Here is a 52,954-nt window from a genome sequence, read left to right on the forward strand (position 1 = left end):
GAATGAATGTTCATCTTTTTATATATGTGTTGAATCATTTGAATTTCCATTTCTGGTCCATGCAACTCTTAATCAATGTCATCCATTCATAAATTTAAGGAAGGTGATGAATGGTTATAAATCCTGTATGAATTTCTAGCATACACCATATTTGGTAATCTGAGCATATCTCGAGCTAGTGACATCGGATTGATTCAATTCAAAGTATGTTAGAAAGCTAAGAGATATAATATTAAATTCCAAGAGACTTCATAACCCAAATATGCTTGGATCCTATTCAGAAATGGAAAATATTTTCACTGACGTGAGATGTCCCTTTGAATGCCTTGAATTGTACCATGCACCAAAAACATGTGTATATAAGTCATATATACACAGTCATGAATATGTGACACTTAATAAAATAATAAAAAATCTAATGCAACACATGTTTCCCATACCTAATATAATGATGCAAATGATATGATAACATAAGTAAGGAATTCGTAACATAACATATACATGAATTAAGCTAAATATAATGATGCAAATGATATGATAACATAACTAAGGAATATGCAACATAAAATATGCATTAATTAAGCTAAATATAATAAGTGGACATAGGATATGCATGAATATCATATAGCATGCAAGTAAAGACAACATATGAATATTCAAGTGTAATTTAAGGTGTCAAAGCATGCTTATGTCACTTTTAATGCATAATTAAGTAAATAAACAATGAAATAAGGAACAACTCCCTTAGTATCAACTTGAAATAACTTCAAAGTTGTGAGCACGTTCTAAACGAATTTGGTGCTCATAATGATCACATCATCCCCCATTCTTTAAGGCGATTTATTCTGAAATCTATGCTTGCTACAAAAAGGAACAAGTTTGATTTTCGTTGGGCAGTGAACTCTTTTACTTTCTTCTTGTACCAATCTCTATACTCAACATTCTTCACAAACTCAACATTTCTTTTATGAATCATACATATATAAAATATATTAAAGTAAGAGGATGATAATTCAAAATCAAAGAAATTGAAAAGATCAAACTTATGAATGAATGAATTTCGACTCTTGAAGTTCTATAGGGTCAAATTCATTGAAACTCTTCTTGCATATGGATCATTGAATCTTGGATATGGAAGGAATGTTCTTTGAATGTTAATGAACACGCCTCTTAGTATTTCAAGTGATACAACCTTTTGAACTTCAAGTGCCATACTTTTTGGAACTTCAAAGGACATGCTTCTTGAATTGTCATTTTGCAAAAGTATGACACTTGGAATATCTTGCAAATTAAAAGGAAGAATAGGAGGAAAAGATTTGTTAATATAAAATAAATTTCCTTTCTTACATTCTTTGCTCTCAATCTCACGCTCTTTTTAAATTTTCTCTTTACACTCTTGTTCTTTTCGAACTCTCTTTTCACTTTACTCTTTTGTTTTTAACACATTCAACTTCACTATCAAAATCTGTTTCAATATTTTCAACTTTGAATACCTTTGTTTCCTCACAATGTTTTTCTTTCATAGAACTTTCTTCTAGTTGATTCTTAATGGGTTCAATGCTCTTTTTCAAAAGTAATTGATCTTCTTTAACTTGATCTAAAGTTTGAGGCATCAAAGAGGTCATTCTTATTTTATAGATGAATGAGTAATGATTGGTGAAGACATCATGGGTGGCCCTCTTGTCGAATTTCTATGGACATCCCAAAATCAAATGGCTTGTGTTCATAGGGGTTGCATCATAAAGCACCTCATCTTTATACTTGTCAATATAAAATGAGATGACCACTTATTGAGTGATAGTGATCTCATATTCATTAAGCCATTGTATCTCTTAAGGATATGGATGTTGCATTGTCTTTAAGCCTGATTTGTGCACCATAAGTGCACTTGCAAGGTTGGTGCAACTTCCACCATCAATGATCACATGGCATACTTTACCATTCACATGGCATATAGTGTGAAATGAACTTTTCCTTTGTTTCTCATAATCCATACTTGGAGAAGATTAAAGATTAAAGATTAAACAACATTGTTAGTGATTAAAGAAATTGAAATGTGAAAATAGGGCCTTATAAAATTCTCACAAAAAAACCTCATGGTCAGTCTAATTTTTTTTTTTATGTCACTCCACTCAAACACTTGTATTTTCACTCGGGAATATGAATAGGCTTTGCAATACCCCTTCTAATCTTATTGACTCATTCTTCGTTTTTCCATTCATTTCTTTCTTGTAAAGTTCTTAAAAGAACTAACTCGAGACTTTTCAAGTGCTATGAACGTTATTTGAAACGTTTGTTAGTGAAGAAGAAAGAAAGATATAATAATGAAGGGTATACTAGAAATAAGAAGAAAAAAGAGAAAGAATCTCTTACTTTGCAAAGAACTTACCACATTCCTATTAGAAACAATCATAGGTCTTGAATGCTTCTTCAAGCTTGGCTGGAAATGTGATAATGTTAGGCACTTTTTTGCACTTTCTCTATTATGTTTTTCTTCACATTTATTTACTTGTAATGGAATTTTACTTGTTATTTTCTTCACATTTTCCTCTTTCTTCTTGATACTTTTTTTTGGAAATTTTACTTCTTGAATATGTGTTGCTTTAGGATGCCTTGTGTTGTTGTGTTCCACTAAAGCTCTGATTACCGTGTGACTTAGGTTGCCTTACCATCACTTGGATTCTTATTGTTAAAAGTCCAAAGGTTGGCAACCAACTTTGAAAATGATTTTCAAAGTTTGGTAAATGTTTCTTTGAAAATGGTTTTTAAAGTTTGGTAAATGTTTCTTTGAAAAATGTTTTTCAAAGTTTGGTAGATGTTTGTTGAAAATAGGAATGTGTAAATTCACTTTAGTCAGTGCACTGTAGAGTATTTTCAAAGATTAGTCCCTAAGTTTCAACTATAAATACCCTAGCTCATTTAGCTTCAAAACCATCACAAAAATCATTTCTTTACTAGAGAGTTTTCTTGTGAGTAGTGAGTGTTTTGTAAACACCTGTAAATTTTCTCTCTTAGTAAAAGATCTGCAGCAGTCCGGAGACGTAAGCACAATTGACTGAACTCCGTTATCAATTTCGGGTATTATTTTTCCGCTTTTATTTCGCATTCTCACTAATCTGGTTATAGGGAAATTACTTGTACTCGGTTTATTTCCCAACAACTGGTATCAGAGCTTTTGGTTGTGAATTTTGTCAATTTTTTTGCGAGGTTACTATTCATTACTATTCCCTTGAATAGTGAATTTCGTGAATAGTAAAAATTTTGTCGTCAATACGAGCTTATCGGCGGAGGTATTCTAATACACGGTGGTTCACAAGAACTGTCAGAAACGATCCAAACGAAACCAAATTCGAGTGGGAGCGATAGCTGCAGACGAAGGGAATGTGAAAATTGAAATGTTCGATGGTGCGGACTTTGGCTTTTGGAAGATGCAAATTGAATATTTTCTGTACCAAAAATATATATATCAACCTCTCTTAGGAAAGCAACCAGAGGGCATGAAGAATGAAGACTGGGCTCTTCTCGACAGACAAGCCCTCAGAGTTATCCAACTGACGTTATCCCGCAATGTTGCTTTCAACATAGCAAAGGAAAAGTCCACGGTGGGTCTTATGGCCGCTCTCTTTAGTATGTATGAGAAACCATCAGTCTCAAACAAAGTGCACTTGATAAGGGGATTATTCAATTTGCGGATGACAGAAGGGGCATCGATGGCACAACACCTAAATGAACTTAACACAATCACAACCCAGTTGAGTTCAGTGGAAATTGAATTCGATGATGAAGTTCGAGCTTTAATTCTCTTATCATCTCTACCAGACAGTTGGAATGCTACTGTTACAGCAGTTAGCAGCTCGTCGGGAAATAGTAAATAGAAATTCGACGATGTTCAGGATCTGGTACTGAGCGAAGAAATTTGACGGAGAGAATCGGGTGAAGCATCAACTTTCTCAGCCTTGCACACGGAGTCCAGAGGAAGAACTTTAGAAAGAAATTCAAATCATGGCAGGTCAAAATCCAGACGGGGAAAATCCAAAACTGGAAAGAAAGATTTTACCTGTTATAATTGTGGCAAGAAGGGTCACTTTAAAAGAGATTACCAAAGGAGCACTTGTCATTGCTCGTGGTAAGAAAACTGGTACTCTCTATGTAACCTCAAATTTAGAGAATATCATTGCAGCTGTAGATGCTGATGGAAAATCAAACCTATGTCACCAAAGGCTTGGTCACATGAGCGAGAAAGGGATGAAGACACTTTTGTCAAAACGGAAGCTGTCGGATCTAAAGAATGTAGATGTCGGACTATGCGAGGATTGCATCTTTGGAAAACAAAAGAAAGTCAGCTTTGCAAAGATTGGTAAGACACCCAAGGCTGAAAAGTTAGAGTTGGTTTATACTGATGTATGGGGACCATCTCCAGTTCCATCTCTTGCAGGCTCACTATATTATGTCACCTTCATCGATGATTTTAAAAGGAAGGTGTGGGTTTATTTTCTGAAGAAGAAATCAGAAGTCTTTGATACCTTCATATAATGGAAGGCCATGGTGGAAAATCAGACTGGTCTGAAAGTCAAGCGGTTGAGGTCTGACAACGGAGGAGAGTACAGAAATCATAGATTCGGAGATTTCTACGCAAACAATGAGATCAAGATGGAGACAACAGTTCCCATGACACCACAGCAGAATAGCGTAGCAGAGCGCATGAACAGAACTCTGAATGAACGTTCCAGAAGCATGAGGATACATGTCGGATTGCCCAAACTTCTATGGGCGGAAGCTATCAACACTGCAGCTTACTTGATCAACCGTGGGCCCTCGGTTCCTTTGGATGGCAAAATACCAGAGGAAGTTTGGAGCAAGAAAGAAATAAACCTTTCACACTTAAGAGTGTTTGGTTGTATTTCTTATGTACACATAAACTCTGCTGAAAGAAGTAAACTTGATGCCAAGTCCAACAAATGTGTCTTTGTTGGTTATGGTGGTGATGAGTTCGGTTACCGGTTTTGGGACTACGAAAATCAGAAGATTATCATAAGAGGAGATGTCATTTTCAATGAGAATGTGATGTACAAAGACAAATCAACTATAGAATCAAGTAGCTCAAACATCGAAGCTGAAACAAAGGAATTTGCTGAGTTCGAGGAGATTTCTAGAAATGATGTTTAGATCAGTCCTGAAGCAGTTCAAGAAGAACCAGGCACACCGGAACTAAGACACTCCTCCAGAATTCCTAAACCAACCCAACAGTATTCTCCTTCTTTGCACTACTTGTTGCTGACCGACAATGGTGAACCAGAGTGCTATGATGAAGCAATGCAAGTAGAGGATTCAGTCAAGTGGGAGTCTTCCATGATAGATAAGATGGACTCACTTATGTCAAATCAGACGTGGGAATTAGCTGAATTACCACCAGGCAAGAAAGCGCTCTACAACAAGTGGATTTATAGGATCAAGGAAGAGCACGATGGGAGCAAACGCTACAAAGCAAGATTGGTTGTCAAAGGTTTTCAGCAAAAGGAATGTATTGACTATAATGAAATTTTCTCTCCAGTTGTAAAACTGTCTACAATCAGACTGGTGTTGAAAATTGTAGCTGCAGAAAATTTACATCTTGAGCAGTTAGATGTAAAGACAGCTTTCCTTCATGGTGATTTGGAGGAAGAAATCTATATGAGGCAGCCAGAAGTCTTCATAGAGGTAGGCAAGAAAAACCTGGTATGCAGGTTGAAGAAGAGCTTGTATGGTTTAAAACAAGCTCCTAGACAGTGGTACAAGAAGTTCGATAGCTTCATGGGTAGCAGTGGTTTTACCAGATGCCAAGCAGATTATTGTTGCTATATCAAGAGGTTCGATAATAGCTTCATTATTTTATTGTTGTACGTTGATGACATGCTCTTTGCAGGCTCAAACATGCAAGAGATTATACACTTGAAGCAAAAATTATCGAAGCAGTTTGCTATGAAGGATCTGGGTGCTGCAAAGTAGATTCTTGGGATAAAGATCAAGAGAGACATAAATTCGGGGACTTTGATGTTATCACAGGCTGAGTACATCAACAAAGTACTCTTCAGGTTCAACATGCAAGATGCTAAACCAATTAGTACACCTTTAGGTGTTCATTTTAGACTCTCCAAAGAACAGTCACCAAAGACGGAGGAAGAACGTGAACGCATGATAAAGGTGCCGTATGCCTCATCAATTGGAAGTCTGATGTATGCCATGGTATGTACCAGACCAGATATTGCTCATGCAGTGGGAGCTGTTAGCAGGTACATGAATAATCCGGGCAAGGTACACTGGGAAGCAGTCAAATGGATCCTCAGATATCTACAAGGTACCACAAACAAAGCACTTTGTTTCAAAGGTGGAGATACGATATTGACAGGCTATGTAGATGCTGACTTAGCCGAAAATATTGACATCAGAAGGAGCACTACAGGGTATGTCTATACTCTAGGAGGAACTGCAGTGAGTTGGGTTTCTCAACTACAGAAGATAGTTGCTCTCTCCACAACTGAAGCAGAATATGTCGTTGTTACGGAAGCTAGCAAGGAGATGGTTTGGCTCCAAAGTTTCTTGGAAGAGTTAGGCAAGAAACAAGAAAACAATGTCTTGTATTGCGACGATCAAAGTATTATCCATCTAGCAAAGAATCTGTCTTTTCATTCCAGGACAAAGCACATACAATTGCGATATCATTTTATCCGGTCTCTTCTGGAAGATGAGATTTTGAAACTTGAAAAGATCAGTGGAGCTCAAAATCCAACAGACATGTTGACAAAGACGATGATCACAGACAAACTGAAGTTGTGTTCAGCTTCAGTTGGCATGCAAGAATAACAAGACTAGAAATGCTGTTGCATTGATCAAGGTGTGAAGACAGATTAAAATCAGTCTTCAAGTGGGAAATTGTTAAAAGTCCAAAGGTTGGCAACCAACTTTGAAAATGGTTTTCAAAGTTTGGTAAATGTTTCTTTGAAAATGGTTTTCAAAGTTTGGTAAATGCTTCTTTGAAAAATGTTTTTCAAAGTTTGGTAGATGTTTGTTGAAAATAGGAATGGGTAAATTCACTTTAGTCAGTGCACTGTAGGGTATTTTCAAATATTAGTCCCTAAGTTTCAACTATAAATACCCTAGCTCATTTAGCTTCAAAACCATCCCAAAAATTATTTCTTTCTCCCAATACTATAGAGCTTTCTTGTGAGTAGTGAGTGTTTTGTAAACACCTGTAAATTTTCTCTCTTAGTAAAAGATCTGCAGTAGTCCGGAGACGTAAGCACAATTGGTTGAACTTCGTTATCAATTTCGGGTATTATTTTTCAGCTTTTATTTTGCATTCTCACTAATCTGGTTATAGGGAAATTACTTGTACTCAGTTTATTTCCCAACACTTAATGAAGACAAGGATGCCCTTTGATTGTTTTGATCTAGGAAGACGACAAGGATCCATGCATAAGAGAAATAAGTCAAATAGAATGGTTAAGTAAAAGTAAATGTAAAATGGAAATAAAGATAAGGTAAAAGAAATAAAGAGTTGGCTGCAAAAGATATAGATGAAGACAATGATATGTTTGAAATGATATGGTGAAGTATGGTGATGGAAGTAGAATGAAGATGTTGGTGATTGTAATGGATAATATCTAAAAGTCTCCAAGGAAAAACCAAAGCTATATTAAAGCGATGGTGATAAGGACTTTGACCTACTACCTACAAAAGAGATAGAAACCAGAAGTATCAGGGTAAAAATAGAAGGTTGATGCCACAAGCTAAGCTTGATAAGTTGATAAAGTTCACTTAAGAACTAAAGAGAGAAAACTTTCACAAGAAGTTTATAAATTTCAAATGTTGGATGATTATCTTTACAAGCCAAAGACTTAGCTATTTATAAGCCTAAGGATGCCTAAAGTACATTACACACATGGTGTGAAAATAAAGTCTTTAATGAATGTACTTGGATGAATATTCATGAATAAATGTTCATCTTTTTAAGATATACAATGCATGGAACAATGTGAACAAGTTAAATCAATGGATGAATGTATGTTCATCCATCAGATGAAATAAATCACTTTTGGATGAATTCATTCCCCTTTGGCGTGAACAAGATGGTTCAACTTCATTGCATGAACTTGGTTCCCATGTGAACATGATGGTTCGGCTATCTTCATGAATTAGGATTCCATGTGAACATGATGGTTCAACTACCTTCATGGAATTGAATTTACACGCTTGGATGAATGTATATACTTGATGAATGTACTTGAATTAGTTGAATTCATCTTTCTTCATTCTTTGAATATGCATGCCATTCATGCTTGGTTCTTGAATGTTTGTTCATAAATGATTCATTCATCTTCTCTTAGGCATGCATAAGACTCTTTGGCTACCTTGAATGAATGTGCATCACTTTATAAATATGCTACATCATTTGAATTGTCATTTCTAGTCCATGCATCTCTTCATCAATGCCACCCATTCATAAATTCAAGGAAGGTGATGAATGGTTGTAAATCCCATATGAATTTCTAACATGCATTGTCTTTGGTAATATGGACATATCTTGAACTCCCGATGTCTGATTGATGCAATTCATAGTGCGTTGGAAAGATAATAGATAGGAAATTAAATTCCAATAATTCATATCTCATATATGCTTGGATCCTATTAAAAATGGTGAACAATGTGACTGACGTGAAATATCCTTTGGATTGCCTTGTATTGTACCTTGCACCAAACACATATGGGTATATAAGTCACATATGCACAAGTCTTGAATATGTAACACTTAATAAAATAAACATAACTCTAATGCAACACATGATTCTCCAGCCTAATATAATAATACAAATGATATGATAATATAAGTACGGAATGCGTAATATAACATATGCATGATTAAGCTAAATATAATGATGCAAATGATACGATAACATAAGTAAGGAATGACTAACGTAACATATGCATTAATTAAGCTAAATATAAGAGGTGGACATAAGATATGCATGAATATCATATAGTATGCAAGTAAATGACAACGTATGTATATTCAAGCATATTCTAAGGTGTCAAAGCATATTTATGTCACTTGTAATGCATAAATAAGTAAATAAGGAATGAAATAAGGAAGAACTCCTTTTGAATCAGCTTGGAAGAACTTAAAAGTTGTGAGCATGTTCTAAATAGATTTGGTGCTCGACAAGATCACATCACGAGGGCTAGCAATTTTTGAAATCAACACAATGACTGTTTGGTTCACATTTTCAAAACTAACATTTCCTTTAAGCAAAGAAAGATAAAAGATAGATAACATCATTATTGACCATATGCTAGAAGGAATGAAAGAAAAAACCGGGAAGCCCATCAATATCGGGTGCTTTTTGTTGTGATTGATTTGGTTAAAAATGATACGGACCTCCTCATACATGTATTCCTTGTAAAATTCAACATTAATCCTCAAAGTAATGCATGTGTCAACTGCATCAAGGATTACCCTTATTGTTTCGCCCTTGGAGGATTGAAAGAAAGTGAAGAAGCTGATATCCACATCAAAGATGTCATTTAGTCGCTCGATCTAAATTCCTTCCCTTGATTCAATCCCTTCAACTTAGTTCTTTTTTTGATCGTTTGCCCTTGTATGAAAAAATTGGTATTTATATCCTCGTTTTTAAGCATGCCACTCTAAATCTTTGCATCTAGTAGATTTTATTTTTATCCATAATCTATTTGAGTTATTTCCTTATTTGCAATAGTTACTTCATCCTATCATCCAAGATGAAATCATTAGTAAGTTGTTGGAGTTTTCGTAACTTTGATTGTGTCTAGAAAAATAACAACATGATCAGATTTGATTGTTTGCTATGTTATCATCGAGACAATCTTGAACAATGCTAACCATCTAAAATAAGCCACAAAGTGTGGAGTCTCTCTCAAATGTGATTGGATGCTTGGTTCCCATAGTGCCAAGTGAACCACCCTTTCTTTGGTTTAATGTCCCAGAGATCGTTGTTATGTAAAGCCTCTCCAAAGCAATTCATGTCAGATGCGTTTCTTTTACGGCCGCCAATCTTCTCGTTCAAGTAAAAGATCTCACTAAAATCTCCCCCGATTAGCCATGAGAGGGGGAGGAGTCACAAATCTGGTGAAGTAAATCCCAACTCTCATTCTTCATTCTTTTGTCACTAAACCCATAAAAACTCATGAATAAAAAATGCTCATACTTCTATTGAGTTTTAAAATTCGATATGATGATTAGAGAAGGAAATTAAGTTTACTTTGACCTTTTCTCTCCACATCAGAAAAACGCCAGTACATTGGTTGTTTCAGTCGACACACAAACAACCACTTCAACTCAGTCGTAGCTTTAGCTTCTCAGCTTTATTCTTCAAAAGTCTGGACTTGCAAACAAACACAAGACATGTTCCTTTAGAGGATATAAGCCTCTTGAGTTCATAAATTCTCGTCGGATTCCTGTAACGTCCCAAAGTCCGTGTTGGTAATCGGATTGATTTTCTGAATTTTCGAATAAAATATTTATTTTGAAATTTTTAATTGATAAATATTTTTTAAAATGGTTTAAATGATTTTTAGAATATTATTTATTATTTTTGGGATTTTATAAATGATTTATAAGTTGACTAAATTGAACGAATTGAGAGTTTAGTGACTAAATTGTAAAGAATCAAAATATCAAAATATATGAAGTTTTACCAAATTAGAAAAATCTCTCTTCTTTCCTTCATTCTCAATGGTGACTTTTCTTCTCCTTCCCTATACATCAATCTTGATTTATTCCTAATGCCATTTTTGGTTAAATTTACCTCCAAAATCCCTGATTGATTCCTTTGCTCGTTTCATCAAAAATACCATTGAGAACTTTGCCAAATTTCCTTCATTTCTTCTCCATAGTTGATTGCTTTTTCTCACCATTGCCACCATTCTTTTGTTGTTTTTTGAATCATTCTTCCTTGACTCTTCATTGCATTTTCCCTTTATTCAACATCATTCTTTGTTGCCACTCCTCAGTGCGTCACTGGTGGAGTTGCTTCTTCATCAATCTTATTTTTCATCTTTTCTTTCATCTAAACCTTGGTTTCTTTTATACTTCAATGATTAAAGATCCATTAAAGAAGATGATCTTGAGTGATCATGGTTTTCAATTATGAGTTTTTATAATAAAAGTGATTTTCGGTGTTAATTAATGTGCTTATTTTGTCTAGTGATTTTCAAGTTTTATTAAGTTGATTATGGCGTTTAAGAGATGCTTATTTCTATAATAAAACACATTTTTAATTGGAGTTTATTTAGATAACGTTTTCTTGGAAACAAGTTTGATTTCGTCATTTTTCAGAAATATGAGAATTATCTTAATTGTTGCTATTTTTGGGTGTTTTTAAATGTGTTTAGGAGTTGATTGTGATCATTGTAGATTAACTCTAGAGTGATACAACAAGTGTCAAAGTCTCATATGTGTTGAATCGCTTGTGCAATAAGAATTTCAGTTATTTCGTCAATTTTCGTTTTATTTTGAAAACAAAATTTCTACTCTATTTTGGATGTTTTTGTGACATGATAATATGTTCTCTAAGGAGTTCTTTGAGTCATTAATGAAGTGAAATTGATGCATCAACTTTCGATAGAGAGTAGATAGTCGTTCAGAATCATTTTTGTGCTCGGATCGCTGTAGAGGTGAGTGACTTTTCATTCTAGGATGATGAATGTCATCAATGTTAAATGAGAGCTTAGTTTAAAGTAATACCTTAGATTAAGACTCTATGGTAAGTATGTATTGTCACTAAATTCAAATGGTACCGCTTGATTTGAGCATTAAATTTATTTTAATTTATTAAAATTAGAATGAAATTGATAAAATATATAAATAATATGAATCAAATGTGTAATTATACAAAAAAAATTAATTCATTGGCCTCTCCATTAAATTTTTAACAATAATTAGTTTGATTGAACAATTTATATATTTGGAAGATCAAATTAAAAAAATCAAAATATTAATACAACAACAACAACAACAAAACCCAATTCCCATATGTATGGGGTAAGGGGGAGGTAGGGTAGTAGGCTGCCCCCAACGCCAGGTTGAGAATAGCTTCCGTGAAAGACCTCCGGCAGTCAGAAAATTAAAAATATAGATAAAATGCAATGCATGTATAAATAATTACATAAATACATAGCTAAACAGTATTCATATGCAGTCATTAATATCATATGTGCTTCTGTAATGGGGAGTAATCCCTGCAAAAAAATCCCTGCGAAAGAGTCTCTGCATATAGACAGAAACCTAAGACCCGGCTAAAATTAACAGAGGAAACATGATGAGCATGATACACATGAGACAACGATAGCAAGCCCAGTTCTAATCTTTCATAAATACCAATAACAGAAAAGTATAAAAAGTAAAAGTCAAGGAAATAACTACAAATGAATTTAAAAGAAGACAAAGATGATACACCCTATAGATGTGACCCACACTACTCGACTACCCTAGTCTTAAGCCTCCATAATTTCCTATCATAGGTCATGTCTTTGGTAAGGCCTAAATCCCTCAAATCAGATCTCAAGCAGTCATCCCACTTCCGCCTTGGTCGTCCTTTCCTTCTGGCACCGTCGACTGTAATCGACTCTACCCTCATGACCGCATCCGACGGTAGTCGCCTAAGGACGTGCCCAAACCACCGTAGTCTTCCCTCCCTCATCTTTTCGGAAACAGACATCACCCCTAAGGACATCCTAATAGCAGAGTTTGTCGTCATATCCCACAGAGTCCTACCACATGTCCATCGAAGCATTCTCATTTCTGCGGCCTCTATTCTCCTTACGTGATCCTTCTTGGGTGCCCAACATTCTGATCCATACAACAGCGCTGGTCTTATTGCCATTCTATAAAATTTTCCCTTAAGTTTTAGAGGCACCTTTTTGTCACACAAAACTCCAGTAGCGACCCTCCACTTTAGCCATCCCGCCTTTATACGGTGTGTAACGTCATCATCTACACCCCCATCTTTATGTATCATAGACCCTAAGTACTTGAAACAATCCTTTGAGGGAAGAACGTGTCCTTCTATGCATACTTCTACATCTTCATCATTTTGGTTCCCACTGAAGTTTGAACATAAATACTCTGTCTTTTCAATATTGATCCTTAAACCTTTTTCTTCCAAAGCAGTCTTCCAAGTAGCCAGTCTGCTATTCAACTCAGATTTTGTTTCAGCCACTAAGACAATGTCGTTAGCGAAAAGCATACACCAAGGTACACCGTCTAGTGTCGCACAATAGATGTCGTCCATAATCAAGGCGAAGATGTAAGGGCTAAGAGCCGACCCCTGGTGGAGTCCGATTTCCACCGAGAATGCCTCGGTGTCGCCAACTGTAGTCCTGACGTAAGTAGTAGATCTACAGTACATATCACGAATCGTCCGGATATAAGCAGTTGGTATCCGTCTCGTTTCCAAAGTCTTCCAGATCGTATCGCGAGGAATGCTATCATAAGCCTTCTCAAGGTCAATGAACGCCATGTGAAGATCTCTAGACTTTTCCCTATATTTCTCCATAAGCCGTCGAAGTAGATGAATCGCCTCCGTGGTAGACCTGTTTGGCATAAAGCCAAATTGGTTTTCCGAAACCCTAGTGACTTGTCTCAACCTAGCCTCTATCACCCTTTCCCATAGCTTCATGGTATGGCTGAGTAGTTTAATACCTCTGTAGTTACCACAACGTTGGGGATCTCCTTTATTTTTATAAATTGGTATCACCGTAGACTCTCTCCACTCCTCTGGCATCTTGGCAGTCTCTAAAAAATATTAAAGATGTTGGTCAACCACTTAACTCCCTCATCTCCTAGGGCTAACCACACAGTGATAGGAATTTGATCAGGACCGACAGCTTTCTCCCTTCCCATCTTTCTAAGAGCCATTTTGACTTCCTTAAACCCAATCCTACTTGTAGGGCAGTCATTGGCCGTAGTATGATGGTCGGCTGACCCAACAACGATATTATCTCTACATGGAGAGGCACGTCATTAAATAAGCCAAAGAAGTAACTACCCCAAACCCTCTTAATATCCTGTTCTTTCGTTAAAAGAACACCATTGTGTCCTTAATAAACCTAATGTTACCTAGATCTTTTTTCCTAGTCTCCCTAGATTTTGCAAGTCTGAAGAATCCATTTTGTCCTTCCTTAGTGTCTAATCTCTTGTACATTTCCTCATATGCCTTATCCTTTGCTTTAGCTACCGTTTTCTTGGCTTCCCGCTTTGCCTCCTGGTATCTTTGTTTAGCTCCCGACCTTTCTTCGTCGTCATTGCATTGAAGAAACTCCTTGAAGCAAGTTTGTTTTGTCTTCACCTTAGTTTGGACTTCATCGTTCCACCACCACGATTCTTTATGTTCCTTGGCCTTCCCCGTCGACAACCCCAGGGTTTTTTTGCCCACCTCTCTGATGGAATTTGCCATATTTTTCCATAACATATCTGCGTTATTTGAGTTTGTAGTTTCAAAACCTGTATTAGACAAAAGCTTACTCCTAAAGTCATCAGTTGACGCTCCATGTAAGTTCTTCCAGAGGATCCTAGGTTTACCCAGTTTAGCCCTCCTATGTGTGCTCCGCCCGTTGGGTACGCGGAACACCAAAACCAATAATTTGTGTTGTGATGCACATGCCTCTTCAGGGAACACCTTACAGTCAATGCAAGCCCATCGTTCCCGATTTTTAACCAAGATGTAGTCGATTTGGGTACAATGTCCCCCGCTGTGAAACGTAATCAAGTTCGCATCTCTTTTATTAAATAAGGAGTTAGTGATCACCAAATCGTGAGCAGTAGCAAAATCAAGCAACGTACGCCCCTCATCATTCCTGTTACCATAACCGAAACCCCCATGAACACCGTCATACCCGTCGATTGCACTACCTATATGGCCATTGAAGTCTCCCCCTATGAAAACTCTTTGGTCCTCCGGAATGCTCCTAAGTACAATATCTAACTGATCCCAGAAGCAACGTTTCTCCCCCTCCCCTAGGCCAACGTGTGGAGCGTACACTGAAAGGACATTCACCACTTCCGCTTCTATAATAACCTTAATCATCATGATCCTATCCCGGTATCTACAAACTTCAACAACATTTTCCTTGAGACTAGAGGATACCAAGATACCCACCCCATTTCTAGCGTTATCTACTCCTGAATACCACAACTTGTACCCATTACACTCTCTGGCGCGAGCCCCTTTCCACCTAGTCTCCTGAATACATGCAAAATCTATTTTCCTATTACTAAGTACGTCGGTCAGCTCCAGCAGCCTAGCATTTAATGTGCCTACATTTAACGAACAAACTCTAAGTCTAGTCTCCTTGACACCACTCCGTTGAGCCCTCCCCCTATACGCCCTATGGGATCTAAAAGAATGACATGACCTCAAGTAATCATCTATAATCGAAGCTATGAGGGACTATGAAAAAGAAGATCCAAAGAAGAAACCTTTCTGAAAATCCTCAGACCCGAAAATGCAACACCCAAAAAGCAAAAAACAGTTTATAAATATTTATAACAGATATACTCAATTTGAAATATAAATAATGATATAAGATACTAGAGGTATAGGACAATGGAAAAAAAAATGATCTAGTAACTCCTACCCAGAGCAATATAGCAAAATAGATCCAGTAGTGCCTTAAAGGTGAAGAATGAAGATAAAAGGAAAGCCCTTGATAACCATCAAATTACCAGTAGTGTATTAGCATGAACTTCACTTGGATTATTCTAGAGTACAAGACAAATAATTAAACTACGCAGAGTCAAATATTATCCTCCGAAATTAAGCAGCAAAAGGCACGAAAATTTGAACCAAGTAACTACAGAACTGAAGATTAAAAATAACTAAATTGAGATCACAACTCGAGAGAAAGAACAATAAAACCCCAATAAAGGAAATAACGTGTAGACCTAAAAATAATTGAAAATAATTCAAAAAGGAAAGAAAAAACCCAAATTCAAATCCCAGAAACCAGATCTAATCCAATTCACCAAACGAAAATCAAATCATACTAGCACTTGAACAAAGAAATATGATTCATTCAACCCAAAAATAATCAGGGGAAAACTGGATCGAGTGAGGAAATTTGGTACCTTTCTCGAGGATTCCAATGGAGGGGATTTGGAAATAACTAGAAAAGGATGTTAAAATCAATCTTACCAGCAAGAAAATCCAAGCTGAAACTGAAAATCCTGTGAGCAAAAGCAGATCCAAGCTGCCGAATCACTGTTGCCTCGAAGAAACAATTGCTAGCTTTATTGATTATTTCTATATCGAGCTCGAAAATTTGAAGAATTGGAGGAAACCCTAGAAAAGCGTAATGAGGGATTTTGCTACGGAAACCCTTCCAAAGGAAAAAGCAAACAAAAACTCTCCAAAAGCAATCTCTCTATATTTTCCCTAAAAACATCATTTGGAAAGAACCAAATAATAAATAAGAGATCGCGCGATATATCTCTCTGTTTGCATTTTCTTTGCTTATTTTTTCTCTGTTTTCTGGTTCTGGAAAATAGAGATGAAGAAAGCTCTGCTTTGTTTGCTGTGACGATTCTCCACCTTTAAAACTAAACAGACCTTAAAAAACACAAAAGACAGCACTCACTATGGTCTACACAAAACGACACAATTCGAGAAAAAGACAAAGCAGAAAGCTTTGCAGTGGGCCCCACACCCAAACGATTCCCCTGACTCTTTGCCGTTCCTATTTCCGAGCCTCAGAAAACGGCTCAACGCAACTCACCGTTAAAACTCACCCTAACGGCGGAAGCACGAACCCTTTGGGTGCGTTTGGTTCACGGAATGTAAGATTATCAGTGTGAATAAAAGATTACCAGTGGGAATAAAAGATTACCAGGGAATATGATTACTGAGAATGTTGTATTTTGTGTTTGGTTGGTTTAGCAGGAATGTAAGATTACCGTGTTTGGTTAAAGGAATAAAAGATTATTTAAATGTATATTTGACCAAATTGTCATTATATATTTGTATAATATTAAAAATTATAAAATATTTATATATTTCTTTAAAAAATTAAATTCATAATATTTATATAATTTTTTTATAAAATTAAAAATATAAAATAGGTTTAATGAAAGAGTAAAAAAATTTTAACCCCTGAACTTTATATAAAATTTTAATTATAAACCTTTTTTTGTAAATCTAAAATAATTTAAGGATAAATTTATAATTTAACCTTCGTAGAATTTTTATTATTCAATGACAGAAGAATGATATTTGAAAAAAAAAAATTTAAGGGCATTTTAGTCCAAAACGCCGGTAATGTTACAATACCTAAGAGAAGGGAGGTAATGACATTCCAGGTAATATATCCCAAAAAATCTACTATTAGTAATAAAATATTACCGGGAATGAGATTCTCGACCAACCAAATATGGGAATGTGGAATTTCCATCTCATAGAAATCCCACAATCCTTAAACCAAACACCCCTTTCAATTTTTACCCACACTTCACCAAAAGCTGGAATCTTCGTCACGGCTAGACGTTGAGCTAATTTGGCGATAAAATCCAATGGCAGCATTATGCGTGTCAAATCCTAATTTGATGACGATGAATGTCATGTTATTGGTGCATGTCTATCATGATGTTATTATGTTGGTTAATTTTCCCGCGCGAAATAGAAAAGATCCTTCACTTATAGGGTTTTCCAATAAAAAAGGCCCAGAGAGAGAGAATTTTAGGGTTCTTCGTTGTTATTCACTAAAATTAGTAAAAAAAAAAAATGAAATTAATATCATTCTCTTTATAACTGGTTTCTCTTTCCTCTCGATTCGTTTAAAACACTGTGTTTTGGGTGGTAGATTAGAAGCTAGGGTTTCGCTTCACTGGATTTGTTACATCTTTAGATCCAGGATCCAAACAATTTGAAGCCTGAATTTTGTAAGTTTTAGTTTTTTCGGTTGGCATTCTTGGAGATCAATTCGCCATTTCCAGAAGTGTAAATGATTTTCTTCTTCTTCTTTTAATTCCCTTGTATGGTAGCTAAAAATTTTGAAATGCATTTTTATTTTGCAGCGGAGGTTTAAGTTGCTGTTATTTATTTGTATATTTTTTTCTCAAAAAAGAAAATTTTAAAGTCAATTTGTGTGTTTTCTTTTGATAGTTTGTAACTTTAATAGCTAGCTTAATCTTGAATATGCTGATTATAAGTTCATTTTTAGAACTTTTTGGAAATTGATGAACATGGAAGACATGAAGCCTTCAGTAACAACTGGTGGTGGCACGGATGGCGATGCCATTGAAACTAGGTTCACTGCTTTGTGCAAGGTAGTGATATGTTCTTTTCAGCAGTATTTTATTTCTTTCTTTTCTCTGTGTGTATTTTAGTGTTAATTTTACGTGATTTCCAGAATGGATTATCTCTGGATGAGAAAGCTTGCTCAAATGCCATGAAGCTATTCAAAAAAACAAAACACCTTTTAACCTCAAATGTTTCAGCAATTGGGAGTGGGACGGTGGGTTTTTTAACTTCCTTTTATATGGAAATTTACTTAAGACAATTACTTTTAGATGAACTAACTTTGTTGCATTTATTCTGGTTAGCCGGAAGAAGCAAAGCGGTTTTGGTTTTCATTTGTTTTATATTCACTCAAGCGACTGAGCGAAAAGAATGGAGAAAATACACAAAATGAGTCTGATGGAAGTGGGTTTTCGTTATGCCAGATATTGAGAGCTACAAAGCTGAAGTATGATGCTGTTAATTTTGTGTACATAAGGATAGTTTTTCTGATCGGCAACTGTTTCAGCGAGAATGAGTTTTTCCTATGTTTTGCAGTACTGTGGATTTTTTTAAAGAGTTGCCTCAGTTTGTGGTTAAAGCTGGTCCTGTTTTGAGTAACATGTATGGTGAAGATTGGGAGAGTAGACTCGAGGTACTGAAGGAATATGTTTTAACTTCTTTTCTTTTATATTTATTTTTGAAAATATCTGGCAAAGTTGCTTCTTTTAACTATCTGCTTATGGTACTTCATCAATTAGGCTAAGGAGATGCAGGCCAACTTTGTGCACTTGAGTCTTATAAGCAAGTAAGTGCCCTTCTTTTATAACTTGTTCTAGGTTGTAAGATGGTATGTCTGGATAGCTTTGTGATGTAATTAGCATTTATCTTTTTATCTGAATAGAACTATGCTTTGCTAATTCGATGGATTACTTTTAAATTCATGAAATCACACTAGTGAAAAGCTATATTTATGTTTTACAAGGGTTCAGTGCAGTATACTTGCTTATGTGCCTTGAACCTTGTTCGAAATCTACAAGAGCAGGCCTAGATTACGGTGTTTTTATCAAGTGTTGATCCCCCACAAACAAAAAGAGGAAACCCGGGGGAGGGGTAGGGGGTTGTACTGTGCAAGATGTGCATGTTAAATATATTGGAAAATAAAATACAATAATTATATAACACATACATACATGCACATATCCTATTTTTTTACAGTAGCTGGTCATGTGGCCTTGATTTTGGCATTGATTGTAATCTTCTCCTAACTGATAACATAATTAAATTTAAGATAGTGATATAAATATGACATTTTCCTTTAGACAGATTGCAGAATTATATTTCAAATGATATGTTACTCAGAATTTGTAGTGTGCATTTGATAGATTTTAAGTGTTTTCCTTTGGGAACTGTATCCTCAAAACCTTATTTTTCTGGCTAGTTTGTATAATTTTTCAATTTGTAAAGTAAATAACATCTGCATCTTGCTATTGAATGGTAAAAAAGGTCATTCAAGCGTGCATTTTGGGAACTCTTCTTGGCAAGTGATGCAAATATTGACAAGCAGCAAAATGCTACCAGTTTACCGGATTATTTATCTGAGTGCCATCGTTTTGGGTGGTTACTTTTTTTGGCACTCCGTGTGCATGCATTCAGCCGTTTTAAAGACCTAGTGTCTTGTGCAAATGGTTTTGTTTCTATACTGGTCAGTTATGCTTTTCTGTTGCTTTCTTACTAGCTGATTGTATAAAGGCAGACTTGTTTTTTTCTTGAAATCAAAGGCAGACTTGGTTTTATTAAGGAATAACATGTCCCGTTTTCTGATGAAATACGTTCTTATTATATTAGTACAGATAATGGGTTAATTTAATAATTATCAAACAGAATGCAAACATTGAAAGTTGCATTTAATGTTTTCTTACAATTTATTTGATTTTTAACAGGTTATTTTGATTATACATGTTCCCATTCGCTTCAGGAACTTCAAGATCAGTGACTCTCCACGTTTTGGTAGTTTTCTGCTCGTTTTTAGAAGTCAAAATTTTAGATGTCTTTGATAAAGAGAATGCATTGTGATTCTTCGTCACTGGCCCTTTTTCTTTTATTTTGTCCAATATTTATCACTGGTGTTTAGTTCTTACCCTTTTACATTTTTTCTTTATTTGCTATTCCTGGCTGGGATAAAATTTTGGCATTCCTTGTTGACTTCATCTAATCGTTCAGTTAAGAAAGGAGACAAAGGTGTTGACTTGCTTGCATCACTTTGCAACATGTATGATGCTTCAGAATATGATTTGAGGAAAACAATGGAGATGGCCAATAAGTTAATAGAAGATATATTGAGAAAAAAACCATGTCCAGCAGCTGAGTGTAAAATGGAAACTCTGGAAAATATTGATACCGGTTCGTCATTTAAGTCACGAATACAATTTTGGCAGCATGCTTTCATCGGGTTTTCTTTTAATTTAAGTGATCTTCTTTGACGCAGATGGCTTGATCTATTTTGAAGGTTTAATGGAGGAACAATCTCTTTCATCCTGTTTGAATATTTTAGAAAAAGATTATGATGATGCAATTTGTAATAATGGTGATCTGGATGAAAGGGTGTTTGTAAATGAAGAAGATAGTTTACTTGGTGTAGGGAGCTTGTCTGGAGGGGCTATGAATGGTACTGGTATCAAGGTCTGTTTCAAATTTGAAGAAGTGTACTCTTCCCTTTGGTTTTTGTGCTTTACATAGCAGTTCCTTTATCTAAGAAAGTTGTTTATTCTGTTCTGAGTAGAGGAAACTTGATTCAATGGCCTCACCATCAAAGTCAATCTCAAGCCTGCTGTCTCCTCGACGGCCTCCTGCATCTCATGTGAATGGTGTACTTGGATCGCCGAGTGCGAAGATGGCAGCTACGCCCGTCAGCACTGCAATGACAACTGCAAAATGGCTTCGTTCTGTCATTTGTCCTCTTCCTTCAAAACCTTCAGCTGAGTTGCAGCATTTTTTATCATCTTGTGATAAAGATGTTACCAATGATGTGATATGTAGGTCACATATAATATTGGAGGCAATATTCCCTAGAAATCATGATTGTAGTGCAACTGGAAGCCTTCAAAATGTAAATCTGATGGATAATATATGGATGGAACAACGAAGACTAGAGGCACTGAAGTTATACTATAGGGTTTTGGAAGCCATGTGTACTGCAGAGTTGCAAATATTACATGCAACTAACTTGACCTCTTTATTAACTAATGAGAGGTTTCATAGATGCATGCTTGCTTGTTCTGCTGAACTAGTGCTAGCGACACATAAGACTGCCACAATGTTGTTCCCTATGGTACTGGAAAGGACTGGTATTACAGCCTTTGATCTGAGCAAGGTGATAGAAAGTTTCATTAGACACGAGGATTCTCTTCCAAGAGAATTGAGGCGGCATCTAAATTCTCTGGAAGAGAGGCTTTTGGAGAGCATGGTGTGGAGTAAAGGCTCCTCAATGTATAATTCTTTGATAGTTGCAAGACCTACCCTGTCTGCTGAAATAAATCTTCTTGGCCTATTGGCAGAGCCAATGCCATCTTTGGATGCAATTGCGATGCATGTAAACTCTTCTGGAGGTACACCTCCAGTGTCCACTTTGCAGAAGCACGAAACATCAACAGGTAATGTTGGTAGCTCAATCATAGGTGTGCATCATTTTGAGCTTTATTTTAATACTTTCCGACTGGTATGTGAATTTTCTTGTTTAATGTAGTAACTTATGTTATAGGATTTGATTACTGTTTTTTCTCAATTTTAAATTATATTCTATCATGAGATCATAGTAGTGCTATTTATTTATTTCTTTTCAGCTCAAAATGGGGATGTAAGGTCTCCCATGAGACCATGTGCAGAGTTTAGAAGCGTTTTGGTTGAACGGAACGCTTTTACATCACCGGTGAAGGATCGTCTATTAGCATTAAGCAACCTTAAGAAGGCTCCTTTGCAATCTGCATTTTCGAGGTAGTTTGTGTTGGAAGTTCTAGGAAGTAGAAACCTGAACTAACTGCACTGGCTTAACTGAATTTTCTTTTCGGGTATTTGTTTGTAGTCCAACACGTCCTAACCCAGGCGGTGAAGGAGAAACATGTGCAGAAACAGGAATAAATGTATTTTTTAGCAAGGTATCAAAATACAAGATAAAGTAGACTTTCTTTCATAGCTAGGGTGTGCCGTATATACTCATACTGGTTCGAACCTACTAACACTTAATTGTAAAATGTAAATATCCCATGATATAGTTTCTCGTGGAAAATTGCCCACGATTACTGACTATTGAATTTGATTTAGATTATTTGATTATCATCTACTCTGTTTAATGTGTTGCTTGCTTTTCACTGTCTAGATTAATAAGTTGTCTGCCGTCAGGATTAATGGTATGGTTGAGAGACTACAATTGTCTCAACAGATTAGGGAGAGTTTATATCATCTTTTTCAGCAAATACTAAACCAGCGGACTTCTCTGTTCTTTAACCGTCATATTGACCAGATCATCCTTTGTTGTTTCTACGTAGTTGCAAAGGTCTGCTCCTCTTATGATATCTTTTTAACCACTGTTAAATTTATCTGCAGTTCTTCCTGTTACTTTAAGAATGAATAACCTGCAGATTTCTCAGTTGCGCTTGACTTTCAAAGAAATCATTTGCAACTATAGGAAGCAACCACAATGTAAACCTCAGGTTTTCCAAAGTGTATTTATTGACAGGTCATCTGCTAGACCAACAGGGGTACGGTTTCTCATCTCTAGTTTCTTCGTCCCTGCTTTTCCTGGAGATTTTGACCATTTTAATAATCTGTAAACAGAGAACCGGGCAGGATAATATTGATATAATTGCATTCTACAATGAAATATTCATTCCTGCTGTAAAGCCTTTGCTGGGAGAACTTGGTTCTGCTGGAATAACTACAAGAACAAGCCGAGTTGCTGAAGCCAACAATAGTTACGATGGTACTTGTTTCATTTTTTTCCATTATTATATCCTGAAGTGTCGGTGTTATATTCTATCCTTGCTGCTTGTGCAGGCCATTCTAATTTTGCTTGTTCTATCTTCATTCCCTAATTAGGTCCATGTCCTGGATCTCCTAAAGTTTCTCCTTTTCCAAATCTCCCTGATATGTCCCCAAAGAAAGTTTCTGCAACCCACAATGTATATGTGTCTCCATTGCGGACATCCAAGGTACTAAAATCCAGTTTTTCTACTCTTCATTGAGTTACTAATTTTCCATTTATAGAAAAACTGACTTGCACGTTTAAGATTTGACCAGCCTCATGGAGCATGTTTGAAAAAAATATTTTAGTGCTTAGAACAATTGCCACACAAGCAATTATTTACAATGTCTAATGATGCAGCACTCTTAAAAAGGACAATTAATAAAGAACCTCTAGTTTCCAGTATTAAGTTCCATGAATCTGGTATGATGGAGAGGAAAGTCATAACAGCAAAGAAAAATTTGAAAAAAGATAATAAACCTGACTGAATTAGGGATAAAGAAAATAGTTCTGGGATTTTCCTGGAACCAGCTTAACTAAAATTCTCAATGATAATAATATTCCCTTAAATCTTCTAGTATAGTATTTACAATAGACATCTCACTAATAATAAAATAGTTGTTTTAGAACTCTTACCAAGAGTCCTATGCTAATCACTTAACTATTTAAAAGAACAGAAAAGATAAACTTAAAAAACTAAACCTAAAAGTAAAATAATTAAAATAATCTTGGATGCTCTTGCATCATTCTCTCCGGGTTAAAAAAAAAAACTCGATTCCGACGATTAAACTTTAGCTACCTCAGCCATAATATGTGACATACATAATATCATCTATGTTGGCCCTACATCGAATATTCCCAAGAAATTTGATCACTTTAATCTTGTAAAAGAACTTAGAAGTATCATCCCAGCCTATGAGGAAAACAATAATAGCTCTATTAGCTTCATGGAAACAGATATATTTAATTGCAGCTGGATACCAAGGAAAACAAACATGCAAAATTATTAACGAAAAGTCCTCTTTCATGAATTTCAACCACTAGCCATTGGCTTTCTCTAGAACCCAGTAGAACTTGATTTTCAGTTACTGCTTTCAGAAACTCAACTTTCATGTTGGTTGCTGGTACTTTTTCTCCGAAATTTTGCATTGCCATCAAACTGTAACTCGCCTTCAAGTATTCCTGCCTTTTCTTGAGTTCTACTTTGAATTTTCCCTCATTAGAATGTGTTTCTGTTGTAAAAATGGAACAGTATCTGTTTATTCCAAAACAATCATCCGACATTGAATCATTTGAGATATCAAGAAGATCTTGCTTCCAATCCTTCCACTCTTCTAAAGTTTTGGTTGTCATTATGAACTACCAAAGACTCCTTGAATCAGATACACGCCAAATTCTCTCCACTTTCATCATAGATCGGTTCCAACATCCTATCTTACCAATATCAGATTCATAGTAAGACTACCTTCTGGTTGGTCAAACTGGTTGTGGGCAGCTTCTGGAGTCTCTTTTTGGGTTTCCACATGTACCTGTCTTTGCAAGTCTTGCAAACTTGCCATAGTTCATTCTTGCATGTCATCTCTGCCTACTTCATGTGTCGGTCTTGATTTCCTCTTGACACGACCTCTATTATTTCCTACCCTTCAGCTATTCTCGATATGAACCTAGGATGTAAAAGGCTTTGATAACCAATTTGGTGGAGAGTAAAGTCAAAACGACAGATAAAATTGAAAACAAAATAGTGAAACTAATTGAATTGGTGATAAGAAATGGTTATGGGATTTTCCAACAACCAGGTTTATTAAAATTCTCAATGATCCGCTAAAGCTTCTCGTGTAGTATTTATAATAACTCACTAATAGTAGAATAGTTGTATTAGAACTCTTACCGTGTCCTACGCTAATCAGATAACTATCTAAAAGAACATACTGATAAAAAAACTAATGGAAAAACCTAAATAAAAAACCAATCCTAAAAACAAAATAATTAAAATAATCTTGGATGCTCCTGCATCATGGTAGAAAAAGATGAATCAGTTGTATTTTTTGATTGTCTGAACTAGGTACTATAGAAAATTCTTTGTTCTATTTTTAGCCTTTGGTATTATCTCAATTACTGTTGAGTGTCTGATATGATAATGTATCTTAAATGGGTTTATTAAAAATGTTAATGTTTTCCATGTGTTTGGAATGCCTTTGAAGAGTATATCCTTATAAACACATTTAAATGTGCATGTGTATAACTAGATATACAAAGAAAAATGAAGAGTCGGAGTAACTTGGTTTAAATGTGGTTATGTAGAAAAGAAGTATGTGTCCCTTTTTATTAGATTAGATCTTGTTTTCATTTACAGATGGATGCTCTAATCTCACATAGCTCAAGAAGCTACTATGCTTGTGTCGGAGAGAGTACTCGAGCTTTTCAGAGCCCTTCGAAGGACCTAACTGCCATCAACAATCACTTGAACGGGTATTCTTCTCTTCTGTCCTTAAGTTGTAAAACTGTTAAACATAGAATTTCTTAACTAATGATGATGTCGTTTTCTTTGTTGCTTTTAGTAGCCGGAAGATCAGAGGGGCACTCAACTTCGACGACGTTGATGTCGGCTTGGTTAGTGATTCTATGGTTGCAAATAGCCTTTACATGCAGAACGGGAGCTGCACATCCTCATCTGGTGCACCTTTAAAGTCCGAGCAACCGGAATCTTAGCGCAGTACAGGTAATTCCTTGTAAATTCTGCCCCTCTTCTGTATTTTTCTTGGATTCTACGTGTGTAAGTTCATTACCGGGGGTACTTATGAGCGGTGAGTTAGTGTTGAATTAGCCGCCACCTCCCCCTTTCTGTTTACGAATGTTAGCTAACACTACTTTTTAGCTTGGCCAAACAAATTGAATAAAATTTGCCTGTTTATAGCCAAAATACACGTTCAATGCTCTTTAGTTTTAAGGGGTAATTCTCTTGGGGTATATTGTAGGTAGGGTTTAAATGAATCGAATTTGAACAAGCAAATTTATGTTCCTTTTCAATTGTTTATTTTTAAAGGTGTTCATGTTCGGTTCGTACTTGTTTATTTATTTTTGGATTAATTCCAAAATAAGTGTCCAAACTATACATTTTTCTCAAATACGTGCCTAAACTATTTTGACTCATCGCGGTGCCTAACGTTACAAACATTACCCATTCAGGTGATTGGGCCGTCAACGGTGTTAATTTTCCGTTAAATGACAATTGTCACTTAAAAAACATACATTTTGAAATAAACCAAAAACTTTGAAAACATCTATTTCAACTCCAAAACTCACGCCAATCATCGCCTTTTGCCATTGACGAAGCTCTACTCGATTTCCTCTCCCCCAGCAACCATAACCCCTATGAAATTGTGATCGATCGACGATGAATCAACATTTTATACCTCACGAATCTTATGATGAAAATCGTAGTCTAACGCAATTCCAATGGCCAATCGATGGAAGCTATGGTGGCGTATGAGTAGGAGGGTGGCAGGAATTACGTCGGTGGCGGTGGTCGTGATCGGAAAGGACGACTGCGGCGGATTAAGATTAGAATTTGAGATTTTGGTGTTATTTTATAATATAAGAAAAGTTAGTATTTTTATAAATATCATAATATTTTTAATATTTTAAAAAAAAATCAAAATTATCAGATTGTGACATGTGTCACCTAACGGGGAAATTAACTACGTTGACGGTCTGGACACCTAAATTAGTAATGTTTGTAACATTAGGCATCTAGATGAGTCAAAATAGTTTAAGCATCTATTTAGAAAAAATGGTATAGTTTGAACACTTATTTTGATATTAAGCCCTTTTTTTTAAGGTATTCATATTCGTTCGTTTAGTTTTTGTTAACATATTCATTTAATGTTTGTTTATGAATGTATTCATTTAACGGTAAGCATTTTCATTTTCTGTCGCAAACATTAATTTTTCATATGGTAAAATTTCAATTAAATAAAGAACCCCAAATTCCCAACATTATTAAAAAAATATCTTTCAAGTATTTGCAGCTAATTGATATGTACAATGACATATTCGAACATAGAAGTTCAAGAAAAGGTTAAAGAATATTTGGGAATATTATAAATAATGTCGACATAGAAGCCGTATTAAAAAAACGAAATAAATAAACCAATGAAGTCTAACCACATAATCATATTTTTCCAACCAAATGTCCAAGTTTTCGGAGTCGCAAGAGTCTGCGCACATGTTTCTGTCCATTCCCCGTTACAATGAACCGAACATAAATAAACAAAATTAAAATATTAAAAGCACTTTTTTTTAAATAAAACTAATTAATCAATCTCGAGATTATTTTTTATCTTCTGAATCCTACTTTTAAGCATGATATTTATATAATTGTATGTATATTTATTGTCAAATGAATGAAAATTTTTCGAACATATATTATTTTGTATTTATCTATACTAATAAAAAATGAAATTCATCATTATTATTAAATTATTATTATTGGAGTTAGCATCTACTTGCCTAATATAACAAATTTTAATCTTATATAGATTTACGGCTGAGATTAAACATTTTTTATTTTAAAAAATATTTTAAATGAAATGTTGAGTGATAATATATGGTTTATTTACTATAAATTAAAATTTAGATGTAATGAATAAATAAACTAAATCATTGTCTCTTTAGATCTGTAGTTTTTATTTTTAGTTCTCCATTCCTTCTTGTAACCTTCCATTTTCTTTGTCAAGATAAAATTTCCAACACCTTTTCGTTGCATTTTTCGTATCTCCTTCCTCGAAATCAGCTTCCGTACTACAACGGATAACCTTAAATTGTTAATGTTTATATAAACCCTAAACCGTACTCATATTATTTCCCACTTCATCCATCGTAAGTGTCTTCACTTTTCTTTTTCTTCTTCCAAATTTAACTTCCGTCATGGATGCACTAGGCGTTCGTCAAAGGAAAAGTAATAAGCAGTCCAATAGAAGGAATTCTAACGAAGATATCAAAGTGGTTTATATCTCGAGTCCCATGAAGGTGATGACATGTGCCTCGCAGTTCCGAGCTCTCGTGCAAGAACTCACCGGAAAGGACTCCGATGCTGCAGTCAGATTCATGGATGACCACGACAACGTCTCTGATAATTCTCCTACCTATTCCTATTCCGATTCAGCGAGGGTTCATGGTCATGGTGTTCTTGGATTGCCTTGTGCAGATTTCAATCACCAATTCATGTTTGAATCATTTCATGATGGACTTATCTCGGAAGGGGATTTATCGAAAATGTTCACATCAAATTTGTTTCATGATCTTTAGATTAACATTTTCAGAAATTTTGAGTAAATTTAGTTAAATAATAGTATGTTAAAAAAATGAAGGTGACATATATATGTAATTCTATATAAATCTCAGTTTATTGAGTATTTAGAATAGATATTACACCTTGTAAGCACAAAGATTAATAAAAAAAATCAAGTTATTAAATAAAATGTTTATATTTACAAGTTATACCGTTAATTTCATTTTTTTTACAATTTAAATACATGTAAATAGATAATATTCACTCTTATTTTCTCTCTTTAATTTCATCTCCATAGAGAACATAGTATCGGCCATTTTCCGTTCAAAACTACATGGAAGGAAATGACAAAAAAAAGCAACTAATTGTTTGTTATTTAGTTTTGTTTAATAAGAACCAAACTTCTTTGTGAACCTTCTTGTATGGATTTTATAAAGTTGTTAAGTTGGTTAAAATCAAAATTCAAAGTTAGTACTTGAACGGATGGCTGCCCTAGAGGTAATCTAATCTACAACATGATATATTTTTCTGAATATGATTAAGGATGTTAATTTAATTCGATTTCGAAGAGTCTCGACTCGTTCTGACCCGATAGGAGCGGATTTTTTCTTTTAAATTATGAGTTCGGGTTCGTATTGAATCGAATTTGGTGAACAATATTTTTGTGTTTAGGTCGGGAACAGGTTTGGGATAAAAAAATCTCCGATCTGACTTGACAAATTTTTTTAATTATTTTATATAATTATAGTATTTACAAAAATATTACCATATATACATAATACTTTAGGGTTTATCCCACTTCACTTCTCTTCTTATGTCGCATATTTTAACTTTCCCCTCAAATTTTCTTCCTTTCCTGTAACACCCTAAACTCGAATGGGCTTAAAGCATCACATTGGGCCCTTCGAACCAACCCCTGATTGTGAAAATATGTTTATTTTCATTTCAAACATACTGAAAGGTATGGTAAAAGACATAAATAACAGTTATAAAACATTCTATAAACCGGTCCATGACACATAATTTAAAATCAAAATAGTACAAACTCATAGTTGATAAACCAAATACATAAGTAAGATCCTATGAATACATTTACCCACTAATGCTACAGTATGATACTTTGAAGGATATGCTAGAAGTCCTACTGCGATGGTGCTCTATGAATGGCTCGAGGTACTGACCTGCGAAAGAAAAACATCCAAGCGTTGAGCTTACAAAGCTCAGTAGTATAATCGCTAATATAGAGTAGCATTATGAGTCCCCATAAACATAAGCATACTAAAGACATGGTACTACTCTATAGGTACATGAATGATCTTAATCAAGTGCTACCTCCTTCAGGCTCAACTGTTATATTACTAAAGTAGGAGTCTTACGCTTCCCTTAATCCTCTGCTAAGGTCTCGTCATGAGTACACCTCTAAAGAGTCTCTAACCCTAATGACTGTAACTCATACGCATTATCTAAATGTGAAACTCACACTCATGTGCATTATATAAATGAACAATGACTCTATTTTGCATTATCTGAATGCAACACTGTTGTATCTAGTCTTACATAGCCATCAGACACTAATTAACTGAGGGAACCCAATGTCACATAATATCGTTGAAATTTCTACTAAGCTACTAAATGATCTCTTGGCTCTCACATAGCCATCAGGTAGATCATGGAGGGGGAACCCCGTGTCACATAGCATCAGTACAATTCCAGCTCAACTGAAGTATTGGCTCGATCTCACATAGCCGTCAAGACAAGCTTTAAGGATATCTGTTATACTAGACTGATGCAACTATACATACATATCTAAGGGCCCGAAGGCCACACAACATTAACATCGCTAACTCGCTCCTCATGAGTGTTCAAGCCTGGCGTCCTAGTTAGCCACTAAAGTGCCTTACACACTGACAATGCCCCACTAGGGCAACTAAGGTAGCCTGGCTACACCCTAGCATAGCTGGACACACTAAAGTGAGGTCGTCCTCTTACTAGCTGTTATCTCGCTCGTTATCTCATCTAGAACATTATGCAAGATTTATTTAATATGTTACTACTATTAGTTTATCAAGCTGCTTTATTATGGTCATTCGTTACTTAGGGCGTTTTAGTTATTTATCTCTAGATAAGTCTCAACGTGTTTTGTGATTTTACAATGATTATTGTGCTTGTTGTTCGTCATTTTTAACACTAGCTAGCCCGATATCTGACTCGAGTTCAATAATGGGTAGCGACACTCTAATCGCTCTTATTATATTTCCTTCAATTCACCCTCGAATTGGAGGGACAATTGTACACTCACTATTCGCTGACATTATTGCAGTATTCACTCTACTATTTCATAATCTGATTATTTCGTCATAGTGCTTGTTAGTACCTCCTTTGTAATGGTCCTTAATTCTTAGGTAAATTCTACATGCTCAACTGAATATACTTGTATGCATTACGCCTACAATGGTTATTTTGGTTGTAACCCACTCATGTGAGTGTTTCTAAGCCCCTTTAGCCATTTATGTCCCCCACGGACTAAGTTCTAGCTTTACGAACCATCCTTAGATCTTACAGGCCTTAAATAGGTCAAATCTAACCACCCAAAGTGAGTAATATTGATATTCTAGGGTTAAGTATCGATACCCCTATGAGTATCAGTACAAAATATGGCCTAATATCGATACTTAATACCCTAAGTATTGATAATGTAGGGGCAATATAGATACTACCAGTTGAAAATCCCTAATTTTTGTCCTAATTCATCCAATATGGACATTGTTCATTCAATACCGATACTTGAACCCAAAAATATCTTATTTAAGCTTAAAAAACCCCAAAAATCATCCCAAATGTCTTAGTTTGGTTTCTAATCATGTGATAAACCGTTAAGAAGTTATGTAATACCCCAACCCGTACCCGACCCGGATACGAGTCCGAGGTGTCACATTGACTTTTCAAACTTTGACTCTTGACAAAATTCAAAGAAAATTTAAAACTTTCCTTAGAGTAAAAGCAGTTTAGTTACATAATTTTACCACAATAACCAAAATTGATCAGAGCATATTTAACTCAATCAATTAGTACATGCCAACTATATTCAAAATAACAAAAATCATTTAACTCATCTATTTTCTGATCTGAAATCTTGTAAGGGAGATGCTGACCTGTATTACTCTTCTTCTCTTCTCTTCTTGCTTCTGTACCCTACGTGTGAAACAATCACACGCTAAGTCGAAGACTTAGTGAGGCATAAAAACTTATAATGCACTTTATAACATATATCAATACATGCATGTTCTGTTCTATCCTTTTATACCAACTTACATGATTCCCTCGTATCATATAAAATCATATCAGATTAATTACAGTAAATACATACATACACATATCTCATCAATAACAGTTTATCATGTAATCACCTACTTTTATGCTTAACCTTTTCAATCAAACACTATACACACACAACATCATATCAGTTCAATAACATTTATCATATCACTAACATATATTTGTTTATATCTCTTGATTAGCCCATGTACATATGTGAGAACTATATATATGTGAGTTTATGGAGGTTGTGCACTAATGCTGTCACCACAGCTCATATAAATGCACCGAAGTGCCACATAGAATTGCACCGTAGTGCCGCGTAGAGTTGCACCGTAGTGCCATATAATAATGTCCATAAGGACCACATATCATTCCTTAAGAATCATATACATATACTAGGGATCAAGTATGTGTCTCACCAGACTTCACACATGTTCCAAAGAATACATATATATCCCGAAGGACCACATATCATTCCTTAAGAATCATATACATATACTAGGGATCAAGTATGTGTCTCACCAGACTTCACACATGTTCCAAAGAATACATATATGTCCCGAAGGACCACATATCATTCCTTAAGAATCATATACATATACTAGGGATCAAGTATGTGTCTCACCAGACTTCACACATGTTCCAAATAATACATATATGTCCCGAAGGACCACATAGACCCTCGACTCTTGGCATGCCAACTATACCCCTAGCTCTCAAGACACATAACATGGGCATTTTCTTTTATATTTATCATTTCACATAACACATAGTTCAATTACTCATACAACATTTTCATATGAGTCACATTTACATGTCACATAGCTTATATACTTTCTCGCGTAGTTACATAGATCCATGTCATATAACATATATCCCAAAGTGCATATAATCACATATATCATATCATATAGCTTAGATCATTTCTCAGATATTCATATATACATACATATCATATCATATCATATCTTGTTCACATATGATCATATATGCTTCATATAACACATAGAAACACCTAGAACACTTTCTCATAGCTTATATCAATTTTCAGAGTCCTTTCATATTACCTGATGACATATATCATATAGATATATAATAACTGATATCATATTATCTACCTTATGCTCCATTTCTTCGTATTCCCTTTTTCATATCATCATACATTTAAATATTCTTATATGTCCTATCAATATCCTATAAACTTACTCATATTCTCATATATCGTATTTTAATATAATTTGTATAGTAATACTCTATAATTGTATCATATAATGATTTTACCCAAGTACTCCTTTATAAAGTTTATATTACATGTTCAATTAGTCTCATGCTATCTTATAAATAATTTCCACTTATTTTATATCCTTTTCCTTTTCCACTCACATAAACCATCTATTTTTTTAGTTCCATTTCTCATGACTTCCACAATACTTTTTAATAAAACTTTGTAGCTCTTCACTATAATACATAAACCATAGTTTCCTTTAATTTATGAATCTTCCCTATATAACTTATGTATCCTTATTTATGCCAACGAATTCATACTATTCTCTTAGAGTCTCCTAACATTTCTCGTATAATCACTTATACCATATCATATAACTTATACTTGATTATCTTATTCTCTCATGTTCATTTCATTTCTTATGACTCTATCATATAACTTATTCCATGTTCTTCCATTATTACATAATAAAGTCTTACATAAATTATATAGCATATACAAAGCATATCATTATCTTTAGTCATGCATACATACAATCAATGTAATACAGATAATCACATATAATTATGTCCATGACTTCATGCATATTACTCTAGGAAATAGACTCATCGCAAGTCTTATTTCCATTAAACACTACATATCACTAGTATGCACTCACCTTGGCCTCACTAGTCAATTCCAATCTCTTATCTTTCTCTTGATCGATCTTACTTGCCAAATGTTCCGGAATTGCTTTATGCGCAGAATCTACATAAATGTACATTTTGAGGCAATCATTAGATACCTACACCTTGTAGTTGGATACTAGCAACTTAAACGAACTTATTAAACCAATATTCACATTTTTCCTTTAGGGGGAATCGGTTCCCTCCTGTGGGGGTATCGGTTCCCCTCTGGCATTCTGGAATTCCATGTTCGTTTGAGAGGGTATCGGTACCCCTTTGAATGGGTACCGATTCCCCCTAACCCATAAATCATTTTCAGCACGAAAATTACTTCATTTTCTCTCAAACACTTTATATATCATCCCCTTTTTCATTCTTAACTCTAGTACACATACTTAAACCAATCTATATTCATTTATTTCATCTTAAACCTCAAAATCCTATCTTCCATATGTAATTCAATAATCATACCAAATTTTCTATATGTTCTAAATCCAATTCTATCACTCCAAATCTCTTAATTTAACTATTGACAAGTCAAATTTAACTTCAAATTCTACTTATCAATTCTTTTCCAAAATTTCATATAAAAACTCCAAATCTTTAATCTCTCTTAACCCCTCCATTCTTTGATTTTACCGTAACCCAAGCTTTCCTTAAGTTTATCCATCAACTAAAGATCAAAACCAAACTTAAAATTCAATTAATAATCAACTAATAAAACTCTCACCTTTGCCTTGCTCTCCCAAGTATGAAGAAGAAGAAAGGAGAAGAGAACTCTGGATGTTTCTCACATTTCCCACGTTTATATCACCTTAAAAGAAAGATAAAAATCTTTCTGGTCAAATGACCATTTTACCCTTAATTTCCTTTAATAATTACTAAACAACCTTCATCATATATTTCCAATAATCATTGAATTATTTCATTCTTCTACTTTAGTCACCAAATTCTGAAACTTTTCAATTTAGTCACTAACCCGGTATTACGGATGTTACAAGTTATTTAGGGTCTTAAAATGTCATAACAACACATACTTTACAACAAATACATTATCTATGACATGAATCAAGTATAATACCCTAAAATAGTCAAATACCAAAATCTTAACAAATCATCATTCTTATGAAAGCCTTAACACTCCAAAGGATTAGAAATACACTACATTGATGTTTAAATCTCGAAATTAAACCTTCTTAGCCACACTTATTTCCTTTATGATTTGGATGAAAACCGTTACTTATTCTTTTGCTAGAAAAAACCCCATGACTTGAATTATTAAAACAATTAGTGGGATTATGAACAAAATTGAAGTATGGAAGAAGCTCAAGAACCTCACTTTGTGCTATTTAACTTAGAGAGGAAAATAGAGAAGAATATATGGAGAAAGGAAGAAGAAGAAATGAAGAGAATACGATAGAAATGAGTTATAAAAAGCTCGATCACATTTGATCCTTCCTTATATTTCTACTATTAAAAAATCTCCCTTTTATGGCTAATTAGGCCCAATTCTAACCTAATTAAGCCCAACAACTTAAATTACGAAATCCACAGGGTCCATATGTATCTCGGGTAAACATGAAACTATTAGCCCAAAAATTGGGGTATTACAACTCTCCTCTCTTTAAAAAATTTGCGTCCTCAAAATTTACTTGGATTAAATAACGACCTATATTTAGGTCAAACAGTTTATAAATCTCAGAGCACCTAGACTCTTATCAAATATGATCCTCAAGGATGAAGTTATCACAACATGACATGCAACTCAAAATTCACAAAATCGATATAAGCTTTTCTAATGGCTCTACCAATATTGAACCTTAAACGAAAACCTTCAAAAAGCATAAAGCCAAAGAAATTGTGTTCTTGTTGTCTGATATTGTATGCTTGGAACGTTTCACAAGGAAAACACTACTTTATGATTCACTGCTATTGCTATACCCCTCAATGGCTAACTCTACTCAATCGAGTTAACAAATTGCACCATCTTATAAATATCTTGACCTACTAAACTTGATTAACTCGACAAACTACACATTGAGATCATACAAACACTTGTCATACACGGTCTCGAAGTTGACTTATGAAGATATGATGTCAAATCTCAAATCTCAACTTTCTAACTTCGATCTATATACTTCTGTTGCGTAACTCTAATTCAATACTCATCCATGCTACCTAACTATTTCTCATTCACCCTTAAGGTTTAAATACACTCTACTTATTGGATCATGCATCTAAGGTACTCACAACTAGAAATTGGCCACTTGCCTAGCTAAACTAGCAACATTTGGCTTTCCTGGAGAGCACACCTACCGAAGTGAAGATCTCATGCAACCATACTATGACGTAAGGATCTCGAGACTCTACGTCTTACACTCATGATCACTTACTACCACTGAGTTATTTGATGACGGATAACGCTAATCAAACGATGATTAACGTACTTGATCTCTTTTAGCCTGAAGCACTAAAATCCATAGTATTATGCAACGCTGCACACTGTTATGTGTTGTATATAGCTCACGCTCATATACCAACATGAAGACATTATTGATGAGGCTTGACTCACCAAGAAAATTCACTTATTTTTCTTACAAGAAGGTTTCTTGGTGACATAAGAGGGATCATTACAGATAGGAACTCAACATTGGAGTTCCGGCTCAGAGAAGTACGATTGTAGTCTAGGGGCATATACTGATTAGACATCTTTTAAAATTCGATCGGCCAGTCTATCTTGAAAAATTTGACTCAACCATAGCTCTGATACCACTAAATGTAATCCCCTCAGACCGATGCAGACAACCCGATCTGATCTGGAGTGTCACATTAGGGCCACTGGACCCTCTATAAAAATAGTGGAAAATTTAAAACTTTCATTAAAACATGTAAACTCATAAAATCATTTATAAATACGCAAAAATATAAACAGATTTTCAGACTTGTATATAAAATAAAATACAATTATATACCCCCTAATCATATATATCATACTCTGCAAGCAACGTCGGAAGAACTCCCTTATTGATGTTGATAGATGCACTGGTACAACTCTTATAACCTGCAATGGTGATTAATAAAATGAGCTTCAAAAAGCTCAATAACACAGAACTACCAGATGATGCTACATAACATGTAGATAAATGAAAATCCATATAATTTCCTTATTGAATCAGACGTATACCAGTTTACGGAATAATCTGGGGTTCCATTAGTAGTTCATCGAGTAGAAGCCATGAAGATCACAGTTCATAGGAAGCATTTATAGTTTCATGTTCCATGAGATGAATAAGATATCTAGTGTGTTCCAATCAAAACCAGTGAAAAGATATAAATTTTTTAAAACCATAGTGGAACCCTCCAACCAAACTCCATTATGCAATTCCCCAGAACTACATCCGTAAGGCTTACCCTCAGCACACAGCAAAAAGGGAGCCAACCTAAAGATATACCTTGGGGCCTATAGAACTACCCAAGGATATTCTTAGATCCGTAGGGTTACCTTCAGCACACAGTAAAGGGAACCAACCTAAGGATATGGCTTGGGGCTTATGGGCATACCTAAGGGTATCCTTAGATCCTTAGGGTTACCTTAAGCACACAACAAATGGGAACCAACCTAAAGATATGCCTTGGGGTCTATGGGCCTACCCAAGGGTATCCTTAGATCCGTAGGGTTACCTTATGCACAAAGTAAAAGGGAACCAATCTAAGGATATGCCTTGGGGCCAATATGCCTACCCAAGGATATCCTTAAGTCCGTAAGGTCTTACCAGCTAGATCAAAGCTGTGTGACCCATACTTCAGAATCCTATCTATATAAAAATCTAGTAGAAATCAGTTTAGTTGTAAATCATAATACCTGGATCATGATCCAGTAATATGTCATATCCGTGAACATGAAATAAATTTTATATCAAATTTCCACATGTTCACCATAAGTAGTCAAATGATTAACCCAAGGGGGTACCTTGGGCCTGAAAGCCTACCCAATGATCCCCTTAGATCCGTAAGAAATTTTCAGCTTGATCAGAGTTGTACCTCTAATCTACCCATATAATATCCCAATAAAATAGTTCGAGTAAAACCAGTGAAATATAAAACCGTAGTTTATAAATCAGTAATTTTCGTGATTCCATAAATCAGAAACAATTCATATTTCCCGATAAAAACCATAATCGTAATTCATATACCATATTGCCATGGTTCATAATCCAGTAAATCAATACTTGCATTAAAACACATTTTAAAATATATAAAACCGCCATGTAGTACATATGGAACACATTAGAGGATCCAAGTATTTTTCAGAGGCATATTGTAGTTATCAGTATGAATAAAAAGAACTTATGCAAATTTGATTGGATTCTAGGAACGAGGTCCTATTGAAGAGAATCAATTAATAACCGATCTAATCAGACATTTACAATCCATATTGATTGATCGGTTTATCGAACTATTCGAACTGAACAATCTCTCAGAATTAATGCATGTCGGCCCGTCAATTTATTACCTTTCCAGGGTATTCACTCTTAAATACTAACAATTCTTGTCCATAAATCATCTTCTTAATCACCACTGAATAGATCTTCCAAAGGTCTTTATTTCATTTCCACGTTTTAACGATATTAGGAAATACAGACATACTTGATTCATGGTTCATGACCCATAAGGACAATTCATAATGTAAGTTCAACAGTGTTTCTAAACTCATCCAATCACCTATTTAATCCTCAATCATTGAGGTTACTTAGTTCTTTTAGCAAGCAAGTATATCTCAGTTATTTTAGAGTTTTCCAAATTAATTCGGACGTTTCTGAATTTTTGATACATAATATACTTCCTTTCAGTTCAATTTAGTCATATAATAAAGTCATTCTAGTATTCGTGGTTGATTTGTCTCATGAATATCCACTTCTTAGTATCGAATGCGCTCTAGAGTTGAGCTGAGCCAAATACTTCCAGAATTATCATCGATCCAAACTTGAGAAGACAAACACACATTCGAATGATATCTATGCCATTTAGGTATTTACATAACATTAGGGCTGATCTACTCACTTAAATTGTGTTCCATTACTTTTAAGGGTAGTACAACACCTATGTTTATCTGAATTCCTTAATTAACCCAAGATATTTATTTGGTCTAGACCATAAGGCATTTTGGTCATTACAGTGCTCAATGTTTTTCTATTCACTTCAAAGCTTGAGGATATCCATTTATTCCTAGGCTTAGTGATATTCTTGAGTCATTTCCATTCCATGGGTATTTTGGTCATTTTACAAATCTAGGGTATTTCAATCATTTCCTTCCGTCCGGTCTTATTATTTAACTCTAACTTATCATTTACTTCAATCTTTTCAAACAAATCTGACAAAAGAGCACCCTCGATAAATTATTCTTCAGGTATTTGCTCATAACTCGGAGATTTACGGATTATCAGGAATTTTCTGTATAAACGTGTGAACTTAACGATGAAACTAGTAATTCATCGTTTTAGGCATGACTTGTTGAGTATTTTTTTATTCAGGGTTAATTCGAGCTATTTTTCCCTCTCAAGTGTAATTTTGTAATTTCTTAACGATATAATTTTGGTATTAAAAGTCTTAACAAGAATAATTATAATTTAGAGATTCTAAGGTTAATCGCTTTTCCAGATAATCTCTAAACTTTAAATTATTCATTAACAAACCTCTTGTCCAACTTCCAGTGTCAATTCTTGTCTTTTTACAACATAAGGGTATTTTCATAATTTTACCTAATCGAAATATTCTCTTAATTTATCATTTAAACGGATTCGGATCGACTACATCCATAATCCAACATGCATAATTGTCCAATCATATACATCCATGTATTTATCAATTATCAATATGTTCCATAAAGCATAAAGAGGTAGTAATGTATTACCTCAATTTTCGTACCAAATTGATCGACCAAATAAATTCCATTCGAATGCCCTCGATCTTTAATTCAACTTCTAATAATTCCTTAAATACATAACAATAAAAATTTCATAAAAAACGGGCTTAATTCTGAAAAACGGATCGAATCGGATGATAAATCAATGAAAAATAGCTTACTGGTTCGAATATGGTGAAATGAACCCCAAAAAGAGACTCAAGACATTAAAAAACGTTAGAATATGTATACCCAAAAAATGTCAACGGTCGTTCAATATCCAATCAACGCCGGTCAAAGTTCTGGTCAACGGTAGTCAATGTCGGTCAACGGTCAATGCAGTCAACGATCAACGGTCAACGCTGGTCAACAGGTTAACGGGTCGGGTCGGTCAGCCAAGTTGGGTCGGGTCAGACCGGTTTTTTTTCTGCTACCAAACGAAGCCCACTCTCAGGGGGTGGCGCGTGGGCCGCATGAACAGTGTTACGGGGTCCGAACAATTCTTGAAAAATTTCTAAAAATTATTTTAAGGCATTTTGAGACACTTACCAAGCTCAGTTCAAAATTTTGAACGGTGGAGAGCTCAATTCTGAAACATCAAAAAATTTGACTTCCTCACCCCTCTACGAGCCGACGATGACGCAGACACGGAGGACACTGGTGGACTCGGAATGATGCAAGGAACACGATGGTACGGGAGGTTTCGAAAACAGATGGTCGGATCGACGTGAATCGATGGAAAACCAACGGAAATTGAGTTAAAACTGACGATACTTCTAATTGAAATTAACGAAAAACGACGCCGATTCATAACGAAAGGTTTGAGGGGTTTTGTTCATCGGTCGACAATAAGCACGATAGTGATTTCGGCTCGTCAAACGGTGGCTAAACTGTGAGTAGATCGGAGTTCAAAGAAGGGTTGAGGGGATGGGAAAAATGGGAAATAATATGGAAACTGAGCACGGGAAAGGGGTTATAAATTTTCTCCTAAAGAAAAATGGTTAAACTATGAGTTTAGCCACTGAATTTCCTTCACTTTATAAAATGGTCTTCCAACTTTGAAATTTTACAATTTAATCCTCAATTTCTTCCAAAATACCAATTAAATTCACCACTTCTATTTTCTAAAATTTTAGCCCCTAAATTGGGGTGTTACATTGACTCACCTAGATAATTCACTTATTGTTCTTACAAGAAGGTATCTTGGTGACGTTAGAGGGATCACTGAACCTCGAGACTTACAACTCACTATAACACCTATAGTACCCTTAGTACCTAGTGTGAAATTTTGAAACAACTACAACAAAATGTATACCTAGCTAAATTACTCCTCTTGAGTACTTGGGGCATCAGTGCCCAGTTAGCAACTGAAGTGCCTTGGCACTAGCTGAGACATATCTTGATGTTTCTGGCAACAAGGTGATCACTATACTGATAAGAGTAACCTGGGTATTTTTAATACTCTCATGGAGATCCTTATCTCCAACGCTGAACTTGGGATTACTAATGAGAACATAAATAAATTAGAAGAATTAAATAAAGATGTTATAGACTCAGGTTTTGCTTAGCTTCAATTTCGATCTGTCATTGAAATAAAATTTTCCCTTCGTGATGTGTGCTGGTTACAGTCAATAAGGCCCAACCTCTGCAGCTAACTCTTCTATCTGGTTAATATAGAATTCCTATAGGTTCGACATGGTTACGATCCGTGTAGATTTCTAGGGTATATTACATTCATGGTTTTTTCTCTAAGGTCAAGGTTCTCAAATTATCCTAAATGGTGCCCCATTAGGCTGACAAAACCCTCGATCTTAAACCCATCACAAGCTTATATGGATCGAGTTAAATTAGAGAAGATGCACCTCCTTATGCCTGACACAGGGAAACATATCCCACAAAGGCATAAGGTGTAGACCTCGAAAGGTTACTTGCTAAGCCTGACATGAGGAAAAATTTTCTACAGTGTTACTTTCACCCCCGCTTAAAATAGAGAAATTGGGTATATGGTTTATGTCATGTGAATGCAATGAATGTGTGAGGAGAAATATACCAACCTTTACCATACACTAGTAATCAATTCTTGAACAAAAACCAATCCACTTAACTTAATATCTGAAAGATCATGAATACACACATCAGTACAAACAATCACAAGTATGCATATGCCATTAGGGTTTAAAGATTAATGCCAACAAATAAGGACAACCAAGAGATCAAAATTAAATTAGATTGAATCCATAATTCCTATTGCAAAGACAATAATTAATTGACTAACGTACTAACTCTCTAAAATCCCCAGTGGAGTCGTTAAGCTGCCACAACATTTCAAAAAATTGAAAAAATAATTTTAAAGGTTCGTTTTGACTAACATTGGGTTTTCCTTTAAAAAATAAAAAAATGTGGTTCGAGGGAGTTTCCACTAATATTTGTTTAGGATGTGATTGGATCACCCAAAAATATTTTGTCATTTTAATAAAATTTTAATTTTAAATTAAAATAACATTTTGGTCTACTTTTCCAGAAAATAGGTTCGAGATTCGATTATGTGTGGGGAAGGATTAGCACTCCCACAACGCCCAAAAATCGGTACCTAATCAATTAATTATTGTCTTTGTAATGGAATTTACAAAATTTAATTTTAATTTAATTAATGATCCATTTTTATCTAAAAAATATAGTGCTATTTAACCAATTAAAATTTTAGATAGAAAATTAACAATTTATGCATTTAACTAGAGAAAGTTAACTACTTAATATAAGGTATAGTGACATCCCTCTCATTTCTAACTAAAGTGGTGAATCACTAATTTTCATTTAAATTTTTTTAAAGGCAAATTGTTATCATTTCAACGTTTCAAACAAAAGGGAAACACCACCTAATATAAGCTAGAGTGGTGGTTTTCCCTTATTTAGAAAGAAATAAGAAATACTATAATCATTGTAATTTATTTATCTAAGGTTATACAACAAACAAAAATTTTATTTATGAAAATTATCGGTCCATTAAGATAGATAGAAAATGTTCAAATATTTATAAGTATCAAAACTAAACCACCGAATAAGGTCAATAGACTCATTTTCGATAAATCTAAATATGAGAACATTTCTCTTTCTACCCTCCTGCTCAATTTTAAAAGTTATATTTTTTAATGGTTTCACTGGAGGGTATTTTAAATTATCAAATTAAATTACCCTGGTGGATTAGGATAAATCTCTTCGATAATTTAAAATAAATGTACATATCATTTTAATTATTTATTAAAAATATTGAGTAATGCGAATGAGGCTCTCATGCTTATAACTAATTAAAAATTTTATGAAACCAATCAACATGCTTCAATAAAAATTATTTAAAGAATCAAATCAAATAATCAATTTGATTAAAAAGCTAGAGTCGAAAGAATCAAAATTTAAGGAATATATAGAATAGAAAAATAATTTAAGGAATAAATAGAAATTAAATTTTTTAGAGGTAAATTAGATGTAAAATCATTATTTAAGGACTTATTTTATGTTTTAGAAGTAGTTCACAGTTGAAACTAAATATTTATATTTTTGTTAACATTGTCATGTCATCAATTTAACGGGGATAACAATTGATTGATCATTTTTGTTATAAATCAACAACCTTAGTGATCATTGGTGTAGTTTAGTCAATTTCGTAACATACTTTTTTTTATTAATATGGGGTATGTACAAGGTAATATCTATTTAAAGATAACTCTCAACCTTTCGACATTGAACGCGCACACCCTAACATCTATGGTGCTCAAACTCGGGTCCTCAAGGAATAACAACAATTCATTTATCACGAAGCCACTTGGTTCGTGCAATTTTTTAACATACTTTGTCCTTTGTAAGCATGCATTGTAATTCCATTTTTTCTATAAGTTTCTACTGTTGTAATTGTCATAAATACCTTGTAAAATCTATAAGAAGTTGTAATACAAACTTATAACCATTTGGGAAAGATGGCATTTGATAATAGGGCCCTTTTTAAGTCATTTTGAGTGTGGGCCCAAATGGGTCCATAATCCAAATAAAAATATCTGGCCGGATACTTATTCTTGAACAAAACATGTAGATCTTAATGGCCCAAGTATACTATTTGAAGTTTTTCAAAAAATAAAATCCCAAATATGAATCAAAACACAATTCAAGATAATTAACTCTGAGTTGAATATAATCTAAATGAATCACTTTAGAATCACAATGAGCCCAATAAGCCATTAACTAAGAAATGAAGTCTAATGACATTAATCCTAAAACCTTGAACCTTTAAATTAGTTTTTTTTGCCCAATGAGCCATTCAAATCTTTATTTTTCAATCTACGACAAACACTATAGTATCCGTGTAACTCATCACGTCGAAATAACAAGTTTGCTTGGAAATAATTTTTAATGGTCCCAGGTAAATGTGTAACATCCTAAAGTCAGGGCTAGTGATCAAAATGGAAGTTTTAAAACTTTGAGGTATGATTTAAAAAGATTGAAAAGTTTAGGGACTTATTTAGAAATAATTTGTGAAGGATTGTTAGTACATATTAAATGAAGTAAAGGGTAAATTGGTATTTTCACAAGAAATATTTTTATCTTTCTTTTATGGGGTATATAACACGTTGAATGGGTAGGAATAATGGAGATTTTTCTCCAGAGTTCTCTTCTTCTTCTTCCTCTATACGTGAAGGCTAGTGGACAAAGGTGAGTTCTCTTGTTAGTTAATTATTTGTTGAATTCAAGTTTGGTTTATGATCTTTAGGTGATACTTAAGCTTAAGGAAAGCTTAAGTTGTCTTAAAATCATAAGATAAAGGCGTTGGGAGAGAATAAAGATAATGAGTTTTTAAATGAAATCATAGGAAAGAGTTGATAAGTGGATTTTGAAGCTAAATTTGACTTTTCAATGGTTGAATTAAGAGATATGAAGTGATAGAATTGTAATTAAAACATGTTAGAAATTTGGTGTGATTCTTGATTTATATAAGGAGGATAGGATTTTGAGATTAGGGATGTGTGGAATGAATACAAATTTGTTTATATATGTATACTTGAGTTAAGTGAGTAAAAGGGGTTCAAACATGAAGTGTTTGAGCTTAATTGAGTGAATGTTTGGCTTAATAAGTGAATTATGGGCAAGGGGTATTGGTACCCATTCATCAGGTACCGATACCTCAAGAGTAAATTTCAGGAAGATATTCAAAGGGTACCTATACCTTAAGGATGATATCGATACTCCCTTGAAATGAAAAATTATCGAATGTAATTTGGGTATCGATACCTAGGCAGTGTACTGATACCTCAGTTAAGGGATGTATCAATACCTACTTTAAGTATAAAATGAATTTTGCATTTCTTTTACTTTAAGAAATGAGGGATTAAAGTATTCTATTTAGAATACTGATATGTATAAATATATGATTTTGTAGACATCGAACGTAAGAAAGTTCCAGAACAACTGAAAGGTTAAAATTGATCAAGAAGGGAAAGTAAGTTATAAGAGTAATTGATAGCAAGTGAGGCACAGGTGAGTACATAGTAGATAGTATATGATGTTTAATGGAAATAAGACTTGCGACATGTCTATTTCCCATAGTATTATGCATAATTCATGAACATGAACATGTGTTTGTTAAGAGTGCATGAGTTATATGTTATTGTATGTGTAATATGATTTGTATGAATATATGCTAGTGTGATAAGATATAAGAAGTGGTATAAGTGATAATATATATGTTTATATAAGTCATATGATATTGACATAATGAATGATATGAATATGTGATATATGAACATACAAGATTAAGTAAATGAACATAGAAGATATATATGATAATATAAGAATAAGATATGAATAATATGATATGTGTTATATGGGAAATATATGTGAATTTAAATTTTATCCGTTTTTAAAGGAAAAATGTTTTGAAAAGTCAACGTGACACCTCTGACTTATATTCGGGTTGGGTACGGGTTGGGGTATTACATTTAATGGTATCAGAGCTAAGGTTTAGCTGATTCTAGGCTTAAACCGAAGGTAAAAGAGTTTTAAAAGGTGTGCATTCCAACTCAAAGTGAAAATTTATGATATGATAGTGTAAGGAGTGTGTTGTCTTGCTAAAAGAATTAGATTGTTACGTTATTATAGAAATATGATAATGAGAGTTTCGAAATAAGTGAGAAGGTGATAGACCTGATGGTGGTAGTAAATCACCTGCCCTGGCCAGGCAGGATGAAGAGTGGACACCTCAGGGAGCGCCTTTGTAAAAGCTAAGGATTATTTTCAGAAGATTGAAAATTCATTTGAATAGTGTTAGAGGATCTCCACTTTTACAAAGTGGAGAAGTTAGATGAAGTAGTTTAGTTACTATGCGATCGAGTTAAAGTATATGAACAGAGGTTATCACTAGAATGATAAAAGATTCAGTGATGTGGTTAATAGTTTAGAAAAGTTCGAGAATAAGAATTCGGTGATAAGTTTATCAGATAGATGAAGCCAGAGTTTATGAATTGAAGCAGGGGAATCGTAACATCTATGGATAATAGTGTAGTTTGATAAGTTGAAGGAATTGTTGTTAGACTAATCTAAAGGAAAATGATGTATGTAAGTGATATGTGGAGGGCTTGTGCCTAAACTAAAAGAATATTATGGGTGTTGGAATTGTTCATTTTCAAGAAGTGGTTAATTGTGTTAAAGATCTAGAGAGAGCTCATAATGATTAAGAGAATTAGTATTTCATAGAAATCAACTCCATCGAAGAGAAATAAAGATTATGATTTTCAACTACAGACTTGGTTAGAATCAGTTGTATTTCATGTTGAAAGATCAAATCTGATGAAAGTCAGACTCACTTAGGTAGTAGAGTCTGAGTCTGGAAAATTAAATAAGGAGTTAAAGATAGATAGGAAGTTAAGTTAGATATGAAAATGGTGGATGGAATTGAAAGTTCTGTTAGAAATTATGTAAATTGAAGAAGTAAAAAGTATCTAAGATGAATCAAGTGATATGAGTATTATTTTGGAATAATTTAAGAATGGGTATATCGGTGATTAATTTATAAGACAAAGGAAATTGAATTTTGAATTTGAACAAAGGAAATTGCATGGTGTATGGGAAAAGATAAGCTAACCAAGTAGGGTGTGGAATCGAATATGGTAGTGTATTCTGATTATGTAAATGTGATATAGTTAAGAAGATACGGATTTGTGTATCCAAAGGAATCTAAAGATTGTAGTAGAATGTGTGTATTGTAAATAGAATAAGAATTTTGTATAATAACAAGATTTTGTGCAATTCATGTGGATTATAAGAGTCATGAAGATGTGATAAAGATATGCTTTAGTTATGTTATAAGAAGATATTGATCATGAAAGGATAAATGAATAAATAAATCAAAATAATGGAGTTTAAGGGATCATATATGATAAAGATTATGGGATGTATAAATCATAAGTTGACCAGAAGTAAGAAAGATAAGTCGGGTGATATGAAAGATTGTTTGATTCTGTAAAGTGTATGTTTTAATCATCTATGATGAAGATTTAAGGCTATGTTTCTTGGTCAAGTAGATGTAGTTAAAAAATAAAGAATGATTTATATGTATTAAGGAAGTTTAAGAGGTAGTCAGGTGATGATGGAATAAAAGTTTGGTTATTATTGCAAGTCAATTAGAGATTGATAAAGGAAATCAAACGATTTATCATTTTGAGTAATAAGAATGAATGATATTGTTTATATGACAACTGACATGATATGAATTTTCCAAGACTAGATGTAAGTGTACAATCGAAGGAGAAAAAAATAGAAATGGATTGGGTTCATTGGAAATTAAAGACAATTTATTAAAAGAAACTGTGAAACATTAAAGTAGTAAAATAGAATGAGAAAGTTTGAAGATATTTAGGTAATGTTTATATCGATATGTGCAATGAAAATTCGACGACTAATTTTCTTAAAGGAGGGGAGATTTGTAACATCCCAAAGTCAGGGCTAGTGATCAAAATGGAAGTTTTAAAACTTTGAGGTACGATTTAAAAAGATTGAAAAGTTTAGGGACTTATTTGGAAATAATTTTTGAAGGATTGTTAGCAAATATTAAATGAAGTAAAGGGTAAATTGGTATTTTCACAAGAAATATTTTTATCTTTCTTTTATGGGGTATATAACACGTGGAATGAGTAGGAAAAATGGAGATTTTTCTCCAGAGTTCTCTTGTTCTTCCTCCTCTATACGCGAAGGCTAGTGGACAAAGGTGAGTTCTTTTGTTAGTTAATTATTTGTTGAATTCAAGTTTGGTTTATGATCCTTAGGTGATACTTAAGCTTAAGGAAAGCTTAAGTTGTCTTAAAATCACAAGATAAAGGAGTTGGTAGAGATTAAAGATAATGAGTTTTTAAATAAAATCATAGGAAAGAGTTGATAAGTGGATTTTGAAACTAAATTTGACTTGTCAATGGTTGAATTAAGAGATATGAAGTGATAGAATTGGAACTAAAACATGTTGGAAATTTGGTGTGATTCTTGATTTATATAAAGAGTATAGGATTTTGAGATTAGGGATGTGTGGAATGAATAAAAATTTGTTTATATATGTATACTTGAGTTAAGTGAGTAAAAGGGGTTCAAACATGAAGTGTTTGAGCTGAATTGAGTGAATTTTGGGCAAGGGGTATCTGTACCAATTCATCAAGTATCAATACGTCAAGAGTAAATTTCAGGAAGATATTCAAAGGATACATTAAGGATGGTATCGATACCCCCTTGAAATGAAAAATTACCGAATGTAATTTGGGTATCGATACCTAGACAGTGTACCGATACCTCAGTTAAGCGATGTATCGATACCCTATGGGGGTATTGATACCTACTGTAAATAGAAAATGAATTTCTCCTTTCTTTTAGTTTAAGAAATGAGGAATTAAAGTATGATATTTAGAATACTGATATGTATAAATGTATGATTATGTAGACATCGAGCGTAAGCAAGTTACGGAATGACTGAAAGGTTAGAATTGATCAAGAAGAGAAAGTAAGCTGTAGGAGTAATTGATAGCAAGTGAGGTACATGTGAGTATATAGTAGATAGTATATGATATTTAATGGAACTAAGACTTGCGACAAGTCTATTTCCTATAGTATTATGCATGAATTCATGAACATGAACATGTGCTTGTTAAGAGTGCATGAGTTATATGTTATTGTATGTGTAACATGATTTGTGTGAATATATGCTAATGTCATAAGATATAGGAAGTGGTATAAGTGATATATATATGTTTATATAAGTCATATGATATTTCCATAATGAATGATATGAATATGTGATATATGAACATAAGAGATTAAGTAAATGAACATAGAGGATATATATGATGATATAAGAATAAGATATGAATCATATGATATGAGTTATATGGGAAATATGTGAATTTAAATTTTATCCGTTTGTAAAGGAAAAACGCTTTAAAAAGTCAACGTGAGACCTCTGACTCGTATCCGGATCGGGTACGAGTTAGGGGTGTTACAAAATGGGCTCCATGTGAGTTATTATTTTAATATATTAACATGAACTTATCTTGTCAATGTGACGAGTCTCGTATGGAATTTATAATTTATATTAAAATCAATAAATAATGTTTTTAAAGAAATTTAAAAAAACTATAGAAATCGTCACATCGAGGTGATGAGTTACTCTGGAATTAAAAAAACTAGTTGTTTATTGCCGTTGGATAACGGGCGGCTGCAACGAGAAAATTTCAACGTGCATATTTGTAATACACAAAATTTTGGGCTATTAATTTTGGGTTTATTTGAGAGACATGTAGACCTCGTGGAGTTTGTAATTAAAGTTGTTGCACCAACTGCGGGCTTAATTGGTTGTGAATTGGACCCAATTGATCATAAAAAGGGGTTTTTTGCTTAAAATATGAAGGACTTAAAGTGTAATTATAACATTAGGGAAAAAAGGCTAATTAACCTTTGGATTTATTTGGCCTTATACATAGGTTTTTGGGGACAAAATATGAAAAGCTTTCATATTCTTCTCTTCACCTTATTCTATCTCATTTCCTTCACCCTTTTCCTTCTTAAGTGCAATAGCTCAAAGGTAAATTCTTGAGAATCTTTCATACTTCAAAATTTTACCTAATACTCTAGCAAATTTTTTTGATGATCTAAAGCCTTGGCTTCCTTGCTTGTTAGAGAAAATGAGGGTTGATCAACCAAATCCTATAAGAAGTGAGTGTGGCTAAGAAAGAAGCTTCATTTCAGGATTTTAACATCAAGTTAGTGTATTTCTAATCCTTTTGAGTGTTATGGCTTTCATAAATATGAAGAATTACTAATATTTGTATATTTGAGCATTTAGGGTTTGTACTTGATTTCATAATTAAATGACGTTTAGTTGTAAAGAAAGTGTTTTTATGGCACTTTAAGACCCTAAGTAACTTTCTAAAGATTTAATCCATGATTAGGAATCAAAATAAGACCTTTGGGATGATTTTTGGGTTTTTCCCGAGCTTAAATAAAACATTTATGGGTTCGAGTATCGATAGTGAATGAAATAAGATGGAATCTAGGCAATTTTAATAGAGAGTGTCATTATTGATGGGACGAGTATCGATACTAATCTTTTAGTATCGATACTGAGGGTTGTAGTATCGATACTGAATGATAGTCTCAATACCAGATTCTTGGTATCGATATCGCTGGTATCCATATCGGATAAATTGTTATCCATACCGGGGGATTGGTATCCATACCAGATGAGTTGGTATCCATACCAGATGAACTGGTATCCACACTGAAGATTAGGTATCTATATCAAAGGCTTGGTATCAATACCCAAAGTGGTTGAGTGACTTCAAGATGTCAAATAGACTCAAGAGTGAGGAGTTTAATATCGATTGAGATCATGTATCTATCTCGCTACCGGAGGTTACTAAAATACCTTTGGAGGCTGAAATTACCAAATTGCTATTATAGAGGATCTACCGACAAACAATATGACGAATTAATCTTATTACAAAATAGATGAATCATGTACTATAAGAACATCAATAAATCAAGAACGTATTATTCATCCCTCTAATTTAAGGGGTTTTAGGGAGAAGTACGATAAGAGTGACTATAGTGTCGCTACCCAGTATTGAACCCAAGATAGGTATCAGGCTAGCTAGTATTACCACTACTGAACAATAGAATCAGTAATCGTCGTAAAATCACAAAATGCATAAAGACTTCTTTAGAGACAAAAAATGACTAAAACTTCCTTAAGTAACAAATTACCATAATAGAGCAGCTTAATAAACAATAGAAGTAACATACTAATAAACCTTTGCATAACGTTCTAGGTAAGAGAATGAGTGAGATAACAACTAATGAGAGGATGGTCTCACTTTAGTGTGTCTAGCTATTCCTAGGGTATAGCTAAGCTACCTTAGTTTCCCTAGAGGACATTGTCAGCATTATGTGACCTTAGGGCCATCATTCATGTATGTATAGTTGCATCAGTCCAGCATATCAGATATCTTTAGATCTTGGCTTGATAGCTATGTGAGATCTAGCCAATACTTCAGTTGGGCGGGAATTATATCGGTTGTTATGTGATGATAGGGTTCCCCTCCATGATCTACCTGATGGCTATGTGAGATAAAGAGATCATTAAGCAGCTTAGTGAGAATTTTATCAATGTTATGTGACACATGGTTCCCTTAGTAAATTAGTTTCTAATGGCTATGTGAGACCAGATACTAGCAGAGTGTTGTATTCAAATAATGCATAGCAACATTAGTGTTGCATTAAGAAAATTTGTAGCATTATAATCATTAGGGTTAGAGACCCTTTAGAGGTATACTTATGGCGAGGTGATAACTCTCTAAAAGAGTTATTATTTAAAGCATTTTACTTAGGTCAAGCTTGTACTTTAGCATTTTTAGAATCATATTTAGATTTATTTTAGTATATTTTACATCATTTGCATATTGTGAGTGAATTGTTGATACTTGGGTTTATTTTAATGTTCTTGTTACAAATTGATATACTAATGTTGTGAAATTGCTAATGTTGTAGTTGTTGTTGTGCACTGATGTTGGATTGGATGGCCAAGACGATTCTATGGCAACTGCTAAGTCACAAGGCGGTTAGAGAAATTTTAGGAATTGATAAACCTATGGGAAAAAGGTTGAAATTAAAATTCAAAGAGTTTTCAGAAAAAAAGGTTTATTACTGGAAAGTTTGACTTTGATGGGCTATAAATATATTATTTTCTACACACTTTATTCAACCTTAAAAACTCTAATTTTCATAGTTTTCTTTTATTTTTCTCTCGTAACACCACCATGGCAGCCTAAAAACCTTTGGGAAAATAACACATACATGAAGCATGTTGTAACCGTGAGAACGGTGCTCGATGATCAATTGGGTTTCATTTCAGCTAGTTAGATCAAATGTAAGAAAGGGGGTTTATTTTTTAAAGATGATTTATTTTTATTTTATGTTGAGATGATAAACTTGGATCTTTTATTTTGAATATATTTTATGAATTTCATGTTTATTCACTTTGCCTTAGTATTATCGATTGGTGTTGCTTGAGTTTAATTTTTACTTGTTTGTAGAGATATAAATTACCTGGTAATGCGGCAAGAGTAGGTTACATCATGAATAACATCATCATCTCTGAGAGCAATATTTAGCATAAAAGAGATTTTTATTAACTATTTTGTCATAGCACTCTTAGCACGCTTATTTGAATTGTTATAGAGATATAGTCCTTGTTATAAGTTGTTAATGAATACTTTTGAGAGAAGAATAACATGTTGGGTTAATGCTAGACACACTAATCGTAATGCTACACATTGTTAATTGCATTTTTGTTATTTGACACCCCACAATCATTTACCTAAATCGATCATTTCTTCATTTATTGTGTTGAATCTCATTTATTCTATTTTGTTTTCTATTATATTTTTCCAACATTACCCCCTACATCAATAATACACAATTTTACGTTTACTGCATAACAATTCTGAAAGTAACACTAATCTACGTGGATAAGATAATCGCCGCACTTGATGTGTCCACTTTTACTACTTGATAAACGATAGTGTATGCTTGCACTGATTATTGTTATATTATTTGAAGCATCAAGTTTTTGGTTCCATTTTCAAGGATTAGTGTCATTACTTTTAGAGTTGTTTTATTTTATTTAGTAGCTTTTTATTTACTATTTTAGGTAGCTTTAACTGGGTGTTGCTAGTGGA

General features: G+C 34.1%; 2 protein-coding genes across 4 annotated transcripts; both read left to right on the forward strand.

The window, feature by feature from the left end:
- Positions 1-17,842: 17,842 nt before the first annotated feature.
- LOC120175759 (retinoblastoma-related protein-like) lies at positions 17,843-26,232 on the forward strand. 3 transcript variants are annotated; one of them, XM_039182323.1, is made up of 19 exons: positions 17,843-17,941; positions 18,223-18,328; positions 18,412-18,516; positions 18,605-18,747; positions 18,837-18,933; positions 19,040-19,086; positions 19,785-19,983; positions 20,222-20,288; positions 20,502-20,681; positions 20,767-20,960; positions 21,061-21,931; positions 22,121-22,271; positions 22,360-22,432; positions 22,654-22,830; positions 22,916-23,035; positions 23,112-23,256; positions 23,373-23,485; positions 25,652-25,767; positions 25,857-26,232. In XM_039182323.1, exons 2-19 carry the CDS (start codon positions 18,239-18,241, stop codon positions 26,005-26,007), a joined length of 3,039 nt encoding a protein of 1,012 aa, XP_039038254.1. In that variant the 5' UTR covers positions 17,843-17,941; positions 18,223-18,238; the 3' UTR covers positions 26,008-26,232. The 3 variants fall into 3 exon arrangements, with proteins under 3 accessions (XP_039038254.1, XP_039038255.1, XP_039038253.1); XM_039182324.1 differs by lacking the exon at positions 17,843-17,941 and adding an exon at positions 17,960-17,999 and having other exon boundaries at positions 25,860-26,232; XM_039182322.1 differs by lacking the exon at positions 17,843-17,941 and adding an exon at positions 17,982-17,999.
- A 1,864-nt stretch (positions 26,233-28,096) lies between these two features.
- LOC120175802 lies at positions 28,097-28,684 on the forward strand. The gene has a single exon (XM_039182360.1). The coding sequence runs from the start codon at positions 28,225-28,227 to the stop codon at positions 28,603-28,605; it is 381 nt and encodes a 126-aa protein (XP_039038291.1). The 5' UTR covers positions 28,097-28,224; the 3' UTR covers positions 28,606-28,684.
- Positions 28,685-52,954: the final 24,270 nt, after the last annotated feature.

The sequence above is a fragment of the Hibiscus syriacus genome, unplaced genomic scaffold (assembly GCF_006381635.1).
Source record: "Hibiscus syriacus cultivar Baekdansim isolate YM2019G1 unplaced genomic scaffold, ASM638163v2 tig00112215_pilon, whole genome shotgun sequence".
Lineage (NCBI taxonomy): Eukaryota > Viridiplantae > Streptophyta > Magnoliopsida > Malvales > Malvaceae > Hibiscus > Hibiscus syriacus.

Coding starts and splice junctions, on each gene's coding strand:
- LOC120175759 (XM_039182323.1), top strand. CDS start 18,239: ATGAACATGGAAGACATGAAGCCTTCAGTAACAACTGGTGGTGGCACG. Junction 18,934..19,039: donor ATTGGGAGAGTAGACTCGAG/GTACTGAAGGAA, acceptor TTCATCAATTAG/GCTAAGGAGATGCAGGCCAA. Junction 22,272..22,359: donor TTGCAATCTGCATTTTCGAG/GTAGTTTGTGTT, acceptor ATTTGTTTGTAG/TCCAACACGTCCTAACCCAG.
- LOC120175802 (XM_039182360.1), top strand. CDS start 28,225: ATGGATGCACTAGGCGTTCGTCAAAGGAAAAGTAATAAGCAGTCCAAT.